The sequence below is a fragment of the Ruditapes philippinarum genome, unplaced genomic scaffold (assembly GCF_026571515.1).
Source record: "Ruditapes philippinarum isolate M1 unplaced genomic scaffold, ASM2657151v2 ctg7438_1_1_1_1, whole genome shotgun sequence".
In the NCBI taxonomy this organism is placed as follows: Eukaryota; Metazoa; Mollusca; class Bivalvia; order Venerida; family Veneridae; genus Ruditapes; species Ruditapes philippinarum.
In genome coordinates this window covers 2,888-74,976 of record NW_026866233.1, presented here as the reverse complement: position 1 = coordinate 74,976, position 72,089 = coordinate 2,888, and the positions used below count along the sequence as shown (strand labels likewise).

At 33.9% G+C, this 72,089-nt stretch overlaps 1 protein-coding gene across 1 annotated transcript; it reads left to right on the top strand.

Annotated features, from left to right (window-relative positions):
- The first annotated feature begins 31,707 nt into the window (after positions 1 to 31,707).
- Positions 31,708 to 66,453, top strand: LOC132731867 (serine-rich adhesin for platelets-like). Its single transcript, XM_060718167.1, has 3 exons — positions 31,708 to 32,390; positions 38,390 to 38,430; positions 64,411 to 66,453. The coding sequence occupies exons 1-3, from the start codon at positions 31,708 to 31,710 to the stop codon at positions 66,438 to 66,440; spliced, it is 2,754 nt and encodes a 917-aa protein (XP_060574150.1). The 3' UTR covers positions 66,441 to 66,453.
- Positions 66,454 to 72,089: the final 5,636 nt, after the last annotated feature.

Genomic DNA, 72,089 nt, shown 5'->3' with positions numbered 1-72,089 from the left:
CTTGTTGAAGTCATCATTTGGTGGGGTTTTAAGAATACTAAACGAAAGATAGTTACAGAACAAATACTTGATTTTTATAAGGTTTGTGTTAAAGGCATGATCAAGGCTTCAGAAACTGGTAAACCTCTGATATAGCTTTGGTATAATTAATATTGATTGGTTAAGTGTCTCTTATGGGCAGCTGTTATTCTATTCAAAACATTACTGAATTTACAAAAACGACTAAAAGATAAAGATATAGGATATCGTATACACATTTGCATAGCGGGGAGTGGATAATAGGAATGGCCTCCGTCTGTCAGTCAGTCCATATGTCCGTCTAAGATATTTAGCATGAAACATGTTTTCGTGAATATCTACCAAGTTTGTTCAAATAAAATCCCCGGGGTAAAAAATGGCCCTGCCCTAAGGGATCATTGAATTTCCTTTGATGTATATTGAAAAGAAATCTTATTTTAGGAAGGCGCCTAACTACGGAATGCCGTTAGGGCCATTGCCTATGAATGTGTTGATCTGAAACGCGATAGTCGATAGTACGATGGTGAAAACGCGAAATCACGAAACTACGATGGTGAAAACGCGAAAGCACGATGATGAAAACGCGAAAGTACGATGATGAAAACGCGACAGTACGATACTACGATAATGAAAGCGCGATAAACTATCGTGTTTTCACCATCGTACTGTCGCGTTTTCACCATCGTAGTTTCGTGATTTCGCGTTTTCATCATCGTACTGTCGTGTTTTCATCATCGTACTATCGCGTTTTCACCATCGTACTATCGCGTTTTCACCATCGTACTATCGCGTTTTCACCATCGTACTGTCGTGTTTTTATCATCGTACTATCGCGTTTTCACCATCGTACTATCGCGTTTTCACCATCGTACTATCGCGTTTTCACCATCGTACTATCGCGTTTTCACCATCGTACTGTCGTGTTTTTATCATCGTACTATCGCGTTTTCACCATCGTACTGTCTAGATTTCATCATCGTACTATCGCGTTTTCATCATCGTACTATCGCGTTTTCACCATCGTAGTTTCGTGATTTCGTGTTTTCACAATCGTAATATCGACTATCGCGTTTCAGATTAACACATTCATAGGCGATGGCCCTAACGGCATTCCGGAATGCCGTTAGGGTCATCGCCTATGAATGGTTTAATCTGAAACGCGATACTCGACAGTACGATGATGAAAACGCGAAATCACGAAACTACGATGGTGAAAACGCGACAGTACGATGGTGAAAACACGATAGTTTATCGCGTTTTCATCATCGTAGTATCGTACTGTCGCGATTTCATCATCGTACTTTCGCGTTTTCATCATCGTGCTTTCGCGTTTTCACCATCGTAGTTTCGTGATTTCGCGTTTTCACCATCGTACTATCGACTATCGCGTTTTAGATCAACACATTCATAGGCGATGGCCCTAACGGCATTCCGTACCTAACAAGTCAGTCTGTTCAAATAAAAGCCAAGGGGACAAAATTTTCCCACCACATGGGGTCATTGTTTATATTGGTAAAACAAAACAAAAGTCTTCTAAAAAGCCAAAGAGCTTGAGCTTTGATATTTGGCATGTAGCACCATCTTGTGAGTTTCTACCAAATTTGTTCAAATAATAGCCATGGGGTCAAAATTGGCCCTGCCCCAGCGGGTCATTGTTTTTTCTTATATTTTCGTGTAAAAAAACCTTAAAGAGCTAAAGATAAGATATTTAGCATGATGGGTGTCTACCAAGTTTGTTAAAATAAAAGCCCTAGGGTCAAAATTTTCCCGTCCAAGTGAGTCATTGGTTTTTCCTATATGTATATATTATAAAACAAAAAAAAATCTTATACTATACTGTAGAGACTTTAGCTTTGATATTTGGTATGAAACATTGTTTGGTGGACCTCTACAAAATTGTTAAAATTATAGCCCTCGGGTTAAAATTGACCCGCCCCGGGGAAACATAGACTTTTCTTCTATGTATATAGTAAAATATTCAAAAACATATTTCTCTCAATCTACGAGAGCTAAAAGTTAGTTTCCATTACAACCAGTGACTTCATAGCAGCCATTAACTTTCCATAGCAAACTGTAAATTTTCAGAGCATCAATTGAATCTACAATTGAATTTCATAGCAGGCACAGACTTTTTTTTAAGCTTGACTATACGAAACATAATTATGGGTTGCTGGCGTAGGCGTCCGCGTCCATATTTCAGATAAAAGTTTTGGTGTAGTAAAATGTTTTTCATTTCTTAAGGTATCAACTTCAAACTTCAAATATATGTTTCTTATCATCAACCGCATTTTATGTGACAAGCTTCATAGTCAAGCACCAATATTTTTATATCTATCTCCCCTTGAACTTAGAATTTTCCTTGACAAATATTATTTTTTACTGTTCCTTCATTATTTCATAAGGTATCAACTTTATACTTCAAATATATGTTCCTTATAATTAACCACATCTTATGTGACAAGGTTCATAACTCTAGCACTAATATTGCAAGAATTATTTTCCTATGAACTTAGATTTTTTGCTCGAAAAATGTTATTACTTCTTTAGGTTTAAAGCCATCTTATCAAATACATATTCATTATCATTAACCGCATCTTATGTGACAAGGTTCATATATCTTCAAGAAATATTTCAGATCCCCCCCTTTGAGCTTAGAATATTCTTTAAGAAATATTTTTACTTCCCTTCTTTCTCTGCTGTAAGGTGCCTACTTCAAGTTTCAAATATATGTTTCTTATCATTACGTACATGTTGGTGTGACAAAGTTTATAACTCTAGGGTGACTTTTTCCAGAATTATTTCCATTTATGTTTTTATGCCGGGGTATATCGTTTTGCTAAATTCGGTCTGTCGGTAGATCGGTCTGTCTGTCGGTGGTCGGTCTGACTGTCTGTCGGTAGACCACATGGTTTCCGCTGATAACCTAAAATCAATTTATCACAAAGTCTTCATATTTAACATAGTGATTGGTCATAACTAGTAGATAATACTATTGATTTTGAGGTCACTAGATTAAAGGTCAAGGTCACAGAGGCCTTAAATGTTATAATGGTTGCTGCTCATTATCTTGAAAAGTATTAATCACAAAGTTTTTATGTTTCACATCCTGATAAGACTTAAATAGTAGATGATCCCTATTGATTTTTGGGTCAACGAGTCAAAGGTCAATGTCACAGCGGTTTTAATTGTCAAAATGGTTTCTGCTCATTTTCTTGGATACTATTTTTCACAATGTCTTCATATTTCAGATACTGATTGGTCATAACGAGTAGATGACCTTTATAGATTTTGGGGTCACTAGGTCAAAGGTCAAGGTCACAGGGGCTTTGAATGTTAGAATGGTTTCCGCTTATTATCTTGAAAACTATTTATCACAAACTCCTTATCTTTCAAACAGCGATTGGTCATAACTGGTATTGGTTTATGACTCCTTTTGATTTTTGGGTCACTAGGTCAATGGTAAAGGTCACTGTGGTCTTTAATGTAAGTATGGTTTTCGCTCATTATCTTGAAAGCTTTTTATCAAAAAGTCTTCATATTTCACATAGTGATTGGTTATAACTAGTAAATGACCCCTATTGATTTTTGGTCACTAGGTCAAAGGTCAAGGTCACAGGGGCCTTGACTGTTAGAATGGTTTCACAAAGGTCAAGGGCACAGTTGCTTTAAATGTTAGAATGGTTTTCGCTTATTATCTTGAAAACTATATATCACAAAACTCTTCATATTTTAAAAGTGATTGGTCATAACTAGTAGACGACACCTTTTGATTTTGGGGTCACAAGGTCCAAATTCAAGGTCACAGGGGCCTTGAATGTATGCTTTCCGCTCATTTTCTTGAAAGCCTTTATTACACAGTCTTCATATTTTACATAGTGATTGGTAATGACTAGTAGATGAACTCTTTTCATGGGTCATGGGTCAAAGGTCAAGGTCACAGGGGCCAAAAATGTCATAATGGTGTCCGCGTATTATCTTGAAAACTCTTCATATTTTACATAGTACTTGGTAATAACTAGTAGATGACACCTATTGGCTTTGGGGTCACAAGGGCAAAGGTCAAGGTTACAGGGGTCTTGAATGTAGGTATGGTTTCTGCTCATTATCTTGAAAACTTATATCACACAGTCTTAATATTTCACTTAGTGATTGGTAATGACTAGTAGATGACCTCTTCTGATTTTTGGGTCACTAGGTCAAAGGTCAATGTCACAAGGGCCTAAAATGTTAGAATTGTTTGAAAACTGATATTCACAAAGTCTTCATATTTCACATAGTGATTGGTCATAACTAGTAGATGACCCCTATTGATTATTGGGTCACGAGTTTAAATGTCAAGGTCACTGGGGCCATAAACGTCGTAATGGTTTCCGTTATTATCTTGAAATCTATTTCAAACTCTTTATATTTTACATAGTACTTGGTTATAACTAGTAAATAACCCCTATTGATTTAACGTCTTCATATTTCACGTATTAATTGGTCATAACTAATAGTTGACCCCTAATGATTTTGGGGTAACTAGGTCAAAGGTCAAGGTCACAGGTGCCTTGAATATCAGAATGGTTTCTGCTCATTTTCATGAGATTTTTTAACCACAAAATCTTCATATTTCACATATTGATTGTTCATATCTAGTTGATAACCCATATTGATTTTGGGGTCACTAGATCAAAGGTCAAGGTCACAGGTGTCTTAATATTTCACATATTGGTCAAAACTTTAGATGTTCCCTATTGGGATCATTTTGTCAAAGGTCAATGTCACAGGTGCCTTAAATGTCAGAATGGTCCCGCTCATTATCTTAAAAACTATTTATCACATTGTCTTTATATTTCACATATTGAATAGCTTTATGTAGTAGATGACCCCTATTGATTTTGGAAACACTAATTCAAAGGTCAAGGTCAAAGCGGCCATAAGTGAAAGAACGGTTTCCGCTTATTACTTTGAAAACTTTATATCACAAAGTCTTCTTCATATTTCACATATTGATTAGTCATAATGGGGTCACTAGTTCAAAGCTCAAGGTCTTAATATTTCACATATTAATTGGTTATAACTAGTAAGTCATTAGACACCGCGTGCACGCGACGTTTAGTAGATATGCATTCGTTTACTCGGCAATGGGGAAAATTTTAGACTTGATTTTGTGTACATTACCTGAGACTGTTCACATCATTTGGCGGCGTCTTTGATGTGCAGCATCAACATTTAACTTGTTATTTTTCTTTTCTCCATAACTTAACACTTCCATGTAAAGGTTTAAGGGAAGTTTCCATAACAAAATTACCAATGATTTGAGTCAAGGGTAGGAAGGGGCGGGGGGGGGGGGGGTATATGTGTCTTTCGACATTTCTTGTTCTACTATAACTTCTTGTCATATGGATGAGAGTTATAAAATACAAGCGCCTTGTATCCCCAGACTTCTTATAGAAGGGATATAGAAACCGTCCGTCCCACATTTTTGTCCGGAGCATATCTAAACAAGTATTTGAGGTATCAACTTAAAACTTCACAGGTCAATAGATCATATTGAGGAGGAGTGTAGTGCACAAAAATGATAACTCTACCCTGCATTATTTTTCAGTTATTGCCCTTTCTTATTTTTCAAACTTAATTTTTGTCCAGAGCATAACTCAAAAAGCCTTTGGGATATTAACATGAAACTTCAATGGTGGATAAATCTCACTCAGGATCTATTCAGTGCACAAGAATGATAACTCTACCCTTCATATTTTATATGTTATTGCCCTTTGTTTTTCAAACTTATTTTTCACCTGAGTGGAGCATAACTCAAAGTCTTTGAGATGTTAACATGAAACTTCATATGTGGATTTATTTTATTGAGGAGGAATGCTGTGCGCAGGAATGATAACTCTACCATTTATAATTTTTGATTTATTGCCCTTTGTTATTTTTCATACTTTTTGTCCAGAGCTTATTTCAAAAGTGAAAGAGATGTCAACTTGAAACTTCATAGGTGGATAGATCTCATTGGGGAGGATTGCAGCACACAAGAATGATAATCTATACTGCATTATTTTTCAGTTATTGTCCTTTGTTATTTTCAGCCATCAGTATTCACATAGGTTAAAAATCTGTTATTACTTCAGCCATCAGTTTTCATTTACAAAGGACCTCTGAAAGTTGAATTATTCTGCTCTTCTACATATACATTCTTCCAATGAGCAAACATTTGGGTGGGGGATGACCATGTTAACTTATGTTAAAATATCTTCTTTTAAAAACCCCAAAGAGCTAGAGCTTAGATATTTGGCATGAAACATTTTCTAGTAAGTGTCTACCACGTTTGTACAAATAAAAGCTATGGGGTCAAAATTTGCCTGCCCCGGGGGTTCATTGCTTTTCCTTATGTTTAAACTTATAAATAATCTTTTTTTTTAAAAAAAAAACTTATTAGCTTGAGCTCAAATGTTTAGCATGAAACATCTTATGGGTGTCTACCAAGTTTGTACAAACAAAAGCTCTTGGGTCGAAATTGGCCTGCCCCCGGGGTTCATTGCTTTTCCTTATGTATAAACTTAAAAATCTACTTTAAAATACCTCCAAAGAGCTAGAGCTTAGGTATTTAGCATGAAACATCTTCTGGTGAGTGTCTATCAAGTTTGTTCAATACAAGCTTTGGGGTTAGAATTGGCCCTGCACTAGGGTGGGCGTTGATTTTTTATGCTCACCGAAGGGAGAACATATAGTCGGCGCCTTGTCTGGCTGTCCGTCCGTCTGTCCTTCTGTCCGTCCGTTGTCTTGTCCGGAACATAACTTATAAACCCTTGGAGATAATTTCTTTAAACTTCACACAGTGGTAGAGGGCATTGACCCGGGGCCAGTGTCAAAGAACCATAAGTCTATAAGCCTTGTTTTTTTTTAAAATTATCCCCCCTTTTAGAAAAATCTTGTACAAGACATAACCTTAAAACTGTAAGAGATATAAACATGAAACTTTCATGGTAGATAGATCTCAATAGGTAGACGTGCAGTGTACAATACCCGTGACCCTGCCTTGCCTAATTTTGGAGTTATTGCCCTTTGTTCAGTTAACACTTTAAACTTTGTCCGGGTATTAAAAAAGATATCACATAAAACATTTTGGAACTGTTGTTTTCCCTTAGCAATACCGAATAGCAACCAGTAATGTTTTTACACATGCACAATTTCAGATACAAATCAGGTTTATTTTCAGATTTTATATCTGTTTTTGTTTCGTGTCATGGAGAGTATTTATATTCAGGAGAGTGATTTCAGGGCCATCATGGCCTTCTTGTAAAGATGGTTTCTACTCTAGACGTAGGATAAATAATTGTTCTTTGTCATTACTCAAATCATGCATGACAAGGTAGGATCCTTTTTCAAATGTTATTTCCTATTTGAACTTATAATTTTACTTTAAAAACATCTATTTTATTTTGCTCTTATCATTTTTGTTAGCTCACCTGACCACGAAGTGGTCAAGGTGAGGTATAGTGACGGGGCTATGTCCGGCGTCCGTCGTCGTGCGTTGTGCGTCGTCAACATTTGGGTTGTTCACACTCTAGCAGTCACAGTTTTGATCGGATCAAACTTTGTCAGAATGTTTGTCTTAATAAAATACAGGCAAAGTTCAAATATGGGTAATCTTGAGTCTAAAACTAGGTCATAGGAGCTAAAAATAGAAAACATCTTGTTAACACTCTACCGCCTGCAGTTTTAATCCAAATATCCTGGAAATTCATTAGGAAGGTTGTTAAAAACTAGTTCACAGGAGCTAAAAATAGAAAAATAGGTCTGACCGCCCAAATATGGACAAACCTTGTTGACACAGTAATGGTCACATTTTTACTCAATTGTCATCAAGCTTGGTCAGGATGCTTGTCTAATTTATTACTCGTAGGAGTTGAAACATGGGTCATGTCAGATGAAAAACTAAATCACAGGAGCTAAAATTAGGAAAATCTTGTTAATTCTGTAGTGGTTACTGTTGTTATTCAAATAACCTGGAGATTGGTCTGCAAGCTTGTTTTGAATATGGGTCACCTGGGATCAAAGACTAGGTCATACTGCCCAAATATTGAAAAAACTTTGTTAACACTCTAGTGGTCACATTTTTGACTTAATTGTCATCAAACTTTGTTAGGATGCGTGTCTAAGTATTTGCTCGGATAAGGTCGATTGGTCAGGTGAGAGATCTAGGGCCATCTTGGCCCTCTTGTTGTGGAAGGGATTGACTTCAGATTTCAAATTACTGTCTTTTCCATAAATCATAGAAATGTATGTTTAACACTTTTTGACAAGATCATATGCATATTATGTTGTGCAAAAAATATAGAATATATGAGTGCTTTCTTGATACCAATAAAGAAATATTCAGTATTTAATTTGTCGAGCTTTGCTATCTCCTGTGACAGGTCTTGTTATTTTGTATAACAAACAGTGGCATCATATGGAACTGTTGTTTTCCTTTAACAACTGCAACCAGTTAAGTTTTAACAGTGCACTATTTCAGATACAAAAATGAACTTTGTGATACTATTTGCCCTTGTCATGGAGAATATCTAATTCAGGTGAGCGATATATGGGCCATCATGGCCCTCTTATTTATGTTTTGAATATTTGTATTGTTTGAAATGAACAACTTTGCAAAATTCAAACAACTTTGCCTGTACCGAATATTGTCCCAATTTAGAAATTTTATGATGTTAAGTGATTGTTTCTTCTCTAACTGATTTAAATATGTATACCTACCTTTTCTGTGTTGAAGTATGTCTCACTTGCTGTGATCTGCGTTATTTGCGGGCTGTTTTTAAAGTTTGCTGGGATGATATCTTTCAAAATTTTAATATAACATTCTTTTACCTTGTACTTTTAATTTTATAGGCTAAATGTACCTAAATAGCTAAATATGCTAAATAGTACCATATTGGTTATAAAATATACCAGTATTATGTCTCCAATAATTTTTGGGAGACACATTGTTTTTGCCTTTACCGTCTGTCTGTCCGTTTGTCCGTCCGTCCGCATTAAGTTTGTCCGCCCTTCACAGGTTTCAACCAAACTTTACAGGAGTGATCAATACCATCCATTGTTATGCACAACACCGACACGTTCCGCTGCACAAAATGGCCACCAGAGCTGAAAATGAAAAAATGTTGTCCGGCCTTCACAGGTCAAACTATTGGTGGGATTTCAACCAAACTTTGCAGGAGTGATCCGAACCATCCATAATTGTGCACATCACCGGCACGTTATGTTTCGCTTCACAAAATGGCCACCAGAGCTTAAATAGATCAATCTCGTCCGGCCTTCACATGTCAAACTACTGGTAGTATTTCAACCAAACTTTACAGGAGTAATCAGTACCATCCCTAGGTGTGCACATCACCTGCACGTTCCGCTTTGCTGCACAAAATGGCCACAAGAGCTAAAAATAGAAAAATCCTGTTCGGCTTTCACATGTCAAACTACTGGTGGGATTTTTACCAAACTTTATAGGAGTCATCAGTACAATCTCTAGTTGTGCACATCACCGGCAGGTTCCGCTTCGCTGCACAAAATGTCCGTCAGAGCTATTAATAGAAAACTCTTGCCGGGCTTTCACATGTCAAGCTACTGGTGGGATTTCAATGAAACTTCACATGAGTGATCATATATAGTTTTGGGAGACATATTATGCTTCTGTGACAAAAACCCTTCTAGTTTTATTTGAAAACATGTGCATTGTGATATTTAGTTTTATGAAATGGCAGCTTATCCCTTACTTTACCTTATTGGTAATACTTGTGGTCTACATTGATGCCTATCTTGGAATACACTAATATTATCAATCTTAGATATAATTTTTCATAGTCTTCTATTTTTTAGCGCAATATGTTCTTGTTTACAGTGATTACAGGGCATATTGTAGTACGATACTCACGAACTATATTTTGCGCTTATATTTTTGTTAATTCATTTTTTGTTAATAGTGCATTGTTAATTGTTTTGTTATACTGTTATATCACATTTTTGGTCAGCAGTTGAAGTTGCGTTGGACCATATATGTCATCACACGTGTGGGACCTACTCGTTCGAATTAATCACAGCTGTATTTATGCAATTCTGATTTGGACATTAATATGTATTGACTTGAAAATAAAATATCGACTTTTCATGCCCCTACTCTGGGGGTGAGGGAGGATTGAAACATTTTACTTGAACGTGCGTCTGTGCCTGAGTACGTGCGTCCGTCCGTTACGGAATCTTAAGTGTTGCTCCATAAATACTTTAGTTAGCGGTCATGAAATTTTCTATATACGTTGGTCAGCATTATGTTACTTTATATAATTTAAAAAGTTGATGAAATATTTGTTTATTATACGCTTTTAAACAATTCGATGTGATATTTGTTTATTATACACTTTAAAGAAAATCGATGAAATATTTGTTTATTATACACTTTTAAAAAATTCGATGAAATATTTGTTTATTATACACTTTTAAAAGAATCGGTGAAATATTTGTTTATTATACACCTTTTAAAAATTCGATGAGATATTTGTTTATTATATACTTGTGATGATGATAATGCTACTGCTGATGATGATGGTGATGAAGATGACAGTTGTGGTATTTTCGATTCGGTCATAAGATGTTTTTTAATAAACGGTATAGTGCAAAACGGACTTATTTAAGTAAAACAAAATCCACATGCGACGTATACGTTCGTATTTTCTTTTTATATGCGCATTTTTGGTCAGTGACAAATACGTTTTGGTGAGCATAGAAAAAAACAATCCAACCGAATATGGTACATTTTATATTCCATTTTCTGCTGAAGAGTGTGTCATATTCAACCGAATATGTCAGACATGTGCCAAAGTCGAACCGAATATGTCACACGTGTGCCATATTCGGTCAGTGACATATACGATCCTACAAAGGTGGTCTATGCCTAAGTGAGGTTTGTTATCCCCCGCCGAAAAGGCGGCGGGGATATAAAAATAGTCTCCGTCCGTATTTCCTTCCGTTCCACTTTTTTGTCCTGAGCATATCTCAAAAAGTATTTGAGGTTTCAACTTGAAACCCCATAGGTGGATAGATCATATTAAGGAGGATTGCAGTGCACAAGAATGATATCTCTACCCTGCATGATTTTTCAGTTATTGCCCTTTGTTATTTTTCAAACTTTTTGTCCGGAGCATATCTCAAAAAGTGTTATACTATAGGTATCAATTTGAAACTTCATAGGTGGATAGATCTCATCACAGCGCACAAGAATGATAATGCTAACGTGCATAATGTTTCAGTTATTGCCCATGCTTACTTTATTGTCCAGACAGTTACACGTTAAGTATCTACTATATAAGGATTTAACTTGAAACTCAAAATATAATTAAGTCTCCGTCCGTGCGTCTGTCCGTCCTCCCGTCCGTCCATCAATCCGTCCTTCCATCCCACATTTTTGTCCGGAGCACTTGAGGTTTCAACTTCATAGGGGGATAGATGATATTGAGGAGGAGTGCAGTGCACAAGAATGATAACACTACCCTGCATAATTTTTCATTTATTGCCATTTGTTATTTTTCACACTTAATTTTTGTCCAGAACATAAGTCAAAAAACCTTTGAGATATCACCATGAAACATCATAGGTGGATATATCTCACTCAGGAGGTATGCAGTGCACAAGATTTTAGTTATTGCCCTTTGTTAAATTTTCATACTTTTTGCCTGGAAAATTTGTTAAATTTTCATACTTTTTGACTGGAGCTTATCTCAAAAAGCCACATATAAACAAAACACTTAATCACATGTATACACACCTATGCACAAAACTTGAAACACAATAATAAACACAGTGTTAGAAATATCCATAGGAAAATCCTGGTTATCGATGTCCTTTCTGGTGGTGATGATAAATAGTTCCATAGGCCTATGTTAAGGAATCCAACGTCGGAGATCTCAAATGAACGCTCAGGACCATAAAGCACGTGTAAATCCAAAAATAGATCAGATACGTGTAAACAAATACACGATTGACCAGGTCAAACGGATAAAATATCCAATAGGAAACGTAAAACGCTCTGACGTCACATGGTGTGTATTCAAACTGAATTTAAAATATCCATGTATATATAATACAATTAATATAAAACAATGTCCAATCCTAATTCCAAATCCTGTACTGGGCGCCAGTTGTCACGGGTTCACTCGTCGGTAGAGCTTATATATTTGCCGCAGCTGATAAGCTGGTCCGTGAAACAATAATTTCTTTATGATTGACGGACAAACATGGGTCCTTTGGAAGGGATTGGAAACTGTGAATTAAAAAGATATATCAAAGATATATAACAATATTTATTAAATAGTTTACAATGTACGTGTATGTGTAATAAAGAGTTAATAGCGAATGCAATGAAGCAATATAATAACAAAGTACATTCATACAAAATATGAAATGATGACATAAACGATTCCTTTTACAAAGTTGAGCTTTAAAATACTTATTAAGATCAGAGTTTAATACAAATTACTTATACTTATTACTAGAGTGAAATGCACAACAAAAATGTATCACTAACCTGTGAAGTAAAAAGATATATCAAAGATATATAACAATATTTATTAACTAGTTTACAATGTACGTCTATGTATAATACACATTTAATGGCGAATGCAATGAAGCATTGCATTCGTGTACAATGTAAACGGGTCACAGGGTAGATAGAAAGCGACTTATTATTATGTAATAGGTTATGGAGAAAGAAAAAGTATAGATTGGAAAAGATAATTCGGCTACTGTATAGGTATACAGGAAAGGTTTATAGGACTGTTTTGACAATAGTAATAATAAGGGGAATAAAAAATAAAAACAACACGCATAATTTATTCAATTATTTATCTATTTAATATATTTATCAATTCAAACACATAACTCTTTTATTTTACAATTCGCCCTACGACATTAAAGATCCTGTATGTTTTGTAATTGAGATTGCATATTTTGTGTGTGTTTGGGTTTGTTTACCCTCGCCACCGGAAAGAGACCATATGGGCGAGCATTGCATACCACTCTTCATTGAATTATATATGTATGTAATTATGCAAATTTGTCAATTTTCAAACATGGAAGAATATGTAAAATATGTATTGCGTATATTTGTACATATTTAAGGTAATCATTAAATTATATGCATTCATTTCTTATTGGAAAAGTTGACTAAGAATTTATAGAAAACTAAATTCTAATTACCTCCCTTTATTTACATGAAATAATTATCAAATTCGGTAATATCTTTATAAATAATGTTTTTTGAAACTTACAATATCGATAAATCTTAATTTGAGCATCATAATTTGTATATAAAACCATAAAAAATAATGTGTTACAGGATCTGGTTTGATTTGGTTATCCCGCCATTAATATTTTATCCAGAAATATACGGTGTCTCGGTCAGAAGTATAATATTTTGACGTTGCGCGGAAAAGTTTTGGTAAACGCCCTATCACCGTGATAAAGTTCATTCCGTAACAAAAGAATAAGTGGTCATGGTCCTGTATGAAACAAAAGAAAATAACAAAAGAAAATGCATGTCAGTCCGTCCGTCCGTTCTCATTTTGTGTCGCACGTAACTCAAAAAAGTATTTAACCTAGAGTCATGAAACTTTACAGTTATGTTGAACAGCATGTGTCGTTGTGCACCTTGGTATTTTTGTGTGGATTTATTTAGTATTTTTAAAGTTATTGACCTTGACTTAGTAAAAATTTGCAATTTTGAACTTGTCTCGCATGTAGCTCAAAAAGTATTTGACCTAATGTCATGAAACCTTACAGGAATGCTGCGCAGCATGTGAAGTTGTGCACATGGGGTTTCGCTTTTGTATTTATTTTAAATTTTCAAGTTGTGTCGCATGTAGCTCAACAATTATTTGACCTAGGGTCATGAAAACTTTACAGGAATGTTGATCATCATGCGTAGATATTCACCTGCGCATTTTCGTGAGGATATATTCAGTATTTTTAGAGTTATTGTCATTGACTTAGTAAAAATTTGCAATTTTCAATTTGTGTAATGCATAGCTCAAAATATATTTAACCCAGAGTCATGAAACTTTACAGGAGTGTTTGTCAGCATGTGTTGTTGTGCACATTGGGTTTCGCTTGTGAATTTATCCAGTTTTGCCATTGACTTAGTAAAAACAGTTTCATTATGTTGTGTTATTTGTTCCTTGAGTGTTTGAGATAGAATCAGCCAACTTTACAGGAATAATGATAAAAATCACAGTGAAGCTATGCTTCTGGGATTTTGCATGTGGATTTTTTTTCAGTTTTGTTAGAGTTATTGCCCATCACTTAGTAAAAATTTGCTGCAATTTTCAGCTTGTTCATGCATAGCTCAAAAAGAATTTGACCTGTATGCCTGAATGTTTATTAGAATGTTGGTCAGCATGTATCTTACGATCTTTGGGTTCGCTTGTGGATTTATTCAGTATTTGTAAAGTTCTTGCCCTTTACTTAGTAAATGATTTTTAGTTTTCAACTTGTGGCACATGTAGCCCAAAAATATTTGACCTAGAGTCATAAGATTGACTAAACATTGGAGTAGGGGGACACCCGTGTCCTATGAACACATTTCTTGTTATTGCACAGAATGATTGTTTTTAGGAAATGTATCAGTATCCGGGTGTTGAAAGCTATCCGATTTTTTTGCAAATGTAACTACGGTTATGTCACGTGGCTATGTAACTTTTGTGATTACTTTATTGATTTGAATACATGTACAACATATCAGAAGAATCAAGTTTTGCATAAAGTAAAAAGAAATAATATCTTGATTCCAATTTGCCTTCTTTTATGTGGTGATATCCAACCCATCCGGGTCCAACTGATTTTAATAATATACAAGTTAAATGTTGATGCTGCACATCAAAGACGCCGCCAAATGATGTGAACAGTCAATCAGCATTGAAAATCGTTCCCTTTTACAGTTGAATATCCGAAGCACAAATCATTTTTTTCTCCATGTTCTTGGTATGTGCTCGTTATTTAATAATAAAGTTGCATATTTTTGTGAAAAAGTAGAACCTAATGCATAAATTCACAAAAAAATGCCAGGTCTGAAATTCTTAAATGTTTGTCTGTTACGACAAAGATTGAAACGTCTGGTCAATCAAAAAAATTGGATTACAAATAAAATTGAAATAATTATTCAAGACAATATGTGTCGAGAATATATCCATTTAAATATTGGTACGAATTGCATAATGTTTGAATGATTTGAGGACAAACTGTTCTGCAGTGATATCCCCTTACAGACCGTAGCGTAACCGGTTTGTTGTACTTTCGAGAACCGCATCTCTGACAGTGGGCGTGGTTTAGGCTTTGTAACTTGTAATTTAATGTTTCGACTTCTACCCCGTCAACGAAGACTAAATGCTAGCATATGGAGCATAATATGGAATTTAATAAGACAATTTAAGGTGGTGCGAACTTCAACAGAGGCGAAGCAAATGAAGTAAGTGACACTGCCTCAACGGTTAAGTTTTAGAACGATCGACTATAGACTGGCTCCAAGGATCTAGGCACTCTCCATAAATAAAATATTTATTGATAATGTTCTATGATTTATGTCAGAATTTAAACATTTGAATAATTTTGATCCACACTTAATACCTGTACTTTCCAATGCTTAATAAAACTGAGCTTGAAACAATTTATAATTTGTTTAGGGCATTCTTTGGGTTTCAGTCTTTTAGCTCACCTGAGCACAAAGTGCTCATGGTGAGCTTTTGTGATCACTATTTGTCCGGCGTCAATTGTCAGTCAGTGCGTCCGTCGTCAACTTTTTATGCAAACAACTTCTTCTCAGAAACCACTGGGCCAAATGTGATGAAATTTTCCTAGGATGTTTCTAGCATGAAGTTCTACTAAAATTTTTGAAAAGGTTCTGCTCAATTGAACATCTGGGCCAGGAGGGCTTAAAATAGATTGTTGAAATGAAATCTTTAAAAATCATCTTCTCTGAAAGTGCAAGGTTAGAGTGTGGAGTTTAGAGTGTGAAATCATGTAATGAAACTCTACAAATATTGTTCAAATTATAACCCTGGGTCAAGTTGGCCCCGCCCTAGGTGGTCATTAATTTTCCTTATATGTTTATAGTAAAAACTTTAAAAAAAACTTTCTTGTGAAATCCAAAATCTCTAGAGCTTTGATATTTGGCATGAAATATCTTCTAGTGGATGTGTACGTACCAAGTTTGTTAAAACAAAAACCCTAGTGTCAAAAGTGACCCTACCCCAAGGGTCATTGATTTTCGTTATTATTTGTAGATGCTTTCCAGGGTTATTATCTCCCTTAAATGAGATTAAATAATATTTTATATTCATAACAAGAAAATAAATAAGATTTTTTGAATTTTATTTTTTGAATTTATTGTTAATTAAGATATGAAGAAAATATTTATATAATAAAAAATAAATTAATTTATCTTCCTTAACCTAATCATCTTTTTAAATAACTGCAGTATATATAGCTAGAGCTGAACAATTGTAAGCGTTGGGGCCTCCGTGGCCGAGTGGTTAATGTCGCTGACTTGAGATCACAGGTCCCTCACCGCTGTAGGTTCGATCCTCACTCGGGTCGAAATCTTTCATGTGAGTAAACCATCCAGTTGGCTTACGGAAGGTCGATGGTTTTACCCAGGTACCCGCTCGTGCCTGAAATAATCCCCGAAGGTGCACCTGGGGTCTTCCTCCACCAATAAAGCTGGAAAAAATCGACGAAAAAATCTCGGCGGGACGCTCTAGGATGGCCCGACTTGAGTGTACGGTCGCCCTTATGGGCTTCCCGGCGGCGACCTTAAATAAACGCATTAAAAAAAATCTTTGGCGTCCGGTCTGATCAATTGGAAGAACGTTGGACTGTGAAACGGGTGACAGGATTTTATTCCCGGGCGGCGCTTGTCATTTTCCATGTGCTTGACCATGACGTTGTGGTGGCTGTTTTCGGATTTGCGAGGCAAAAAAGCGAAAATACGACAGAAAGAGGGCGAAAATACGAAAATTTGTCGTGTATTTGAATTCCATTTGTCGTATCTTCGCTTTTTCGCATTGTTACATTTTCGCATTGTAACATTTTCGCGTTTCGGTTGCACTTGCGCATGGAGACATCAATAAATTATAATCATTATTATTATAAAGTTTTATAATGTCTAAACACAATAATATACGAGGTAAGTTCAAAAAGTTCGTTGATTTTTGCTGTCATTTTTTACTTGGTTCATAAAAACACCCTTAGTGGATATGAATCGAAAGAGTGTCTTTATTTTCAAAAGTAAGAATTACCTTTATTGTTAACTATTATTTCCTTTACGAGTTATGTGCACTTTAATAACCATGGCAACGCAACATCGGCGCACGCCGAAATTTTCATATAATGTTTAAATATAAACAAATGTTGAAACAAATTAAATGATTGTTTTATGAAGTTAATATATACAAGTAATCATCTATAAATATTTAAATGACATAAATCTGACTTTTGGCGTCGTTTGGACCTTGAACAGCTGAACAAACAAGTTTTGAGCAGCAGTAGATAGACGGGTAAGTTGGGAAGTATAAACCCCGTTTAAAAACTAGAAATTCTCTCTTTCGGAAATTTTTACCAATAAATGTGGTATACTCCTTTATATTTTATAAGGTGATTAAATTAACGAAAAACAATGAGTTGTCGAGCAAGTCTCTTGGTTTCAGGTCGCACAAGCGATTCAAATACGGCAAATACATGCTCACAGACAGAAAGGGCGACGAATCATTTTAGCGGCAAATTGTTGGGACGTTTGTAATGTCAATTGCAAAAGATCTACAGAAGTTCAGGCATTATGACAGTTTTGCGAGATGTCCGACATGTTTAATTTCTGCATCGGGTCTATGCATTCAATTCTGACAAAACAATTTAATTCAATTAAAATAATATTTTATTTCATTCATCAGGATATATGCGTATTTACAATAAATACTTGTAGTTATTATTTGTATTTCCTGTATTTATCCTGGTCCGTTTGATAATTAATGCTAGCCGGTGTTCAGTAGATTTACCGCATAGAATAATTGTCAGTTGATAAAATATTTTCTTTATCATCGATAATCATATTGTCTAAAGATCGGGCGAGGGCGGTTTCAAATTGATACTATCAATCAACAATTGAATTAACTTAATAACACTGTCCGTTTAGTGTCTAAATAACTCAAAATCCCGATAAAGAGCGGAAAGTATGCGGCACTCGGACCTTTATACGGAGAATGGAGCGAATAGATGACCACTTTATATCTCGGGTCATCATCGCAAACAGAAAAATGGTTTTGGTATATGATCCGCAGATATTGAACACTAAAAAGAGTACTTTCAGAAACAATGACGCTGGTAAAATGTTTCATTTATATTGCGACGTCACGAACGTCAATTTGTTTCATCATCAGCGTGCGCCGTATTGTACACCCCTTGTGATTTGTAACTGTCACATAATTTTTATTTGTAAACATATTGTATTGATTTTTTCACTGTTTATTAAGGACATATTTTCATATATGTCTCTTGTAAAATCATATACGCAAATTAAAAGATGTGAACAGTAGAGCCGCAGTCCACGAACTTTTTGAACAGCCCTCGTATAATCTAATAAATAGTCATATATAAGATAATAATTATTATGTTGTATTCACGTAGATGTATAATTTTAAAAGTATCATCCCGCTCCTTACACTGGTAAAATAATTAAATAATATAATGGTAAGGTTTTCAGACTGTTTTGAATCAATTAATGCGACAATTATTATAACAAATACATACATTAATATGTACCATCTTCAGATTATCAGTTTATTTTTATTTTATTTTTTTTTTAAATATTTTACCGCTGACGGATGTGACATGATAATTAACGATTGCTACAGTCACTGCCCACACTCATCTTAAAATACATATTTTCTCTTAGATTGAGGTGTACTTTCACTGATGTTTGTTAATTCTAGTACAGGACTTTTGTAAGACATACTTCATTTAATTATGTGCATGTGGGATTTAGTTTGATAGACAGATTTGATGGTTTAATTCAATGATAAAAACAAACATCTGTTGCCATAGTTCCCGGTCATTCAGCCTTCCTCAGTGGCTTTATTGCATTTTAAAATTTATATAATAATTTATGAAAATATTTTATTCATTATTTCAATATGTCATTTTGGCAGGCGTTCCCAACAAAGCTCTCATGATGGTCATTCTGTCTGCCATCATCCCCATACTGCACGAATATCAACAAAAGGAGAACAATTCAAATTCATCAAAAAATCAAAAAGTATATTGTATTTAAATCATATTGTATTATACTGGGCTTCTCTTAGTTCACGGTTCTTAATGCTTTCAAACAAGAAGGGAAACAATAAATAAATGGTACAAAAATGTCATTAGCTGTAACTTTTAGGTATTTTCAGATTGATGTCTCCGTGCGCATGTACAACCGGAACGCAAAATGCGAAAATGTAACAATGCTAAAAAGCGAAAATGCAACAATGCAAAAAAGCGAAGAGACGACAAAGTTATGCTCTGTCGTCTCTTTTTGTTTTCGCATTTTGAATGCGAAAAAGCGAAATTACAACAGTTGGAATGCGAATATACGACACATTTTATGTGTCGTATTTTCGCCCTCCTTCTGTCGTATTTTTGCTTTGTTGCCTCGAAAATCCGAAAAAGCGAAAACACGAAAGGACGATCAGCAAGGCAAAGGAAACGTTCACAGGACGCAACCCCCCTCCCAGACACACCCAAATAGGGCCCCAAGAAGACACCCAACAAAAACCTGGAGTGGACATAAGGGCGGCGAAAGGAGAGGGACATGTAATGTGTGAAATAATATATAAACTAAAACGGGCCCATATGGGAATTAAAGGGATAAGGGCTGTAAGGGTGAAAAGGGGAGGGGGTAAAAATGGGAGGGGTGAGAAAATACCTACCGTAAACGACAATCCAACAAGGCAGACATCACAAAACATGTAAATATTCAAAAACAAGTAACAATTCAGACATGAAAGACACGTGAAGGAACACAGAGGGGAACCGCCTTTGAATGTGGTAGTTAAACCACTGGGGAGTTTAAACCGGTTTTAGGCGCGACAAACCTCACTCTTAGCCCCAATATGTTCCTGAATGACACGAAAATGTAAATGAAATTAATTCCCCGCCAAGTGAAATTCTAACAATGGTCATGGTTACATTATACGAAATAAATTAAACACGTAGAAGATTGTGCAACTATGTCGAAAAAGGTACAGACGTCCGTCAATTTGTGTTTTGCATTTTTGCATTTTGAGGCGAAGAAGCAAAAATACGACATTGCGTAAATCAGCCACCATATGACATCCTTTCTACGGTCATTCGCAATGTACCTCTGCTTTGGCATAGTTTCTTTCAATAGTGAGGTATACTGCTTGACAGCCTGCTCAGGAACGATGCGGTGGTTGAACTGTGCTCTGGTGAATTCAATGTGGCTTATTGTCGTGATCCGGAGTGAAAACTGCCAACGCCACTACATTTGGCATTATTCACTGTATATATACAAGCATTTTGCTGCTGCTGTACATACTATAATTACTATAGTAAATGCTGGAAAACACAGCTTTATTTGCTGTAAAGCCCAAGCCATCTGTATGTGTAATTAAGCTATTATAATGACACTGTGCAATTTCTGTAAATGCAATTTAAACTGCAGTCATGCCCTATGTTAAGACCCTGTAATACAACTTTTTTCATGGTTTTATAACATAAATCTTATGCTCATATAACCTCTACATTTTTTTTTCAAGCTATAACCCTCGGTCAAAATTGACCCTGCCTCGGGAAACATTGATTTTACTTTCTATGTATAGGGGAAAAATTTAGATCTACAGAAGCTAAAGCTTAGTTTACATAACATCCAGTGACTTCATAGCAGCCATTTACTTTATAGAACTGTAGAATTTCATAGCAACAAGTGACTTCCAAAGCAGACATTATCTTATCTACATTTGAACTTCATAGAAGGCATTGATTTCCAAAGAAAGCAACCTGTGGCTTCTTATGGAACTATTGTTTTCCCCTAGCAAAAGGAACCAGTAATGTTTTTACATGTGCACAATTTCAGATACAAATATGAACTTTGTGATATCAGTTTAAGGATCCTGTAATGCAAATTTTTATCCCCCCGCCATAAAATGGCTGGGGCATATAGTGTTACCCTGTGCCATCCTTCCTTCATTCCGTCATCATCAGTTTCCGTTCATTATCTTCGTAACGGTTGCACACATTCAACACAAATTTGACATATGGATATATCATGAGAAATTACAGGTGAAGTTCGAATTTGGTCATGGTCCGATGAGTTTTGACTTGATGAAATTTTCATATTCCGTTCATTATCTCCCTAACGGTATTACACATTCAAATTAAATTTGACATATGGGTACGTGAAAGGATTGCGCAGGTCAAGTTTGAATTTGGTTATGGTTCGATTATTTTTAGCAGAGTTATGCCCCTTCACTTTGAATATATTATGGAACTTTCAGTTTCCGTTCATTATCTCTCTCCCCAACGGTATTACACATTCAACTCAAATTTAACTTTGAAAAAAAGGAGGAAATTTTCAATTACCATTCATTATCTCCCCAACAGTTGTGCATATTCAACTCAAATTTAACATACGGATATGTTATAAAAATACACTGGTCAAGTTCGAATCTAGTCATGGTTTGATGTTATCTGAGTTATCCAACTTGAACTTTGAAACAATTACGAAATTTTTAGCTTCCGTTCATTACCTCCCCAATCTGCCAATTGTTTTACACATTCAACTCAAATTTGACATATAGATACATCATAGGAAAAAGCAGTTCAAGTTTGAATTTGGCCGTGGTTCAATGATTTTGGACAAAGTAAACTCTCTTGAATGTTGGAAAAAAATTGAATTTTCACTTTCAGCACTCATGCTCTTGTGGAAATGTTTGTAGTCATTATTTTGGCTACAAATATGCAATATGCAATTTACAAAAAAGGTTAACACTGAATAGTTTCAATGCTTTGAACTTTGTATAAAAATGGTTACATTTAATAGTTTAAGGGCTTTGAACTTGAAATAAAAAAAAATAGTTTGTGCAAAAACATTTGGAACTAAATATTATAACATCTGAAATTTTGGCTGCATGCTGGGGCATCTTTGGCGTGACGACACATTTCTAGTTTGATGGCTGTTTATCATAAATGCTCAAAACAAGATTTAACAATATAATAAGTTTCAATAAACATTATTTGTAGAGATATTTGCGAATTTGAGATTTCATGTAAAAATAAAGGGAGGTAATTCAAAATTTGTTTTCGATAAGTCTAATAAAAACTGAATGCATTAACTACAAGGTTTAAGTATGTGTAATCAAAAACATTTGCTTTACATATTTAACTCATTCTAGGATTTTTGGGAATTGTTTTAAAAGAATAATTATGTACATATATAAAACTTCATATTTTACCGCATGAGCATATTGCAAAGAATGGCTATTTTATTGAAAAGCCTCCTGTTAAAGGTTCAAACTGCAGTGGTACTATAAAAATGCTTCAATACTGGTCAAACTTGGCGCAAATAGTAACTGGACCATAGCCTTTGTAACAGCATGCTAAATCTTAGATTTCCTGTTACCATGGTAACGGGAGGACGTCTCAAAATTGCCAAAAATCACTATTTTGCGTTGTTCTTTGTCCATCAAACTGATTCCAAATTGCTGCAACTTCTCAATGATTTGAGATAGAGTCAAAGGTTTTTCATAAAATATAATTCTGTGAATGAGACAAGAAAATAATAATTCTTTCAATACCGATTTAATACGAAGAGTTGTCAGCTTAGTGTTATATATGAGAGCTTGTCTTGCTGTCTGCAGAGTGAGTAATTTTCTAGGGCGAGGGAGATATGTTACGAAATGCAACCCGTTACGTTTAAATTTTTCCTGTCCCCGTCATGAGAATGAATCTATGTTGCATCCATTGTGACGGAGTCACAATAAAGGGGTGGTTTCAGTCTTGAAACTGTGAAGTTTCGGCTATATGACCGTAGATTTGAGCTTTGAATATATTAGGCGAAATGGATTCATTAATCTCAATATGTCACAAAGTTCAACTGTATTTCATGAAATAATATTTTTAATACTGGTAAAGATAAACCAGATTACGCCATCTTTCAATCCGAAAAAAGCCTGTTTTACCGTTCGTAAGTGCCACACGGGAAGGACGATTTTTTTTATGTTTTTAACAAATAATATGATTATTAATAAACATTTATTCATTTTGTTCTGCAAAACGTTAATAAATCATTTACTTAATATATAACAATAGAAATGACAATAATATATACACAGATATTTGTAAAAAGTGCAATTGAGCAAACGTTTACGAAAACAAAGTTACGAAACACATGTTTGTTGTTCTCTATTAGGTCCTTGCACTTCAAATAATTTTCGGAAAATCTCAGTTTTGTGTCGCCTCTACGGAGTAGTGGCGACATATAGGGATCACTTCTACGTCGTCTGTCTGTCCGTCTGTCTGTCTGTCTGTCTGTCTGTCCGTCACAAAACTTGTCCGGACTACTCCTCATAAACTACTGGTGCAATTTCATCCAAACTTTACAGGAATGATCAGTACCAAGTCTAGTTGTGCATATTGTAAGCATTTTCCGGTTCAATGATTTTTGGCAGAGTTATGGCCCTTTAATAATTTTTAATTTTAAAGTTTGTCCGGACTACTTCTCTTATACCACTAAAGCAATTGCAATGAAACTTTACAGGATTGATCTGTAGCTCAAGTCCTTGCGCATATTGCAAGGGTTTTCCGGTTGAATGATTTTTGGCCGAGTTATGGCCCTTTGATAAAAAAGGTGTATTTTTCTGTGTGTTGCCAGATACACAAAAGCTTGTCCGGACTACTCCTCATAAACTACTGGTGCAATTTTATCCAAACTTTACAGGAATGATCAGTACCAAGGGTAGTTGTGCACTGTCCGTCTGTCTGTCCGTCTGTCAAAAACTTTTTCCAAACATGAAATTGGCCATCATGAGGCGACACATGTGATTACTGATCGCTCTTGTTTTGCATTTAGTAGCGACGAGCCGAGGTGTTAACACCTACTTCAGACAAGCAAAAGAATATTCGATTTAAGGTTTAAATTAAACTATGTGTGCAGGATGTCATCAGACCATCGCTTGTCAAATGAAATTGTAACCGTGACAGATTACCATAAAATATGTAGAGACCTTGATCAAGCTAAACTTTTAACACTGACCCAAACAAAACAGTATAGGATTGTTTTTGATAAGAGAGTGAGAGATGGTTGTCTGTCTTTTCCATATGGCTATTAAAGAGTTATTGTATCATTACTGTTATCAAAATGTCAATGGATAAGACAATATAAATAATTTATTAGTTTGTTGTCTTTTATTACTACTATAACGTCATTGTTTTACATACATTATACTACAATGGTAAGAGATTAATAAAAAAGCAATAGGATTGTCCCAATAAAGTAATTGTAAAGCAAAGTATGACTTATCATAAAAATGACCCCTCCAGACAACTATATCCTCTTAAAAATTGACTGCTCTCAAAATCAAAATCCAAGATGGCTGCTTTATATAGACAAAGAAGGAAAAAACTCGTCTAGAGTGACGTCCTCCACTACTTCTATATAAGGTAGAAGGTTAAATGTTGTGACAACCTTAATTACAACATACAGGATCACTAAGATTTAGATTCTACATCTGCTTTTGTTTATAGCTCACAATATATGTTCCCTGTCACGGAGAGTATTGATATATAGGTGAGCGATTTAAGGGCCATCATGGCCCTCTTGTTCTAATTCGATAATTACCATATTGTTTGTGCTTTTCTGTCTATCTAAGTCATAACATACTATTTTTGCTGTATATAAACAGTATGGTTAGTATAGTTACAAGGCGGTTTTACACAGATTTATTAACATAAAACACACTTTGATCAGTAGAGGGATGTGACCCAGAGTCATGAAACCTTACAAGAATGTTGCTCAGCATGTGAAGTTGTGCACCTGGGTATTTTCATGTGTATTTTTAGAGTTATTGCCCTTGAATTAGTAAAAATTTCCAATTTTCAACTTGTGTCGCACGTTACTAAAAACGATTTGACATAGAGTCATGAAACCTTACAAGAATGTTGCTCAGCATGTGAAGTTGTGCACCTGGGTATTTTATTGTGGATATATTTAGTATTCTTGCCTTTGACTTATTAAAAATTTACAATTTTCATCTTGTGTCGCACGTAACTCAAAAAGCATTTGACCTAGTCATGAAACCTTACAGGAATGTTGCTCAGCATGTGTAGTTGTGCACCTGGGTATTTTTGTTTGGATAAATTTAGTATTTTTTAGAGTGATTGCCCTTGAATTAGTAAAAATTTCCAATTTTCAACTTGTGTCACACGTAACTAAAAGGTATTTGACCTAGAGTCATGAAAACTTACAGGAATGTTGCTCAGCATGTGTATTTGTGCACCTGGGTACTTTCGTATGGATATTTTTTTTTAGTATTTTTAGAGTTATTGCCTTTGACTTAGTAAATATTTACAATATTCAACTTGTGTTGCACGTAACTCAAAAAGTATTTGACCTGTAGGCCTGAAAGTTTACAAGAATGTTGATCAGCATGGGGTCATCTTGTGGATTTATTCAGTATTTGTAGTATTTGTCCTTTACTTAATAAAAGATTTTTAGTTTTCAACTTGGGCACATGTAGCCAAAAGAATATTTGACCTAGAGACATAAGATTGACAAATCGGTGGAGTGTGGGGGGCACCCGTGTCCTATGGACACATTTCCAGGTTTTTTTTCTGAACTTGTGAGATATGACAGGTATGATCTATCAAGGATTGAGATTAAAGTAGTGTCCATTACTAGTGATGATACGGTTTATGGTGGAATTCTATTGGAAGGTTGCATGGCAATATAGATATATATCCAACAAACAATCTGCCAGTACTGGTCATTTTAAGGCAGAAAATGTCCTTAAACTTTGATCAAGAAATATAATTCATCAAGTCTCAAAAATATCATATTCTTATTTAAGTGCATTGTTTGAAAAGGACAGGTCCTGTCTTATTTTTTAAATAAATAAATAATGTCACTATCAATAACCGGCTCGGCTCTTTTTATTGAAAATAATTATCAAAATATATAAGTTGTTATTACAATTGAAAAGTTTTTCTTCTACTTATTTGTATTAATTTAGAATTAATCTACCTGCTAATGAAATATCTTAAAGTATCGGTCACGGTTTAGAACTGTTCACTTTTTCAAAGAGAAAATGTGTAAGCGGGACTATAGCTGAATCGCTACAGCAGCGGTACATTGTTGTGTTGATCACGGGTTCGATTCCTAATTTATATTCATGTTTTTCTCATCATTTGACTGCATATAGTTTAATTCACATTGCTCTGTAAACAGGAGGAAATATGTTACTCTTTATAACTATTCACAGTTTAAGAGATATTGTTTAGGCGGCTGGATAGCTCCTTCAGTAGAGCTTTGTTGAACCTCAATATTCATAAAAACGAATTCGTCACACGTGTGAAAAAATCGCTCGAATTCCTCACACGTGCGTGACAAGATCGTACGAGTTTGGCACACATTTGTGACTTATTTGTTCAGCACCTTTAACCCCCTGGAAGCAGAAACGAATTCGTTACACCTAAAAGAAAAGTAAAAAGCGACATGTTAGAATATTGTCAACCGAAATTTTCACACATTTACAGTTAATATCACCAAGTAAGATTGCTGGTAGATTGTTATCGAGGGTAATCCGTGTGTGCTTCAATCTGAGCGTCCGAGTTTCGTTATTAATGGCTAGACTTCAATGAAACTTCTTTATCAAGAGGAGATGAGAATATCGTTGAGGTAACCGGGTTCGACCATTAAACCCAGAGTTATAACCCCTGACTAGATAAACAATATACAATGACTAGTTAAACAATATACAAATTAACAAGTAATTTCCGTTGCCTGGCTATTTCTTGAAAAAAATATTGGCTAGATTTTAAGTGAAATATGGCGTTGTACTGTGAATTAACAACCGTGAAAATAACAAGACGTAAGAATCATCAATAACAGCATAACAGCAACAGAAAATGTGTTCAATTCAGTGAAAGATCGTTCGTTATTTCACTTGTGATAATAAAAATCAATATTTTTACTCGTAGCAGTAGTATTTTTCATATTTGGACACAATAACCCCTTTAACAAAACATTCAATTGCGCATATTAAAGGTCAGGTTCTAAAAAAATATACTCGTAATTTCTGTTTACGTGATGGCTTTCTTTCAAACTTGTACACAATAATCTTTTCGACAAGACGTCCAATTCTTCCGACCTATGTGTGAACTTGACCTATTATTTCTGGACGTATTTCTTTAATATTTGTACAGAATAACCTTTTTATATCCCCAAAAGAAGGGCATATAAAATTGAATTCCCCAAATTGTTCTCTATCCGTTTTTCCCTGGCAAAACATCATCTCATAAAAAGATTGAATTTGTATGAAAACATCTGTAATATAATGCGGAAGCATACCGTTAAATTCGGACTACTGCTTAAAAAAATTTCAATTGTTGATTTTCTATTGATGTATGGGTGACGTAAAGGCGATTTTATCATGCAAATAGAAATTGCAAAGTTGTACCAAAAATAAGAACTAGAGTCAATACGAAACACAATTGACGAAATAAAGCTATTTCCTTTTTTATGAAATTTATTTAATGCAGCAAAACTCAAACTTAGCCGGAGTGTTTCTGAGACATATTTATAAGCCAAATATACACAAAATCAATTTAATCCTTCAAATGATATCCGGGCCTGCGAAAACCACTTATTTTACAGAAAGTTTGATTAAAAATGGGACATTACTATTTCAATTATTGATTGCAGCGAAAATCTAACTTGATTATACTAATGTTTCAAATTAAAAACATTATCTAGATGAAAAATTGTCGTTTCATAAATTTGACATAGATTTTATCACTCCTTTAGAAGTCAAAAATATCATATCAAGAATAGAAATAAGAGTATATACAGTGGTATACTTCCAGATAAATTAACAGATGCTTACGTTATTCCAGTTTATAAAAAGGGAAATAAGCAAGATCAGGGTAATTATAGACCGACCAATCTCCATTTTACCTACCATTTCAAAAATAAAGGACATATATAGCTCACCAAATGCAATCGTTTTTTGAGAAAACAAATATTTTACATCAAAATCAATCAGGATTTCGTCTGAATCATTCATGCCACACTCTTTTAACACTACTAATTGATACATGGTTAAAAGAAGTCGACATTGATCCGTATTTATTGATCGACGAAAAGCATTTGATCTTGTCGATACATAAACTAAACTTTAAGCACAAACTTTATCATTTTAACGATAGATCTTTGAAATTGTTTTCATCTTATCTATCGAATAGAACACAACTGGTAAAAACTAGCAATTTGCTTTCAAAGAATTTGATTATAAAATCTGGAGTTCCACAAGGCTCAATACTAGGACCCTTGCTATTTCTTATATAATAAATTATGTTTATGACATGACATTAATTTCAGATTCTAACAAGAGCCATGTCAACATGGCCATCCCCCGCCGAATGTGTTTGCTCATTGGAAGAATGTATATGTAGTAGAGCAGAATAATTCCATTTTAAGAGGTCTTTTGGTTATGAAAACTGATGGCTATAGTGATTACAGATTTGAAACCTATGTGAATACTGATGGCTGAAAATAACAAAGGGCAATAACTGAAAAATAATTGCAGGGTAGGTATCATTCTTTGTGTGCTGCATCCTCCTCAAGTAAAATCTATCCACCTATGAAGTTTCAAGTTTGATACCTCAAATACTTTTGAGAAAAAAAATTGAATTGAAAAATTAAGTATGAAAAAATAACAAAGGGCAATAACTCAAAATTATAAAAGGTAGAGTTATCATTCTTATGACACCTGCACACCTCCTGAGTGAAGATCTATGCACCTATGAAGTTTCATAATGATATCTCAAAGGCCTTTTGAGTTATGCTCTGGACAAAAATTAATTTTTGAAAAAATAAAAAGGGCAATAACTGAACAATTATGCAGGGTAGAGTTATCGTTCTTGTGCACTGCACTCTTCCTCAATGAGATTCATCCACCTATGAAGTTTCAAGTTGATACCTCAAATACTTTTTGAGATAAGCTCCGGACAAAATAGTATGAAAAAGAACAAAGGGCAATAACTCAAAATTGTACAGGGAAGAGATATCATTCTTGTGCACAGCATTCCTCCTCAAACACTTTTGAGTTATGCTCCACTCTGGTGAAAAATTAAGTATGAAAAATAACAAAGCGCAATAACTCAAAAATTATGAAAGGTAGAGTTATCATTCTTGTGCACTGCACACCTCCTGAGTGAGATCTATGCACCTATGAAGTTTCATTTTGATATCTCAAAAACTTTTTGAGTTATGCTCTGGACTAAATGAAATTTTTGAAAAATAACAAAGGCAATAACTCAAAAATAATGCAGGGTAGAGTTATCATTTTTGTACAATGCACTCCTCCTCAATGAGATCCATCACCTATGAAGTTTCAAGTTGATACCTCAAATACTGTTTGAGATAAGCTCTGGACAAAATAGCATGAAAAAAAGAACAAAGGCAATAACTCAAAAATTGTATAGAGAAGAGTTATCATCTTGCGCACAACATTCCTCCTCAATAAGATCTATCCAACTATGACATTTCATGTTGATATCTCAAAACTTTTGAGTTTTGCTCCACTCAGGTGAAAAATTAAGTATGAAAAATACAAAGGGCAATAACTCAAAAATTATGAAAGGTAGAGTTATCATTCTTGTGCACTGCTCACCTCCTGAGTGAGATATATGCACCTATGAAGTTTCATGTTGATATCTCATAGGCTTTTGGAGTTATGCTCTGGACAAAAATCAATTTTGAAAAATAACAAAGGGCAATAACTAAAAAATATGCAGGATAGAGTTATCATTCTTGTGCACTGCACTCCTCCTCAATGAGGTCTATCCACCTATGAAGTTTCAAGTTGGTAACTGAAATTCTTTTAGAGATATGCTCCGGACAAAAATTTCGGACGGACGTTCTAACAGGAGAGTAATAATGTGGCTACTCTATTGTTCTCTCTATTGTTCTTTTTAGCCACACAAAAGAAAATAGCCACATAAAAGCATTACAGAATGAATGACATCAAAGAGAAAGAACAGTTACCTATTGTCCCTCTAGCCACATAATTACTGTCCTGTGAGTGCGGAAGGACGGACGGACGGACGCACAGGACAGTAATTATGTGGCTACTCTATTGTTCTCTCTATTGTTCTTTTTAGCCACACAAACGAAAATAGCCACATAAAAGCATTACGGAATGAATGACATCAAAGAGAAAGAACAGTTACCTATTGTCCCTCTAGCCACATAATTACTCTCCTGTGAGTGCGGACGGACGGAAGGACGGAAGGTTGGACGGACGGAAACTATTTCTATATCCCCCGCCGCCTTTTCGGCGGGGGATAATAACATTGACATGTACGCCGATGACTCCACTTTATACAAATCCGATACTGATATTCTAGTTATTGAGAAAGAACTCTAAAAAAAGTTTTAACTTGGTCAACAAATGGTGTATAAATAATAAAATGTCTAATTGCCATTAGGTTCAAAATTCAAAACTAAGCAGGCTGGAAACCTCGAACTTGCTATAAATGACACTATTTTAGAAAACGTATCAAGTCAAAATATTCTCGGGATATGTGTTGATAGTAATAATGTTATAAAATACACTAAGTTCAAAAATTGCACTTTTAAAACGAGTTTCACATTTTTTGACAGATGATATGAAAATGTTATACTATAATGCATATATTGTATCAACAATGGACTTCTGCAATAGATATGGGGACAAAACTGCAAATCGGATTCCGAAAAAATATACAACATACAAAAGAGGGCACTTCGAGTAATTCTGAAACAGCTTGTATTCAAAACCCAAAATCTGCCTACTTTTGAAAACAGATCCAATTACCACATGGCCTTATTGGTTTTTTAAAAGTGAACATAATCTGGCACCAAAATAATATCTGAACTACTAGTTTTTTCTAATAATGATAGATATAATCTTCGCTCTTCAGCGAATAATGATCTTATTCACTTCAGGCCACGGACGAATAATATGAAACAAACATTTACATACAAAGCGGCACATTTATGGAATACATTTCCAACTGATATAAAACTACAGAGTATGAATAACCTTGATGAGCTTGGTTTCCCTGTTGAACGTTTTTCTTGTGACAGCAAATGTAATAATTATGGCCAGAGACTTATTCAGTTGTGTAAATCTGCAAATATCTTTATTGGTAATGGCAGATGTGGTAATGATGCATATATTGGTAGAAACACATGTAATAAAGGTAATGGTAGCTTGATTGATTATTTGCTTATGTCAGGAATATTGTTCCCTTGTATAACATATTTTAATGTTTTGCAATTTGATCCAATTTTATCTGATGTGCATTGTGCATTGGAATTTTGTTTTAACTTGAACATTATACCAGAATTATAAAAACATGTATAGCAGGAACCCTACTGCAGAAAATAAAGATAGTTTAGTTTGTAGTAGCCGACAGTATAAAAAAGAAATTAAGAAAAAGTTTAGAGCATATCAGAAAAGCATTGTTTATAAGATTAAAGGTTTAAAAAATAAAGATCCTAGATCTTATTGGAGTCTATTGAACAAATATTCAGGTGATCGGAAGGAAGTTATTAACAAAGTAACAACTGAGGCTTTTTTTGATCATTTTAGTAAATTGAATGAGGTTGATACTCAAGGTGACATTGATGACTTTGATATAGCTAATGTCTCGTCAAATAACTCTGATTTAGATAAACCATTTACTGTATTAGAAATACGTAAAGCTATTATTTCACTGAAAAACAATAAAGCATCATCTTCCTTTGATCATGTATTGAATGAATATCTGAAGAATGTACCCGACAGCATGTTTGATGTGTTTTGCTATTTGTTTAATATTATTTTAGAGTCTGGAATTTTTCCTGAAGTTTGGAGTAAAGGGATTATTTTACCAATACACAAAAAGAAGGGTAACATAGACGATCCTGATAATTATAGGGAAATTACTATACTTAGTTGTTTTGGGAAACTTTTCACAAATGTTCTTAACTCTAGACTCAATAATTTTTTAGAAAGTAATAATATTCTCTATGAAGAAAAAGCTGGATTTAGGAAAAAGTATAGCACTACTGATCATATATTTTCTCTAAATACTTTGATTGATTTATATCTGTCTAAAGGTAAAAAGTTATATTGTTCTTTTATTGATTATAGAAAGGCTTTTGATAGCATAAATAGAACTGCACTTTGGCAGAAATTAATTAGCAATAATGTTGATGGTAAATGTAAAAAGATCATTTATAACATGTATTTACAAGCTAAATCTTGTGTTAAAATTAATTCTTTTAGTCATATGTCAGAATTTTTTACAAGTCATACAGGCGTTCGTCAGGGTGAAAATTTATCTCCATATTGTTTTTCTTTATTTTTAAACGATTTAAACTTTTTCCAGTCACAACATTTTAATGGTCTGGATCTACTATCAAACATTGTAAATGATACCCTGAGTGATTCTGATGTTGAGATGTATTTTAAATTGTATATTCTTTTATATGCTGATGACACAGTTATATTTGCTGAATCTGCTGAAGAACTGCAAAAAGCACTAGATGCAATGTCAAATTATTGTCAATTATGGCATTTACAAGTTAATCCTAGTAAAACTAAAATTGTTGTTTTTTGTAAAAGTAAAAGAGGTTTATGTAATATTCCAGCCTTTAGTTTTGAAGGTAATTTGCTAGAAATTGTTGATGATTTTTCATATCTTGGTGTTAAGTTCTCTTATAATGGTAAATTTGCTAAAACAAAGAATCATTTATTAGAACAGGCAAGGAAGGCTATGTTTTCAATTATAGTTAAGGCTAGAAAATTGGATTTGCCTATCAGTATGCAAATTCATTTATTTGATAGCATGGTAGCACCTATATTGTTATATGGTAGCGAAATATGGGGAATTGAAGATGTGAATATCATAGATAGATTTCAATTAAAATTTTATAAACTCATATTAAATTTGAAACAAAGTACTCCAAATTGTATGCTTTATGGAGATTTAGGGATATTACCTTTATCTATTCATATAAAAAGTAGAGTTTTGTGCTTTTGGAATAAAATTTTAAATAGCAAACAAGAATCAATAAGCCATATATTGTATGATATGTCACACTCTTTGTATTGTAGAAATGTGTTGAAACTCCCATGGATGAATAGTGTTTGTAAATTACTAGATTCACTGGGTTTATCAAATTTTTGGATTAATAATGTTGCCACTTCTCTTCCATTGTTTAAGAAAATTGTTAAAAATAGACTGAAAGATCAGCTCATTCAAAATAGGCATAGTGAAATGTCACAATCAAGTAAATGTCTGAATTATAGAATGTACAAAAGTGAATTCAGATTTGAAAAGTTTTAGATATTTTACCATCTCATTTAGCTTTGGTACTATTGCGCTTTAGATGTATGAACCATAAAATGCCTATTGAGTCTGGTAGATTTTGTAATATACCAAGAGAATTAAGAGTGTGTAATTTATGCAATAATAGCTCACTTGGTGATGAATATCATTATTTATTTAATTGTCAATTCTTTAATACTGATAGAAAAAATATATTACTAGAGAGTATAGTACAAATGTTAATTCAATCAAGTTTTCTATGTTAATGAATAGCACAGATAGGAGTATATTGTTAAAACTTGCAGTTTTCTGTAAAAAAATTATTTCAGCATTTAAGTAACTGATAACTAGGCTTATTTTCATAATGTAATACTTTCATTTTTGATTTATATTTGCCATGTAATACATCAGTATATTTCGTGGATATCTCTTTATGATATGTCATACTATATGTATATATTATTGTATATGTGACTGATGCCTCTAAGAGGCCCAGCATTTTCAATAAACTGTTCAAACTGTTCAAACTATTAAATTGTCATCTTTTAAGGACAAACTAAAGGATTATTAATAAAAATACAGCTTAAAGCGCTAAAAACTTTAAACTGTTTTTTTCCAGAAATTTCTTGCTTTGTTTGTTTGTTAACATTGATTAATGATTGTATGTACATACGAAGTTAAGATACTTATTTCCATAAGTTATTATTATTTATAATCCACAAAAATGCAAGAGTGTTTGTCGTAATTATATTGCTGTTTATTGCTATTTCTGTTTTCTGTTTATGTATATGATTTATATGTACAAAGGAAGTTGTATGTTTATTATGTACTCTTAATACGTCACCTCCTCAAAATAAAGTTATTATTATTATTATTACTATTATTATTATTATTATATGCAAAATATAAACACAATCATTGAAGCCTTAAAATGTTATCATGCTAAAAATTATTGCAGACGCACGCTCTGGCAGGCGGATTTTATTACCATGCATTTTATTACCCCGCTATACTCATTATATGTTAGGACACCGAATAAAAATTAGACGCCGAAGGAAAACATTTTTTAATCACAAGGCCTTAAATATAAAGAGCATAAATTTCTCAGTTTAATCTATCTGTACTGGAACATTGAACTGGAGGAAAAATGCCTATAAGTAACAATTAATTTTATTGTCAAAGTGAAGCATTGATTTTAACGATTATAAGGATAACACGACTAATTATGCTAAACACTTTTGAAAGCTTACTTCAAATATCCTTTGATGTATACAGAGTTATGGACCAGACAAGGTTTTCAAATCGGCTGAACTTTAAGTGTCACCTTGACCTTGGTACTAAAGTAAGGGGTATTGTGCATGGCACACGATCTCGTCATGATAAATTCAAATGGTTTCAAATCCGTTGATACATAATAGAATTATGGGTTGGACAAAATTTTCATCTTCTGATTTTTGACCTATAGTGTAACCTTGACCCGGGAGTTAGGTGTATAAAACTTGGAGATGAGTTATCCCCAGGAAGCATTAATCACAACAAATAACATGAAAATTGCAGACTGGTTTGAGTCTGTACATGCATCTTGAGCATAACACAACGTCTCATCATGGTTATATATTTGCTTAATTGTCTTAAAAGCCCCTGATGCATGACAAAGAAATGGGCTGGACAAGATTTTCTAACTACTGACCTTTGACCCCAAAGTGTGACCTTGACGTGGGGGGGGGGGTTGGGGTCTAGGTATTGTGCATGATACACCGACTCATAGTGTAAGTGCCAAATTGTCTTTATATCCCTGATGTATGATAAAGTAATTGGCTAAGATTTTCAAATTTTTGACCTTTCAGTTTTGTTATATTTTTCTGGCCTTTCAGGATCATGGATTCCAACACTTTTAAGTGTTGAGATTTGAGAACCGCTCAGGCCGGTGTTAGGGAACGTGAGGGATGTTGCACTTTTTCATTATCCCTCATGTACAGATTCAGACATGTGTGATCTTGCGCATCTAGGTTTTGCGCATGACACACTGTCTTAAATTATCTCGATACTTGATAGAGTTATGGGTCGGACAAGGATTTCGAGCAATTGTAAAATTTTGCTCAAAATGCTAATGCTAATTTTGGACCAAAGTGGTCTTAATTCCGGGGTGGTCTTAATTGTGAATATTTTTATCATTTCTTATGCACTTTATGACCATGGTCTTTTTAGTTTTGTGTGAACAAACAATATGTATCTTAACCTGCAAATGCAAAATAAAAGTATGTTATAATGTTACATCTGATGGGGAAAAACATATTTACGAAGAAATTCAATATCAATTCTATTTGGTCTGATTTCAATATTGATTATTATATGATAATATAATTCACCCATCAAATAAACATTAATTTTTCGCAAATCAATATTCTAAAGGTAACATTAAACCACTCTAAAATCTACTTTCTCACCTTATTTTATACAATAATCCAAAACTGTAAGGTGTTTTTGACACCTTGTGAAATCATGCCTAAGAGCATCCAAGCAGATAATAACAACATAACAACAAATTTAAGATGTAACTAGGTGTTGACTTAAAATCAGTGGTCTCAATAGTGGGGTCAAATAAAGAATAAATAAAAGCATTATGACTGAACCTGGTGGTCTTAAAAGTGGATAAATGAGATTGTCTTAATTCTGGATCATGTAACTGTTGACATCAAGAACAGAATATTCCGTTCTTATTAAAATTGTCTTATAGCGGGGTGGTCTTATTTCCTGGGTGGTCTTTAGTAGGTATTCTATTCTATTTAAATAAGCGATCATTCATTTTATGAGAAAATCGTCTGAAATTGTAGGCTACGAGTGGGGAAAACAGACTTGATAATGATGTTGATCGAAGAAATTTCATTGATACTTGTTTTTAAGTATAAAATAAAAAGAATATTTGTTATTTTATTTCATCTTGTGAACTTCAAATACTATTTTTAAATGTCACTCGATGAAATAAAATTTCATCTTACACAAAATCAAACAATTATCCTCTTCATATATATACACAATCAAACCGAGCCTATCTCAAGAACAAACACTAAAGTGGTCTTTTTTGTTCTAGAACTATATATATATATATATATATATATATATATATATATATATATATATATATATATATATATATATATATATATATATATATATATATATATATATATATATATATATATATATATATATATATATATATATATATGTTTAGGTTTACATACAGCACTCCTAGCTTACAGAGATGTAGCTAGAAAGTCTGAGATTTGAAATCGTTAATCGATATTCAATTTCGATTGAGTTTAGAACTTCGACTGCAAGACAGCTAGGACCAGTCTCAGATCTGGCACGATATTTATCTTTTTAGCAACGATTTATTTCTTCATAAAATATGTCTTTTGAATTAATTCAATTTTCGTTCTAAGAATTTTCTCTGACTTTTGTGCTTTGATGGTATTCATCTTTTAATTAAAACTTTCGAACTCAATTTGCGACCAACGCGATATATACTTTTTAGCTCACCTGACCACGAAGTAGTCAAGGTGAGGTATAGTGATGGGGCTATGTCCGGCGTCCGTCGTCGTGCGTCGTCAATACTTGAATTGGATTGTTAACAGTCTAGCAGTCACAGTTTTGATTGGATAATTGTCAGACTTTGTCTCAATGAAATGCAGATCGAGTTCGAAGATGGGTTATCTCGAGTCAAAAAACTAGGTCACATGAGCTAAAAATAGAAAAAGCTTGTTAACACCCTAGTGGCTGCAGTTTTGATCCAAATATTCTGGAAATTTGTTTTGGTGATCTCTAGGTCAAGTTTGAAGATGGGTAATCTCCGGTCAAAAACAAAGTCACAGAAGCTAAAAATAGAAAAATCTTTTTAACACTCTAGTGGTTGCAGTTTTGATTTAAATATCCTGGAAATTTGTCAGGAAGTTTGTTTTGATGATTTCTAGGTCAAGTTTGAATATGGGTCGTCTCCAGTCAAAAATTAGGTCACATTGCCCAAATATGGAAAACCTTTTTAACACACTAGACGTCACATTTTGACTTAATTGTCATCAAACTTGGCCAGGATGCTTGTCTAAGACATTGCTTGGATGCGGTTGATATTGCACCTACGAATATCGAGCTGACCTCACTGCAGGGTCAGGGATAAGATCGATGTTCAAAAGTTATAAAATGGTCGCAGATCGAGTTGCCCGCAAATTCAGAGCCAGCTCTGAAATTGATATTTGACATTTACTAAAACAAGAGGGCCATGATGGCCCTGGATCGTACCCCTGACCCTGCAGTGAGGTCAGCTCGATATTCGTACGTGTGATATCCTTTTAATACCGATCACAGAGCTGACTTGAGATTTGATGTTAGCAAAAGTGACACATACTCTGAGCCAGCTCTGAGTTAAATTCCAGCACATTTATTCGCCCTTTTAAAAAATCTATCTCAGAGTTTGAACCTCAAAGCAAGCTGCAAATTAATTACTTATGATAAAACAAAGGCGTCAGAGCCAAGTTAAAGTGTAAAGGTAACTAGATTTGAAACTTTGATGTACGATCTTACTTTTTGGAAATTAGTTAAGCCCGAAACATAACTACAAATTTTATCGAAAGTTAAGCTATTTGGACCATTTTGCTACAACTGTAGTGAAAAAAGGGAATTACTTATCCTTTAGCTAATGAAATGAAATATTCTTATATTTCAGGATGAAGATGATGAATAGTGTTACGGTATTGATTTCTCTTGGTAAGTTGCACATAACATGAAAATAAGAAAACACAACAACAACAAAAATACTAAAACGAATACTGAATGCATACAAATACTCATAAATATTATATAAATAAATTTATTAAAATTTTGATTGAATAAAACATTAGTTATACACTGTTTGATGTTTTGTGACAGCGTTAACCTTAAATTTGATGAAACATGACTGTAAAGACTCCTTACTTTGATGCGATCCTTCGCATTCTTTAGATTAAGAAAAGAGGAAATTGGTAACCAATGGTATAAGGGTGTTTAATATTTAGTCGGTGACATTAGATTATAATGATGTTTTTTTTTGTTCAACGGAACATTTTGAAAATGTTAAAAAAATGTGGCGAATTAAACATCGTGTCATCTTTTTCAATACGTTTAAAATTGGAATCACCCATCAATCTGGCGTAGGAGGTCGCAAGCTGTCGGTTCAGGATTTATTTAGTTAATTTAGAAATTAAGCCCTTGCAAACTTGTACGAGTTCTAGGGAAATATCAAGCATTGTATCTATGTTAAATACGAAGTTTATGATAACGAATGGTAAACGTTTCGAAAACGGACGGTATACACTCGAAAGGTAACTGGTATGCAAGTACATACAAATTGTAACCAATCTACATGTCATTAAGATGTGTCAAGTTGGCCGCTTAGCGGCCCAGTGACCTTTCGGAATGAAACTGGTGGCCTAACGGCCCAGCGGCGTAGAGTTGACGGCCTAGCGGCATAACGACCTGGCGACGTGAAGTTAGCGGCCCAGTGGCCTGGTGGCGTGATGTTGGCGACCTAGCGGCCCTTGCGGCCAAAAAATTCGATGTTGTACATTAAAAACGGCAATTAATGATGTTCTAACGAAAATTCTTGTTATTTGAAGCTAGTTAAAGGGCATATGTACAGAAAAAATCTTTTTGTGAAAACTTTTTTATTATTTCATTTTCGTGATGTCCAGCGGCCTGGCGGCCTAAGATTTTAATATTGCAGAATGTTATAAAACCAATAGAAACGGCATTGAATGAAGTTTCAAAGACATTTCTTGTTATTTGAAGTTATTTTAAGAAAACAGAAAAAATTGCTTTGAGAAAACTTTTTTATTAAATCATTTTTGTGAAGTTGGCGCAGCCCAGCGACCTAGCGGCTCAGCGACATAACAGCCTAAAATTTTAATGATGTAGAAGTTTGTCAAAGACATTAAAACCAGTCTTAATTAAGTTTTAAAGACATATCTTATCATTTAAAAGATACATAAGAGAAAAAAATCATATTCAGAAAGTTTTTGTTTCCATGCGAACTTGAAATTTTATAAAACAATAAAATGGTGCTAATAAGGTTCTTAAGACTTTTCTTGATCTGTATATAAAAAGAAAAAAAATCACTTTGCAAGAACTTTTTAGATTTTAGCATTTTTTGTGAAGTTGGCAACCCAGCAGCCTAGCGGCATAAAATTTCAATGTTGCAGAAGTTTGTCAAAGAAATTAAAACGGCTCTTAATCAAGTTTTAAAGACATATATTATCATTTAAAAGTTAGATGAAGGAAAATAAAATAATATTCAGGAAGTTCAGTTGTTTTCCGGCGCCTAGAGGCCGGAAATTTGTACTGTCGTAGAAATTTTATAAAAAAAACATAAAACGGTGCTTAATAAAGTTCTTATGACTATTCTTGATATTAAAAAAGTAAATAAAAAGGCTTAAAAAAGATAATAATATTATTCTAGTTGGGAATATAAATGAAGATCAACTTGTGGATTTCTTTTATATGCTTCAGCCCATTTAAGACCAGAAAGATTATTTGATTTAGAATTTCTTCTCCCAGAAACAATTTGGCTCAAAATAGAGACAAAAGTAAATCATATCTAGTATGTATTGTATATAGACCCCCTCACTACAGGGTAGATTTTTGGGAAGAACTAAACATATGCATTGAGAAGGCGTCAGAAATAGATAATACTATTATTCTAGTTGGGGATATGAAGATCAACTTAATTCAAACAATAGAAAATTTAAGGATATTCTTTATCTTAACATCATGTCAAATAAAATAACTCAGCCAACTTGTTATCATTCAAGTATTTTAATTGAGCCATTGCCATTTTTGATAATAAGTTACTGCATGACTCTGGAGTTTTTAAAACCAACAATATTTAAAGTGACCATTATGCTACATATGCTTATATTAAAATTATCTTCAAATTTGATGCCCCCTTTAAACGTCATGTGTGGAATATAAAAAGCTGATTTTAATAAACTGAATACTTGTTTACAAACAACATATTGGTCTTTTCTACATGATAACTTTTTCAATAGTACAGAGTATTCACTACATGATCTAAAAGTCACAAACCCATCTCAATATTGGAAACTTATAAAAATGCTTATTAAAGATAATTCTACAAAATGTGACAAAATACAACCCCTTAAAAGTGAAGACAACAGTTATTCCGTTTCTAAAGATTTAAATTTAGATTTAAACATGAATGTTTGTCACTTAGTTTGGTTACAATAATTAATTGAAACAGATCATCTTTCAAATTTATTTATTTATTATATTACATAAACATACAATTCTAAAAAAATAACATTAGCCTGCATTTTATTTATGTCAGATAAAAACAATAAATATAATACAATAATTAAACTAAAATATACATTTTTTATGGTATTAATATGACACAATCAACTTTGATGAAACATTATATTTAATTTGTTATTCGCATTTAATAAAGAGATTCTGAGGAATTATTCAAGTTACAAATTTGATTTTATGAATTATTCAAATGATTAATATTGATTAAAAGTGAAGACAACATTTATTCAGTTTCTAATGAAGAAACTTTGAATAATTATTTTGTTTCAATTTCTACAATTGATTATAATAATTCAAACCTTCCAAATTTTTCTTCAAATACTGAGTCTTCATCGTCAAAATTCAAATCGCAGAACATGAAATCTCTGAAATTCTCTTACATTTAGTTACAAAAAGCTAATGGTCAAGATGAAATTAGCCACCACATGTTAAAAGAAACCTCAAAAACAATATGTCGCCCTTGCTATTATTTTTAATAAGACTTAGTGTCAGACTACAAAAAGGTTCCTTTCCCTATTGCTTAAAATTAGCTGATGTGATGCCACTATTTAAATCAAAGCACAGAAGATTCTGAATTTGTTTGGATCTCAGAATACCAGGCACGTCAAGGTTAATTACATGTCTTTTATTTGTTAATTACTTATTTAATGCTTTTAAAACACATACAGTAAAGGTAAGACTTATATTATGAACTAAAAATGGGGCCGATTTAGTAAAGGGTCGAAATGTCCAGGGCCGAAACGTCTCTGCTTCAAAGTATTCACTTTATTACGTCACGCTTAATTTATGACTGCGGTTTCATGACATACTTTGAAAAAGCGAAGGTGACTATGAGTTGAATTTGTATCGACTTTTGTTCTTCTATGGAAAAAAAACAACAGAATTTTTAAGAAATACAGCGTTTTCATTGGATGACAAATAAAGCTGGATACTAAAACAAACTACTAGTGTTTGTTGCAAATGGATTCTACGATCATATTATATTCAACAAAGATTCAAAACGAGTGTTTCACCATTACCGCAATATTATTCAGGCAGCTGAGCATAACATGATTCATGGCATGAACCAGTATGGTGTGGCTTAATATATAAATAAATAAATATCTGTTAACCCACTAAATATTAGCACGTTTTATATATAACTGTCACAAACTTGTTGCAGTTTGTTGCAACTTTATATAGCCAACGATCTTAGATAAGCATCGTTTACGTCAACGTCTACAAGATAATGGTTACGAATACTTTTATTCACATTATCTCAATGAGAATGATGTTCCTGGAGCTAAACTTGTTTAAAGCATGATTGAAAGCATTCTAATGAACAACTACAACGATGGATATATTGTAGTGATTAGAAAACATCTGGAAATGTTACAAAGATGATCTGGTGAAACAGATTCTCCTTTCAGGGAAATACTTTCCCTGTCAATTTTAGAAAAATACCGGCACTTGGCAATTTAATTATTATTGAACTTCAATATTTTGTATATTTATCCAACATTTGAAATGGTGAAATGATATTGTATGATTTTAAGGATGAAAGTATATACCCGATTTGCATCTATTTCCGTGGAACTAAGCGTAAAAACAAATAAATATAATACAAAAGTCACTTACATTTATTTTCTTTTTTTGTTGAATGCATCCATCAATCTTTCATTAAAGGAGCAGCATAAATGATATACATCAAATGTTTACTGTTTTTATTATTATCGGCATTATTTAGGTCACATGATAGCCACCATTACTGAAGGGAAGTAAATCTGGTTCCGCGTTATAAAAGTCTATACAATACTGTCTGAATAAATTTAATGGTATCAAAACACTAACTGTTCAAAATGTTAAACAAGTTCAGCCACCACACATTTAAACAAAACTTCTGTAAAACATCAAAAATAACATGTTCATTTACACAAACATTCATACACTACTGTTATTTTTTTGTTTTTATTACTCTTCTTTTGCACAATGGGAGCATCTAAAGATAGTTGCGCTCCTAAGCACGTTCACCTCAGTGCACAATTTCAAGTGCACCCAGTGAGGACAATAATCACACTTTCCCTATTTTACAAAAACAATACTTGTGCATCCTTTTAAATCAGCTGGGGACCATAAATTGCATACACAGCACTTGTCTTCATCTGAATCACCAATGTCACTGTCACTGCTTTCAGAGATGGATGGTGTAGTGAGACAGATTGGTCCTCCTGATTTAGATATACCAGATGTACTTGGCTTTGCATGATTTACAGGTGATTTGGAAGTATTGACTTTCCTTTGTTTGGCACAGTTTTCTTGGTTGTTAATACATTTCGTGGCTGGCTTGCTTGTACATGTATTTGATTTGACTTTATTTTCAAGAATAGCAGTATTTTTACTATTGAACAAATTGCCACATACATAGGTAGGAACAAATTTTCTCTTTGACCTCTGCTTCATTTGCACAGATGTAATTGTTCTGCTCTCAAAGAAAGTTGATACATATTCATGAGATTGTGGCTCTTGAGACTTGGGATCTTCGTGTGAAGCATCCTGTTGGCATGGAACAGTTTCACATGCATCAGAAATGGATGACACTACAGCTTTTTCAACTGGATATATAGATGATGGTGCAGTATCCTTTAAAGATATATATGTATCATCAAAAGGAAAAATACCTGATTTTTTGAATGCAGCAGTGACATTTCATGGGGAAAATGCCTTCAGGTAGGAGTTTCCTGTCAACTTGTCAATTTCATATTTAGTAACGTAAGCTCCTGGGTTCTTCTGAAGGTACTGCTGGCATTCAGAATAATAAAATTTCTTAAAAGGCCCAAATACACCAACATCTAAGGATTGAGTGAGATGGCTAGTATGTGGTGGTAATACAAACAAAAGCACATTTGATTTCTTTGCTAGATGAGACTTATGCCCATCATACAAAATCAAGGTTGGAGGCTTGTCTTCTGCATTTGAAGCATGAGAAAAGTGTTTACTCAGATGTTCTGTGACATACTTTTCAAATATACTTATCAAGAAGGTCATTTTCAGTAAGGATGTCTTGCAGTTCACGGAAGTAGTTTTCTATTCTTTCTTGTTGTCAGACGTTAGTCTTTGTGGGTACATTACTTAAGGTGACTTTGTCTTAAGAACGTAAGGAACTTGCTTGACGGATGGACTTGTTGCGCTTCTTGACCTGCTGCACCTCTGAACTTGCTGAGCTTTTGGACTTGCTACACTTTTAGACTTGCTGCGCTTTTGGGCTTGCTGCGCTTTAGGACTTGCTGCGCTTTTGGACTTGCTACTTGCAGCGCTTTGGGACTTGCTGCGCTTTTAGACTTGCCGAGCTTTTGGACTTGCTGCGCTTTTGGACGTGCTGCGCTTCCTGGACTTGCTGCACTTCTTGGACTTGCTGCGCTTCTTGGACTTGCTGCGTTTCTTGGACTTGCTTCGTTTCCTAGACTTGCTGCGCTTCTTGGACGTGCTGCACTTTTGGACTTGCTGCGCTTCCTGGACTTGCTGAGCTTCTTGGACTTGCTGCGCTTCTTGGACTTGCTGCGCTTCTTGGACTTGCTGCGTTTCTTGGACTTGCCGCGCTTCCTGGACTTGCTGCGTTTCCTTGGCTTGCTGGGCTTCTTAGACTTGCTGCGCTTCTTAGACTTGCTGCGCTTCTAAGACTTGCTGCGCTTCTTAGACTTTCCCATTCTGCAGAAGACTCTAAGACAATATTGAAAGGTTCTTATTCGGGAACTAATTTTTTTCCCGATCTTCTTCTAATGAACATCAGGTTTCTGTATTTTTCTCAATATATATAGCAACGGTACGAACCTGATAGAAAACATTTGGCGTGACGTCACAATATAATCGACGTCGCAGTAAAATATAGCAAAAGTGTATTTCTTTTGACGCACTTAAAATACTCATAACTTAAGTTTAAATAGACGTATCAACATGAAATAAAGTGCAAATTAAAATTCAGCTAAATATCTAAAAACTGATTTAAAAATGAATTGAATCAGATTCGTGCTGCTGAAACAAACATAAAATAAAACGATAAAAATAATAAAAAAATACAACCTTGACTATAGTCCCGCTTTTCAAGTGAATAAATATTCACCTAAAATAAGTCAAGATTAATTCAAGCACTCTGGTTCTTTCGGCAAGGTATCTTGATTGTCTTCATCGGTGATCTGGGTGTCTTGTCGGCTAAGATAATCGGCAAAGAAGTTCTGTGAACCTTTGATAGCCTGAATTCGGAAACGATAATGTTGAAGAAACAAGGCCCATCTCATCAACCTGCCATTCTCCAGCTTACTTTTCTGAAAGTATGACAAGGCACTGTGATCGGTTTGTATCACAAACTCTTTCCCATAAAGGTATTTCTGGAATTTCTTTATTCCAAAGATAATAGCAAGGCATTCTCTTTCAGTAACTGTATAGTTTCGTCCGCACTGTTGCACCTTCTTGCTGGCAAATGCTACGGAAATCAGACAATCATCGTAATGCTGTAGCAGGGCAACTCCTATTCCAACAATAGAGGCATCTGCTTGTATAACGAACTCTCGATTGAAGTCCGGCAGTCTTAAGATCTGAGCCTTTGTCAGTGGTTCTTTCAGGTTTCTAAACGCTTTGTTCTGAGGATCTCCCCAAGTCACATTGTTAGGATGGCCCTTTTTGTCAGGTCAGTCAGAGGTGAGGCAACTTCTGCGAATGATGGTATGAATTTTCGATAGTACCCTGCCAGACCCAAAAAGGCTCGAACTTGACACTTTGTCTTCGGAATCTCAGCTTGTCTGATACGTTCGATCTTATCTTCTTCCATCTGTAAGACTCCGTTTCCGGCCATGTGACCAATAAACCCAATGTTCTTGAAACCAACCATGCATTTCGAAGGTCGAATGGTAAGCCCAGCATCTCTGACTCTCTGGAAAACATCTTGAATCATTTGCAAGTGGCTCTCCCAAGTTACTGTATGTCCAAGGATATCGTCGACATAACTATCAGCACCCCTGCAACCATTTAGTAATTTTCTCATCATTCGATTAAATGTGGCTCCTGAGTTGACCATTCCAAATGGCATCTTGTGGAATTGGTAAGTACCCTTGTCGGTTGAAAATGCAGTCAAATGCCGACATTCCTTCCTGATTGGAATCTGCCAACACCCTTTAGTCAGGTCAGTTTTTGTAAAAAAAAGACATCGTCCTTAAGCTTTGCCATGATATCATCTACGTTTGGCATCGGCTCATTATCGAATTTCCTGATTCCTGAAGTCTACACAGAATCTGTTGGTGCGATATTTTTTCTGACTAACACTTTAGTTGAGTTGTACTCTGAAACGGTCGGCTCTATAATCATTGAGTTCAACATTGATTCAACTTCTGTGTCTTTGTCTTTTCTTTTGGCATATGGCATGGTATACTGCTTCTGTCTCAAAGGCGTGTTCGTCGTTAAGTCTACTCTGTGCTCAGTAAGAGTTTTATTCCCTGGCTGATCTGTCAATATATCTTTGTATGCCATCACCAAATTGAGGGCTTGTTGTCTTTGCTTTGGTGATAACTCGTCGGAAACTTTTACATCTTTGAAGTTTTCTTTTCCAGCAATGGCTGCTAGTTCGAGGAGGTCTTCGTCATTAACTGCTCCTATATGGGCATATTTGTCTGATTCGACAATAGCCATACTTACAACAGCACTGTCTGTCCTTTCTTCATACTGTTTTAATAGATTTATATGGTATGTGGCATTCCTGTCTCCAACATTAACCTTATAATCGAACTGGTTGATCTTCCCCATGACTTCACCTGGTCCTTTCCACTGCAACATCATTTTCTTCTTATTTGTCGGCAAAAGAATCAACACTTCGTCTCCAACGTTAAGGGACCTTTTTCTTGTCTTCTTTTCGTAATGATGCTTGTACGTCGTTTGTGCTTTTCGTAAACTATCAGCTGCAACTTTACATGTTTCTTCTAGTCTGTGTTTCAAATAAACTATGAGAGAACAAATGCGTATATGAAATGTGAGATGTAATAAAACATTTTGGAGATGAACTTAATTTTTCATGTTACAAATTATATAAGAAATAGTTGAGACTTTATCTTTTTTGTCAATATAACTACAATTATACATATTATGATTTACACATGTACATTATAGTTATAAAATATAATACATGTATTTCTCAAAATACGTTAAAGAAGGCATGTAAAATAATTCATCGCCAATATAACATGCATTTGTTTGTCACAGAAAAATAAACTAAATGTTTACAAACTTATAGAAATTGTAGATATGAATAAATACGTTATGCACAAATCGCGCATTTTTATTATTATCATAATTCCTTCACTTTTAATCAGGGGTCTAATTTGATATCTCACGCCCAAGCTTTTTATATTAACAAAAAATATATATTATAACTGCTATGAAACAAATCAACTTTTTTGTGATATATCTAAAGCATTTGAAAGGGTTTGGCATTCGTGTTTATTATTCAAATTAAAACAATGTGGAATTATAGGGAAATTTAATAAATGGATTGAAAATTATTTAAGTAATAGAATGCAAAGAGTTTTTGTACGATCTTCATTTTCAGAAACTAAATATATAAATGCTAGTGTTCCTCAAGGCTCTGTTCTTGGTCCACTTTTATTTCTTTTATATATGTCAACGATATAGCTGAGTCTTTGGAAAGTACTACAAGACTTTTTGCAGATGATAGCTCTCTTGCAGTTACATCAAATTATATAAGTTCAATACAAGATGTGTTATACTCTGATCTACAAAACATTTCTTCATAGTCCCAACAATGGCTGGTTATTTTTAATCCTTTAAAAACTGAACTTGTTACTTTTTCTTTGGCAGACCGTGAGCAACCAAAACTTATTTTCATTAATACTTCATTAACACAAGTTCAAGATCACAAAAATCTTTGAGTTATTTTAAGTAAGGACGGAACTTGGCATGAGCATATAACTAACATTACTTCCTCTTCTAGGGTCAATGAAAATGCTAAAATTTAAATGAAAACGTTCAACACTTAATCAAGTTTACATTTCTTATCTTAGACCAATTTTTGAAATTATCAGTTGTATGGGATAGCTGTACTAATGTAGAGAAAGAAACCCTCGAAAAAATGCAACATGAAGCTGCAAGAATAGTTATTGGTCTTACACGCTCTGTTTCAATTGATAAATAATTAAATGAAATGGGTCTTTTTATCAAAAGTGCTCAAGGTGAGCTTTTGTTATCACAATATCTCCGGCGTCCATCGTCCATCAGTGCGTCCGAGCGTCTGTGCGTTCGTGTGTCAGTGCGTCCGTCGTCAACTTTCATACAAATGACTTCTCCTCAGAAACCACTGGACCAAATTTGATGAAATTTTCCAGGGATATTCCTAGCATGCAGCTCTACTAAAATTGTTCAAATGGTTTTGCTCAATTGAACATCTGGGTCTACAAAAATTGTTCAAATTATAGCCCTGGGGTCAAAATTGGCCTCGCCCCGGGTTTTTTTTATTTTCATTATATACAGAATAAGTAAAAACTTGAAGCATGAAACATCTTCTAGTGGATGTTTACCAAGTTTGTTTAAATAAAAGCCCTAGGGTCAAAATTGGCCACGGCCCGGGGGTCATTGATTTTCCTTATATGTATATAGTGATAACTTAAAAATAATCTTATAAAAAAACGAAATTGGTAGAGCTAAGATATTTGGCATGAAACATCTTCTAGTAGATGTCTACCAAGTTTGTTCAAATAAAAGCCCTAGAGTCAAAATTGGCCCGGCTCCGGGATTCATTGATTTTCCTTATATCTATAAAGTTAAAACATAAAAAAAAATTCTTGTAAAAAAACGAAAAAGCTAGAGCTTAGATATTTGGCATGAAATATCTTCTAGTGGATGTCTACCAAGTGTGTTCAAACAAAAGTCCTAGGGTGAAATTGACCCTGCCCCAGGGGTCATTGATTTATTTGTATATGCATTCCAGTCTGCAATTACCTCCCTTTAATAACCTTAAATATTTGTTTGCATTAATAACCTGCCCAGGAACGATGCAGTAGTTGAGCTGTGCTCTAGTGAATTCAAAGTGGTTTACTGCCGTGATCCGGAGTGAAAACTACCAACACCACCACGCATTTGATATTACACACTGTATATTTTATTTTTATTAACAAGGACATGGTTCTTGTTGTAAATACTATAATTTACCAAAGAGAATGCAGGAATACACATCTTGGCTACATTAATTGCTGAATAGCCCAAACTATCTGTAAGTTGTTATCATCCTGATATAATTACATTGTGTAATTTATGTATATGAAATTTAAACTGCAGCCATGTTCTATGTTAACTTTTTTATGGTTTTATATCATTAATATGATGCTCTTGGACCTGTTCAATTTTTTAAATTAAAGCCCTCATGTCAAACCGGGGAACATTGATTTTCCTTTTATGTATACAGTTATTATGGTATGGTTAAAAATCTCTCAATCTACAGAAGCTAAAGCTTTGTTTCCATAGCATCAAGTTATTTCATAGCTGCTATTTACTTAAAGATCCTGTAACTATTTTTTTTTGGTTTTATAATTATCATAAATATAATGCTCAAATGGAGATTTATCAATATTGTAGTTCCAAAAAGCATTATTTGTAAAGATATTTACCTAATTTACATTTCATGTTAATAAAGGGAGGTAATTCGAAATTTATTTTCTATAAAGTCTAAGTAAATTTTTTCACAAAGAAATGAATGCATGTATTTTCCCGGGATGGCGAACTAAAATTACTAATCAGTCTTTCAGATGAGAATTTAAATGGAGGTCCCGTGTATGGGTGCTCAAACACTTGGCACGCTAAAGAACCAGGAAAAGTTTGTGGAAACAGAGCGTCTTTCTGTATCTGTAAGTGCACTATCCTCCAAAATCTAAAATGACTAATACTATTCTGGAGGACTCGCCCATATGGGCAACCGGTGGCGAGTATAAATAAACGTAAATACACACACACACGCATATATTTTAATGCTTACATATAATGTGGACAAATATTTGCAGTACATATTTTACATATTCTTCGAAGTTTGAAAACTGTTTTAGAAGCATATATATATATATATATATATATATATATATATATATATATATATATATATATATATATATATATATATATATATATATATATATATATATATATATATATATATATATATATATATATATATATATATATATATATATATATAAATTCATTCATTAAGTGTGGTAACTATCTTAATTACAATATACAGGATCTTTTTAAATAGAACTGTGATATTTGATAGCAACCAGTGACTTTCATACCAAACATTATCTATCTAATATTGCGTTGTATATCAAGCACACCATTTATTTTGTACAATACCCAGTGACTTATTATGTAACTTTTGTCCCCCTAGCAAATGCAACCAGTAATGTTTTTACATGGGCACTATTTCAGATACAAATATGAACTTTGTGATATCAGTTTAAGATTTAGATTTTCTATCTGCTCTTCTTAATAGTTTACAATATTACTTGTTCATTGTCATAGAGAGCATTAATATAGACTTGAAATTTGGACCAGGGGTGAAATTACTGTTTTGATAGCAGTTGACCATCTTTTGATATCATTTGACTTACTTTCATGCTGTTTGACATACAGACATGAAATATGAACCAAATCCTGAATTGAATTTTGATATTAGCTGACCTAATTTTGATATTTTTGATATCATTTGACCTACTTTCTTGTTTTTGACATACAGATTTGAAATTTAGATTGGTCAGGATGCTTGTCTATATAATTGCTTGGATGAGTTAAAACATTAGTCGTCTCGGATGAAAAACTAGGTTACAGGAACTAAAACTATAAAAAATCTTGATAGCACTCTAGAGGCTATTGTTATGATCCCAATATCCTGTGAAGTGGCCAGAAAGGTTGATTTGATGATTTCTTGGTCCAGCTGCTCAGGGATTGTTTCGAGGATATTGGGAACATAACCTATACCTATGAAATTGGGAATTTCAGCGATATTTTGTTAAAAATTGGGAAAAATGCATGACTGATATTGTGCATTGATTAAATGTACGCAAACAAACATTGTCTAGGATGGCATTTTCAAACATTAAAGCACTATTACAGTGAAGAAGCCCAAATTTTCAAAGGTTTTAGAATTCTTAATTCAATATTTTTATATTTGTAACTTTTAATTTGGAATATTTTCCTGTGGATTGGGAAAATAATATACGATTTTCAGTTGGGAATATGACCCAATAACGGCTATAAAATAAGCCAAAAAATCCCTGCAACTTAAATAAGGGTCACATTGGGTCAAAAACACAGCCAAATATGGAAAAACATTGCTGACACTCTAGAGGCTACTGTTTTGATCCAAATATCCTGGAAATTGGTCAAAAGGTTGTTTTATTGATTTCTATGCTAAGTTCGAATATTGGTCATCTGGGGTCAAAATCTAGGTCACACAGCCCAGATATGGAAAACCCTCTCTTACACTGTGGCGACTACTGTTTTGAACTAAAGATATCTTGGAAATGAAATTGGTCAATAAGGTTTAAATGATGATTTCTTTACCGATCACCTCTGGGGTCAAAAACTAGGTCACACAGCCTATATATTGGAAAACTTTCTTTACAATCAAGCGGCTACTGTTCCAGACAAAATATTCTCAAAATTGGTCAGAATGGTTGTTATGATAATTTCCAGGTCAAGTTTGAATATGGGTCACTTGTGTTCAGAAACCAGGACACAAAGCCCTTATATGGAAAAAACTTTGTTTACACCTTAGATGTTACTGTTGTAATACAAATAACCTAAAAATTGGTCAGAAAGGTTGTTTTGGTAATTTCTAGGATAAGTTAAAATATGGGTCATCTGTGGTTAAAAATAAGGTCACACAGCCCAAATAAAAAAAGACTTAACCTTCATAATAAGGTGAGCGATATAACGGCCATCATGGCCTACTTGTTATAACATTTCTTCAACTGTAAAATTTAAGGCTGCTAGGCCTCTAGAAAATTAAAACTTTCTGAATGTGATTTTTATCATTTTATAAAACTTTTGAATGACAAGATATACCTTTAAAACTTATTAATATTCGTTTTAATTTCTTTGACAAATTTTAACGACATTAAAATTCTAGGCCGCCAGGCCGCCAACATAACAAAACAAGATAATATCAAAAATCTGCCACAGCGCTTTTTCTTTTTATATACATTTTAAGTATCAAGAATTATCTAAAAATTTCCTAATGTGCCATTTTAATTGTTTTTTAGCTCACCTGAGGTAGCTCAGGGTGAGATTTTCAGGATAGTTGAATGTTCGTCGTCCGTCCACATTTGTTCGTTAACACACTAGCGGTCACATTTTTGCATCAATCATCATCAAACTTTGTTTAGATGCTTGTCTAGGTAATTGCTCGGATGATTTCGAACATGGGTCATCTCGGATTCAAAACTAGGTCACAGGAGCTAAAAATAGAAAAATCTTGTTAACACTGTAGAGACTACTGTTTTAATCCAAATATCCTGGAAATTTGTCATAATTTCTAGGTGGAGTTTGAATATGGGTTACCTTGGGGCAAAAACTAGGTCACACCGCCCAGATATGGAAAAAATCTTGTTGACACTCTAGTGGTCACATTTTCGTCTCAATTTTCATCAAACTTTGTCAGGATGCTTGTCTAGGTAATTTTCTCGGATGATTTTGAACATGGGTCATTTCGAATCAAAAACTAGGTCACAGGAGCTGAAAATAGAAAAATCTTATTAACACTCAAGTGGCTACTGTTTTGTTCCAAATATCCTGGAAATTGGTCTGAAAGTTTGTATTGATGATTTCTAGTACAAGTTTGAATATTGGTCACCTGGTGTCAAGAACCAGGTCACTACGCCGAGATATGGAAAATTAAAAATTATTTTTGACTCGCCTGTCATGAAACTCGGTCAGAATGCTTGTCTATGCTCGGATGAGTTCGATGGGTCAGGTGAGCGATCTAGGGCCATCTTATGCCTCTTGTATAACATAACTTCTTTAAGATTTTTTAGGCCGCCAGGATGCTAGGCCGCCAACTTCATAGACATGATAAATCGAAAGGTTCTCTCAAAGTGTTTTTTTTTGTTTGATATATCTTTGTAATATCAATTATTGCCTTAAGAACTTCACAAAAGCTGTTTTTATTTTTTTTATAAAATCTCTACAAACTGTAAAATCTTAGGTTTCTGAATATGTTTTTATATGTAACTTTAAACTAACTAGATATATCTTTAAAACTCTATCTAAATTCGTTATAATTCCTTTGACAAACTTCTACAACATTAAAATTATAGGCCGCCACGCCTCTGGGCTGCTAACTTCTCAAAAAGATAATTTCCAAAAAGTCTCTCAAAGTGATTGTTTCTTTTTATATATCTTTTAAATGACAATATATGCGTTTAAAAGATATATAAAAAGTCGTTTTAAAGCATTTAACAAACTTCTACGATATAAAAATTCTTCGCAGCCATGCCGCTAGGCCGCCTACAAGACAAAAATGATAAAGTAAAAAAATTCTCGTAAAGTGTTTTTTTTTCTTCTTCTATTAAAAATAGTCTTCAGAACTTCAATAAGCACCGTTTTTATTGTTTTTAAACAAATTCTACTTCTGTAAAATTTCCATATCCCTGGCTACAGGAAAACAAAAACCTGCTGAATGTGAGTTTATGTCTTAAAAGTCTTAATGATGCCCCCCTTCAAAGAAGTGGAGATATATTGCCTTGCATTTGTCTGTCGGTCGATTGGTAGTTCCGTCGGTCCGTATACCAAAAGTTTCCGATCAATAACTAAAGAACACTTAGGCCTAGGAACTTCAAACTTGCTACGATAATTGTACATGACCAGTTGTTTACCCCTATTGATTTTGGGGTCAAGGGGTCAAAGATCAAGCTCATGTTGACCTTGAAGGTAAAAACGGTTTCCGATCTGTAACCAAAGAACACTTAGGCCTAAGTTCTTCAAACTTAATATGATGATTTAACATGACCAGTAGATGACCTCTTTGATTTTGGGGTCAAATGTCAAGGTCACATTGACCTTGTTGCTAAAAAAAGTTCCGATTAATAACTAAAGCACGCTTAGGCCTAGGAACTTTAAGCTTGGTATGATGATTGTACATGACCAGAAGATGACCCCTTTTGATTTTGGGGTCAAGGGTGAAATGTCAAGGTCACATTAAGCTTTTAGGTAAAAACAGTTTCTGATCAATAACTTAAGAACGCTAAGGCATAGGAAATTCAAAATTGGTATGATAATTGTACATGACCAGTAGATGTACCCTATTGATTTTGGGGTCAAGGGTCAAAGGTCAAGGTCACATTCACTTTGCAGATGAAAATGGTTTCTGATCAATAACTTAATAAGCTGATTATTTATGACCAGTTGATTACTTCTATTGATTCTGGGGTCAACGTGTCAAAGGTAAGTAATGTTGACCGTGTAGTTAAAAACGGTTTCCGACCAATAAATCAAGGACGCTTAGGCCTAGGAGCTTCAACCTTGGAATGATTATTGGTAATGACCAGTACATGACCCCTTTTGATTTTGGGGTCAAGGGGTCAAAGGTCAAGGTTACATTGACTTTGTAGGTAAAATATTTTCCGACCAATAACTAAAGAACGCTTAGGTCTAGGAACTTTAAATTTGGTATGATGATTGCTCATGACCAGTAGATGACTCCTATATATTTTAGTGTTAAGGGGTCAAAGGTCAAGGTCACATTGACCTTGTATGTAAAAACTGTTTCCGATCAATAACTGAATTACAGGCTTAGGAACCTCAGACTTGGTATGATGGGTGCTCATGACCAGGAGATGACCCCTATTGATTTTGGGGTTAGAGGCCGAGGTCACATTGACCTTGTACGTGACCAATAACTCAACAACTCAAGTTGCCTTGGGCGATATTTTTATTAAACTTAAAATGCTTGGCTGTCATTAAGGAGGCCTACATAATTCATAAAATTTATGCGTATATTATTTGGTAAGATTTGTGATAACTTATAAAATTGTTAAATCAATGCCTTTACAGTCATGACCAGTAGATAATCCCTATTGATGTGTTGGTCACTATGTCAAAAGACAGTCATAAGAACCTGACCACATGACTAATTGGCTGTCGGTAGGGGGGCATACATGTTTTACAAACATATCTTGTTTGGTAAGCTCCGCCTGTGTGTTGGAGTGTGTCATTTACAAAATACTTCCCAAGAGCTGGTGAACGCTTCAGTCGCTGGAGTGTGAAAAATAAAAAAAAGCACAAAATATAATCTCTTATAATCAGACTCAGCAATTTTCTATTTTCAAATTTGTTTTCATTGCTCATGCTATTTCATGTGGGATATGTAGTCAATGACTTGCGAAGAAATTGGTTATTACTGGTTAGTTATCTAGGAAAGTCGGTTAATTGGATCGACCGCCGAAATATGACAACAGATAAACAAATATAATGTTCAGGGAAGAAATTCATATGACATTTAAAGCGTTAAAAGGGTTATGAATATTTAAACATTTCTTTAATTCAAAACACTTTGTCTTAAATATTGTTTGCGCGCGTGTGTTACATAGATTAAATAATTGACACACAAAAAAAACTTTCCTTAGGTAAAGGTCTTGCAAAGTTGTTCATAGAATATTTATTCCATGCAGGAATCTGTTTGCCATGGCAACCAAAATAAATTATAAGAAAAAAATCTTCTAAAGACCAACAAAGCATAGAGCTTAGCTATTTAGCATACGGCATTGTATATTGGACCTCTACCAAGATTGTTCAAATAAAAGCCCTGGGTTGAAATATGGCCCCGTCTCGGGGGTTGTTGTTTTTCGTTGTGTACATATAGTAAAAAGGTAGAGGTAGACATATGTGAGCTTTGTAGGGATATTTAATAAAACAATTTGAGCACATTCTACTAACATTATGATCAACACCATGTAGTATATAATGATGATTTTAAATCATAAATGTTCTTTATGTTTTTAGGAACTTGTTATGCTTAAATGATTGACAATTTCTAGAGAAAAGTAACTGTACCTGCATTTGAAAGTTTACTACAACTATGTGATACAGTAAATACCTAATATTTTGTTAAGTAAATTTCTTTTATTTTTGAATCAGGTATTGCAATGCGGCCTTTACATCTTAACATTAGACCTATCTGCACATTGCCATGCTGAAATATGACGTTGACCCCCAAATTTACTAGATACTACGGCATTATGGCAAAGTTCAATTGTATGGAAACAAAAAATCTACTTATGTTATATTAATACGGTGACATAGCAATTTTTCTCAAATGCAATCTTGTTCAATAATTTATTTTCTCATCAGGAGTTATTTCTCTTTAAAATGTTGCTTTGATACCTCTAGATAAGCCGTAGACAAAACATAAAGCACCATAAGAAAATGTATATTTCTATATATTTCTTTTTTCAGTTACGGAAAGTTTATCATTATCCTACCTACATAAATTTAAAAAAGTCACGATAAAAGCAAAACCGCACTCTTTAAGTATGCAATTTAGATTGGTTACCATTAACAAGTCGTTAGTTACATTTAGTAATGCTTTACTTGCAAATTTATGACGTTCGTTTTCTATGCATAAACTATCAATATTATTCGTTGTCATCTTAAATACGCAAGCTATCGCGAAAACTCATTTGTTCTGCAAACTAATTTATTATAAGCGGACAGCTTGCGAACTCTTATGCCAACCGACGAATGCTTTGCGATTTGTAAACGAAGTTATAAATTTGCCACTGCATTTTTTCAACATATTCAAATTTCTCCAGTCAAAATAAATTCACAACAAATGGAAATGGTCAGACAAACTATGTTCTTATACTAATGGTAAAGAACTCTTCCTAATTGCAAGAATACTAGTTTGTTGAACTCGGGAAGCATTCGCAACAATATGTAATCTGTGCTTACCATTCTCTATATTGTAAAATTTGGTGTAAATCTTCAGTAAGTTTTCTTTTAAAATTCTCATTTTGGCCCGATTTTCCAGACTGCGTTCAAATAATTTGCTTAAAGAAGTTTTCGGGAGTTTTCATACAGACATATAGGCAAAATTAAAAGTGTTCAATCGAATTTCTCAAAACTTGGCATGTTGTTAGAATATAATAATATGGCCCTAAATAAAAAAGGTGTTTTTTGGTTTGCCAGCTACACAGAAGCTTGTCTAAACTACTCCTCAGAAACCATTGATAGTGGCGACATGGCCGAGTGGTTAATGTGTCGGACTAGTAATCTTATGATCGCTAGCCGCAAGGGTTAAAACCCCGTCAAGGGCAAGTCGTTGTTTCCTTGAGTAAGAAACTTTACACTCATTGCTCAGTACTGGTTGGTCCCAGGAACGGATTCGAAAGTGTGTCTATTAGGTTCCTACACAATCGAACTAAAATGAATTCTGTATAACTAATGCAATTTCATCAAAACTTTACAGAAATGATCAGGTCTGGTTGATCTCGTCACAGTTTTTGTTTATTGATTTTTGTCAGAGATATAGCACATTGATGATTTTAATTTATAAAATTTATCCTTACTGCATTTTTTAACAGAAATAAGATATATATTGTGATCAACAATAGAAAGAAAAACATAACACAGAAGTAAAAATAGATTTTACAGAAGTGAGAAGATCATTACAGAAAAAGTAGTAAAATGTAATAAAAAAAAGAGATGGACAGCCTGCAGCAAAAAGAACACACTCAGAATTAAGCAATTTTAGTACTGAAGAATAAGGCTATATACACTTACAACTAGAAAGTATGAGTGAGAGTTTAACTTAAGTCAGGGGTGATCTCAAGACATTAATGAAAAAAGAAGACATTGGGAATCTGATAACAACAACAGTTACAAACATCATGGAAACTCTAGAAAAGAAGCTGACTTCATTTATCAATATAAAAATAAAAAAAAGATGCAAAATAATTACAAGATAAAAAGGTAACTTGAATTGAAATAATGACAAAACGCAGGCCCCTGAAAGATGATGGCCACAGGTTTATTAATGATGTAACACAACTTAACCAGGGTTTGATCAACAGGTTGTCACTACATCCAGATATAAGAAGTGCTTTGTTTTTTATGGCAGTGTCTATGATGCTACAGCAACAGTAAAACGATACTAATTTGACATTAATGACAACATAAACTCTATAATTATTGAAAAACAGAACTATAAAATAAAACATAAAACGTGTGTACTCTCATGTTTAGAACAAAAGGAGTTTTTAGTAATTGTCTTGATACTGACTTGAAAATAATCTTTTCTTGTGTTCAAATGCATCAATCTCATGCTGTTTTTGCAACTATAGATCTCAAATGAAATGCTGTTAAGTTGTATAATGTTTTATTTGGCGTACTTCGTTTTGAAACAGTATACAGTAAAAACCCTCAATTAAGACCACCATCGGGACTGGACCAAAGTGGTCTTAATTTCGGGGTGGTCTTAATTGTGAGTATTCTTATTGCTTACACACTTTACGACCATGGTCTTTTTTAGTCATTTTGTGTGAATAAGCAATGTGTATCTTAACCTGCAAATATTAAAACATAATATAATATAATGTTACATCTGATGGGAAGAAAACATTTTTGAAGAAATTTAATATCAAATTCTATTTGATCTGATTTCAATATTAATTATTATATGATGTACATAATACACCCATCAAATAAGAAATAAATTCATAGGAAAAGCAACATTAAACCACTCTAAAATCTACTTTCTCACCTTATTTCATACAATATCCCAATAATAAAAGGTGTTTTTTGACACCTTGTGAAATGAAGTACCATGCCTAAGAGCATTTAAGCAGAAAATAACAACATAACAACAAATTAAAGATCTAGGTAGGAGGTGTTAATTTTAAATCTGTGGTCTCAATAGTGGGGTCAAATAAAGAACAAAATAGAGAATTGGGACTGAATCTGGTGGTCTTAAAAGTGGATAAGCGAGGTGGTCTTAATTCTGGATCATGTAACCATTGACATAAAGAACAGGAAATTCCGTTCTTATAAAAAATGTTCTTAATAGCGGGGTGGTCCTAATTCCGGAGGGATTCTACTGTACATGTTATCTATGAATGTATATTAATAAAATATTGGATTGCATGTGTATATTTGAAGATATATGAACTACATACAAAAGATGATGTTAATATGTGGTGCATGGTTGTGTGTGAGTCGATGGCTTGGGGCAATGGTGGTTTAATTCCCTTTAAATTTAATGGGAGTTGACACGTTGCTGCGCTGGACTGAATGATATGTGCTGTACTGCCATGTATATAGCTGACTCAATAAATGTTCTACTAGTTAAAGTATATTCTCCTAACATTGATAGTCCTAATTTCTTTAAAAATATTTTTGATGTTTGAGATTCTTTTAGTGATAATGATTCATTATTTTTTTGCGGTGACTTTAATCTTGCTCAGAATCCAGACTAAGATAACCATAATTATAAATCAAAGGTTCATAATATTAAGGCTAGAAATATTTTATTATAAGCTTTTGAAGATAAAGACCTAATAGACCCTTTTAGAGAATTACATTGTGATGTCAGAAAATATACATGGAGACGAACTAACCCTTTAAAACAAGGAAGATTCGATTTTTTTTTCTTGAAATCAGTTTGTACGTAAATGTGACATAGATGTTGATTATAGATATGATCATTCAATTATATATTTAGATATTTGTTTTGTTCCTTTTAGTCATGGAAAAGGTTTATGGAAATTTTATAATGCTCTTTTACATGACATTGAGCTCCTTGATATAATCAATAAGAAGATAGATGAAATAAAATTACAATATTGTTTACCAGTTTATAATAAAGATTATATTTTAGATATACAAAATACAGTAATAGATTTTGTTATTAATACTGAACTTTTCTTGGAAACACTTTAAATAGAAATCAGAGGTAAAACAATTTCTTATAGCTCATTTCAGGCAAAGGAAAGAAATGTTTATGAAAAACAACTAATGGAAGAAATTATTCATATTGAACAAAAATTTAGCAATTGAAAATAAAGACAAACTTTTACATGGATGAACTTAAATGCAGTAAAATTAAAAGTGCTATGATCAGGTCTAGGTCACAGTGGATTGAGTTAGGAGAAAACCCTACTAACTTTTTTTTAATTTAGAAAAATCACATTGTTTAACTAAAACAGTTCCTTTCCTAGAACTTGATGATGGAACTTTTATATATGATCAAAAAGATATACTTACAGAAACTTGTTCTTATTATGAAAATTTGTATAAAAGTGTTATTTTAACTGATGACTCTGATATTGATAAAGAATTAGAGAATTGTCATATTACTATGTTGTCTAAGGATCAATCAGCTAAACTAGAAGGTCTCCTTTCGTACGATGAAGTCTCTTTTACATGAAAAAATATGAAAAATGATAAAAGTCCTGGATGTGATGGATTTACAGTTAACTTTTTAAAAACATTTTGGAATAGAATTGGACATTTTGTTGTGAAAGCTATTAATTATGCATATAATGTAAATTCATTTTCTAGAAATCAGAAATTAGGAACGATAACATGTATTCCGAAAGAAAACAGGCCAAAACATTTTTTTTAAAAATGGATAACAATCCCCTTATTAAATTTTGTATATAAATTAGCTTCCGGTAGTATAGCAAACAGATTGAAAACTGTTTAAGATATTTTAGTGTCAAAAGAACAAACTGGATTTTTTAAGAATAGAAATATTGGTGAGAATACTAGATTATCATATGATATAATGAAATTTACTGACATATTTAGTAATGATGATAGATTTTGAAAAGTTTTTGATACTCTGTCTTTTACATTTATTGAGAAATGTCTCTCGCTATTTTGTTTTGGTCCTATGTTTAGGAAATGGATATCTCTGTTTTTATACAATACTGAAACTTCTGTCATATTAAATGTGTTTTGTATCCATTTTTTAAAGTTAGACAAGGTTGTAGGCAAGGCGATCCAATTTCACCGTATATTTTCATATTATGTGCAGAGATATTAGCAGTAAAATAAGACAGTGTAAGGATGTTAAAAGCATAATTATAGATGAGGAAGAATCTAAAATTTCATCAGTTTGCAGATGATACATCACTTCTATTAGATGGTTCAGAAAAATCTTTTAATACTGCCTTAAAGTTTTTAAGTAAGTTTACAGAAATTTCTCGATTAAAGATAAATTTTGACAAAAGTAAGGTTATTTGGGTAGGCTCTCCTAAATATATTACTAGGTCAATTAAGACAAGATGGAAATTAACACGGGGTGATACACAGATCAAATTGTTAGGTTTAATACTAGTATTTGATGTTGATTTAGAAAAAATGATCGATTTAAATTTTAATGAAAAACTTCAAAAAGTAAAGAATAGTATCATTCACTGGAAAAAGAGAATATTAACTCCTAGGAAAAATTGCTGTCATTTAGTCAATATTGCTTCCTTCATTTACTCACTTTTTCACAAACCTATCAACACCAAATACTGTTTTTTGAAAACAATAAATGACTTATTTTATGATTTCCTTTGGGATGGCAAGGCACAAAGTAAAACTATCAGTACTTATTAAAACATACAAAGAAGATTGTTTAAACATGGTTGATATTTACAGTTATATACATAGTTTAAAAATAAAATGGTTTAAAAGTTGTGTTAGTAATGGCAAAAGTAAATGTTATAAGCTAGTAAACACATTGTTATACCCCCGCACAACAAAGTTGTAAGGGGGTATACTGGAATCAGCTTGTCCGTCCGGCTGTCTGTCGGTTTTTTCTTGTCGGCCCAATAACTTAAGATTCCTTTGACCCACAGTCTTCATATTTGGTATGGAGGTAAGTCATGATTAGTAGATGACCCCTATTGATTTTGAGGTCACCAGGTCAAAGATCAAGGTCTCAGGGGCCTTGACTTTAAAAAGTTTGTCCGCCCAATAACTTAAGAAACCTTTGACCCATAGTCTTCATATTTGGCATGGAAGTTAGTCATGATTAGTAAATGACCCCTATTGATTTTTAGGTCACCAGGTCAAAGGCCAAAGTCACAGGGACTTTGACTTTAAAAAGTTTGTTCGCCCAATAACTTAAGAAACCTTTGACCCATAGTCTTCATATGTGGCATGGTGGTTAGTCATGATAAGTAGATGATTCCTTTTGATTTTTAGGACACTGGGTCAAAGGTCAAGGTCACAGGGGCCTTGACTAAAAAAGATTGTCCGCCCAATAACTTAAGATTCCTTTGACCCACAGTCTTCATATTTGGCATGGAGGTTAATCATGATTATAAGGTGACCCCTATTGATTTTAAGATCACTGGGTCAAAGGTCAAGGTCACATGGAATTTGACTTCAAAATGTTTGACGCCCATTAACTTAAGATTCCTTTGACCCACAGTATTCATATTTGGCATGGAGGTTGATCATGACCAGAAGGTGACCCCTATTGATTTTGAGGTCACTGGGTCAAAGGTCAAGGTCACAGGGACCTTGATAAAAATAAAGCTTTTTCCGTCAATTGCTTAAGAATGCCTGCCCGCAGTGTATCTATTTTGATATTTTCACATTTGAAGCATGTAGAATACATAACTTAGCAATGCACTGACTTAGTAACCTCAAATTTGGCAGGGAGGTTGTCCTTGAGCTCTAAATGGCCACTGTTAATTCTGACAAAGTGGTATGCGGGGGTATTCACGCCATTATAGTGGCAGTTCTAGTTTAATATTGATAAAATTTTTAACAAGATGTTTTGTAATTCGATTATTGCTAAAATTACAAATTCTTTCGGGATTGATGTTTTAAAAGCTTATATGGTGTTTGTAGATAAACTTTGTATAGATAATATAACGCAAGTATAACATATGCCCCTTTTTACAATCACAACTTTTTAGCAGGAAAAAGATATATTTACATTCAGACGTTATATAATAAAGGGATCAGATTTGAAAAAGATATTATAATTGAAAAGGGTAACTTTGTAGATTTGATATATTCAGAACAGGTCACAGGCAAACCCGTGAACTTTTTACAGTAAATAGTTTAAAACAGGCAATTAAATTGTACATGCAAAAGTTTAATATTTTTTTAGTAACAGTATGCTTAATGTTCAGTATCCTACAATAAATTGTAATTTTAAACCTTTTTGAACTATGAATAACAATAAGCAATATGTTTATGAAATTATAGCTAAAAATTCAGACATACCTACAAGTCAAGAAAGGGAGAACACATGTTTTAAAGACAGTAACATTAATTGGCAATTAATATATAGTTATGTTTTCAAATGTTCTAAAGATTCATATATTCAGTGGCTCCAAACAAGAATTATTTATAGAACTTTAGCTACACATTCACTTTTGTTTAAAATAAATATTGTTGACAATAAAATGTGTACTTTTTGTAAATGCTGTAAAGAATCATTTTAGAAAGCAATCATTTTGGGAACGTCAGAAAATTCAAAGCCTATTTCAATACCTTAGAGAAAACTAACATAATTTTTATGATGTTTTATGTTATGTTCAGAAGATTTTGAATATGACATATTGTTTCTAGAATTGAAAAGATATATTTATTTTTCTAAGAGAAAAACTTTTTACCTACATCTATTGGTTTTAAGGATAGTTTGAAATTAGTATGGAATATCTATAGAAATACAAAATTTGACAGATGATAAAAATAAATTAATGGGCAATTATAAGATCCTTAATTGTTTAAAGTACACTTAATATGTGAAAAAGAACTTTACCTCTTAACAGATTACTTAATTGTTTGATAATAAGTAGTATTTCTTTATTTGTAAAATATTTTTGGATAATAGATGAGTTTATTGTATGTATGTTTATATTGATATACAAAATATTTACTGTAGATGTATTTGACAATATTTACATTAATATAATTATTATGTAATATATATTTTGTATATTAACAATGTAAGGTATGATGAAGGATGACCCTGATCCCCTCATACCTATAACTGGGTGGGGGTTAACCAGATGGGGCCTCATAAAAAAGAAGAAAAAAAAAGATTTTACAGACAAATTTATCTGTTATCTTCCCTTAATTTCACCTCATATGAGTAAAAAAATATGATTCAAGGACAGATAACTAAGAAATGAGAACGGTGACCCCCAAATTTGTTTCACCTAAAATATTTGTTTTATCGTAGTCTTACAATATGCAAAATTTAAAGAAATTCTTTTGAACAGTTTTAATTTTGCCAATATGCCATATGAAACGCCCAAAACGTCTTTAAATGTGATAACCCTTTCATATTCATTCAAACAATGCTGATGCACACACTTTTTAATTAACTCAATTTCCGTTTTGTATTTTCAGGGTTATGTTTACAGACACATATCATAATATCTCAAAATGTTAAAACCAGTTGTGATTGCCTGCTCTCTATTTCAACTTCACAATCTTCTACAGTAACAACTAGAACAGCTAAACCAAGTTCGCTTACGCAAAATACATCAACAACCGTAACAAAAACAACAATGACTAACAACCCCTCGCCTAAAAAATCAGTATCAGTAACTGGCCCTCCGACGCAAAGTGCATCGCCACACGTACCAGTATCAACAGCAGGCACTGTCTCTCTGACGCAAAGTTCATCAGCACACGGTTCAGTATCAACAGCAGACACTGTCTCTCTGACGCAAAGTTCATCAACACGCGGTTCAGTATCAACAGCAGGCACTGTCTCTCTGACGCAAAGTTCATCAACACACGGTTCAGTATCAACAGCAGACACTGTCTCTCTGACGCAAAGTTCATCAACACACGGTTCAGTATCAACAGCAGACACTGTCTCTCTGACGCAAAGTTCATCAACACACGGTTCAGTATCAACAGCAGGCACTGTCTCTCTGACGCAAAGTTCATCAACACACGGTTCAGTATCAACAGCAAACACTGTCTCTCTGACGCAAAGTTCATCAACACACGGTTCAGCATCAACAACCGTAACAAAAACAACAATGACTAACAAACCCTCGACTAAAAAATCAGTATCAGTAACTGGCCCTCCGACGCAAAGTGCATCGCCACACGTACCAGTATCAACAGCAGGCACTGTCTCTCTGACGCAAAGTTCATCAACACACGGTTCAGTATCAACAGCAGACACTGTCTCTCTGACGCAAAGTTCATCAACACACGGTTCAGCATCAACAGCAGGCACTGTCTATCTGACCCAAAGTTCATCAACACACGGTTCAGTATCAACAGCAGACACTGTCTCTCGGACGCAAAGTTCATCAACACACGGTTCAGCATCAACAGCAGGCACTGTATATCTGACCCAAAGATCATCAACACACGGTTCAGTATCAACAGCAGACACCGTCTCTCTGACGCAAAGTTCATCAAAACACGCACCAGTATCAACCAAAGGTCAAGTCTCTTTGACGCAAAGTGAATCAACACTCGTACCAGCATCAAAGACAAATCCTGGCTCTCTGACAGAAAGTCCATCAACATCAAAGGCCTCAGCTTCATCAATAGCCGAGACAACGAATAAGAGAACTCAAACAGTATTGTTGTCAAGTACTGCAGGCACTGTCTCTCTGACGCAAAGTTCATCAACACACGGTCCAGTATCAACAGCAGGCACTGGCTCTCTGACGCAAAGTTCATCAACACACGGTTCAGCATCAACAACCGTAACAAAAACAACAATGACTAACAAACCCTCGACTAAAAAATCAGTATCAGTAACTGGCCCTCCGACGCAAAGTGCATCGCCACACGTACCATTATCAACAGCAGGCACTATCTCTCTTACGCAAAGTTCATCAACACACGGTTCAGTATCAACAGCAAACACTGTCTCTCTGACGCAAAGTTCATCAACACACGGTTCAGCATCAACAGCAGGCACTGTCTCTCTGACGCAAAGTTCATCAACACACGGCTCAGTATCAACAGCAGGCACTGTCTCTCTGACGCAAAGTTCATCAACACACGGTTCAGTATCAACATTAGGCACTGGCTCTTTGACGCAGCAGAGAAACCCTGGCTCTCCGACAGAAAGTCCATCAACATCACATTCCTCAGCTTCATCAAAAGCCGTGACAACGAATAAGAAAACTCAAACTGTATTGTTGCCAAGTTCAACAGTTACAACACATGTATTAGCGGATAACCCAAACTCACAAAAGTATGCCACAACATCAGAATTGATAAGGAACAAGTCTAGAAAGCGACGTGATTTAGAACCTCGTGTTCAGACAATGAAAGGGGTTCTTGGACCAAATGGAACATGCATTTGTAATTCCACTTTTGTAACGTCGCAATATCGTGAATCAACAAAAGAGACCAATGAAGGTAATAAGCATTTAACAGGATATTACTCTATATTATAGTGCTATTGAAGAGAAGTAAGGGGCCATATAACTGTAAACAGAACAAAAAAGAACAATAGAGTACATTTCATAACAATAAAATGAGGGGCCATGGCCTTCTATTTAACAAAAGAAAATAACAAAAGAAATGCCCCCTCAGGCAAGTCCTTCTCAGCAATATGCACTATGTATTTTAATACCCGTCCCTTGTACGCAATTGTTTTGCTTATTTTTCTTGTGATTTTCATTAGCTTACCTGTCACAAAGTGACATGGTGAGCTTTTGTGATAACTTTTCGTTCGCGTTCGCCGTAAACTTTTGTTTTAAGGGACATCTCCCAAAACTTCACAGAAATGTTCATTTGATGTTCACTTTTAAAAATTGATCAAACAATTTAATTCCATGGAAAACTAAATAATTTCTTTTACAAAAAAAACAACAAAAAAAAACAAAGAGCTAGAGAGTAGAAATTAAGCAAATTCTCTACTAAGTTTGTTGAAATAAAAGGCCTAGGGTCAAAATTTGCCTGCCCTAGGGGGTCATTTACTTTCCTTATATTTATATATTAAAAACTTCTTTTAAAAAAACAAAAAAAACTAGAGCTTAGATATTAAGCATGAAACATCTTGTAGTGAGTGTCTACGAATGTTGTTCAAATAAAAGCCCTAGGGTCAAAGTTGGTGATATATATAATATTAAGAGGATATTTTTTTGTTTGAGTGAACTATGGAATATATTTTCACGAAGCATGATAAATTGCCACATATTCTCACGAGCCGGGACGGCGAGTGAAAATATGTGGCATTTTATCATTTTGAGTGAAAATGTATACCATATTTCACGAAAAACGAAAAGTAACCTTTTTATTTAATTTTACTATCAAAGAAAATGGTTACGAACCCCCTTGCTTGCTACGCAATTGCAATTGTTCAGCAAGCAGTATTATAGATACATTGTGACGTCACGTAAACAACTCTTTTTAAACGCATGTACAGCGTTAATGACAGAATTAAGATATTGGTGTTCGGATTTATTTACTTAGTTAGACCATTTTCAAATTTTTTAGATAGTTTTCAAAACGAAATTCAACAAAAAGTTGGTTTGTATTTATCAGATTTTTCAAACAAAATGGCAAAAGAAGTCCCTTAAAATAAATATGAGTTTTGACTCTGCCCTCTTTCATATTTATATTTCATATTTATTTTTAAAAATATGAAATATATTTGAATGATATAGCACCATATTTCATGGGTAAAATTAAATAAATATATATTAATATTAAAACGTGATAAATGTTCCTTGTGGAGTGTTGAAATAGATAAAATAATTATGTTTAAAATATATTCGGTACCGCTTTCAATGCTTTCTTCGCATATCTTCATTCGAGACTTTAAAAAATAATAAACATATAAACAAATGACGTAACCTCATAAAAAAGCGGGCCCGTTAAATAATAATGTATTTCCAGGCAAACACAATATGGTTATTAATACCGTAAAACTATAATATATTCAGTATGGACATTTAGCATGTAGATCCGTACAATCTGGACATTTATTAAAGGGAGGTAATAAAGTTCACATGTTAATTATTTTATGGCCACAAATTGTATGGTAATTTTTACTGAATAAATATTGGTTAATAAACGAACAATATGACTAAGTAAAAACGCAAGCGTTTCTTTTATAATTAAAAATGAAGAAATTGTAATAAATATGATGTGCTTATATATACTAGGTTCCAAAAAAAAGTGTGCACTTTGTTTTCGGCGATTTTCCATTGCCCATTATGCTTTATGTCCACGTATTTGGTACCAAAATCAAGATCAGAACATGTGACTTTAAGCTTTAAATTCCGGTGTCATTAGGATACGATTTTGTCTCGAGAATGGACTAGGTAAGAAAATGAAAGTTGCCAGATTACTCTGAAGTTAGCAATTTCCACAATTCATCATTTCATTCTGATGAAATTGGAAATTCGATGTTAACTGTAGTCAGTATCGAGTGTGGCCACCTCGACTATTAATGCAAGCAGCAACGCGACCTCGCATTGACCTTACGTAACGTCTGATTAAGTAGTTGGGAATGTAATTCAATTCTTGAAATAAGGCGTTCATAAGATCCCTAAGATTGTGTACGTTCCCTCTAACTCGAACTTCATATCCGGTGACACGGCAGGCCAAGGTAGTACGTTAACATTATTTCTGTTTAGAAACTGCCGACATATCCTTGCACCATGAAGCATTGCATTATCATGCATCAATATTGCAGGCCCATGCCTTTGAAGGAAAGGAACAGTTTCAGACTGCAGAATCTGGTTAATGTAACATTGAGCATTGAGACTACATTTCACAACAATGAAATTTGTTTTCCTTCTGCCCATAATGCCACCCATACCATAACACTCCCACCTCCAAATCGGTCCCTCTCAATAACACAATTATCAGCAAAACATTCCCCTTTTCTTCTAAAAACTCAAATTTGACCGTCATGATGACTAAAGTTAAACCTAGACTCATCTAAGAATAGAACCAGAGCCCACTGCTGTCGCCCCCAACGGAAATGCCGTTGTGCCCACTGCAGTCCGATGACGTGCTGTAAGTACTTGTCCCACATAGGGCCTCCTTGGCCGAATGGGTGGCCGGGCTTGCCTGAGGCGGCGCAACACAGTCTGTTTGCTGATACCATACTCCCTTGCAGAACTTGGCGCCGTTTTAAAACGACGTCGAAGGTGCGTCAACGTAATGAATCTGTCCGTTCGAGGGTTTGTAGCCCTCGGTCTACCGGGTCTACGGCGATCTGCTACCCCACCTGTTAGCTGGAAACGCTGGCACGACTGAAATATTGTGTTTCTGTGACAACTGAATGCTCTACTGACGTTGAAGACGTTGTCGCCACGAGCAAGCATCGTTAATGCTTGAATTCGCTAATTTTGATTCAGTCTTAGCATGTTCAGTCACAAGCGCTGTGGAATCAAATGTGTTTTTCCCTATATAGTGGGTATAAGGATTATGTCTATACACATTTTCTGTGACATGTACCTTCGCCTCGGACTGTACGTGCAAATCAAGCTCTATTATGTATTGCCATAAAAAGTGAAAATTCCGTGCCAGCAAGGGACAGGTTTTATATTGGATCGATGTATTGTGTACTTAGGACAAACAATGCCAAATTTGCAAAAGAAACGTCTGCTAATTTTCTAAATATTCAATATTAAGAGGTGCACATTTTCTTTTGGAACCGAGTATATAAATGACTTATTAAACATATATCATCAGTGAGCAATAAGCTGTGGTTTTAATAACTTGATAAGAAGCTTTTCTTTTTCTTCTCTAAGAAAGTCACTTTCGCTTAATATTGTAACGTGTACCGAGCGGATGTACAACGAATATATAACAAATTTTTCTTTGGGCTACCTGCCGTTTGATTAGATACAAATGATTCTTAAACGATCAAATATTATAAACAATCAGCTTGAATTAATATTCCGTAATACACTATTAAATTCTCAAAACGTCTCAATATAGTAAATATGTTTACAATATAACACTATAAAATTATTGAAAACTATAGATATCACGCTGCAACCCGATAATTTCCTATAGTCCAGCAACTACCTCTCTATCTATGAAGCGAGGCTTCTATTTAGATAGAAAGATAAGCTGCTGGAAGGAATTTACAACAAAGTTACAACTATACAAAGCTTATTCGTTTTAAGTCTACCTCCCTATATGTTACCAATTCCCTGATAGCGAGGCTTTCAGAAAATATGGAAATCTATAAGTACCTAGAGTCAAATACAATTTCACAACTAAACTATAACGACACTATATCCATGAAGCGAGGCTTCAGTTGGAAATATTTACTTTGGCTTATTATTCTTCTCTACCTATGAAGCTAGGCTTCAATAAGATAGACGTAATTTTCCTCTATGTATGAAGCGAGGCTTCAGTTACATAGAATGACCTGGTCCCGGTAAATTTCTCTGCAGACTGAATAATGTTTTTTTTTTTTTTTTTGATGCGTTTATTTAAGGTCGCCGCCGGTTGAACATTTATGTAAGTGTTTATCGACTTGCAACTTTCTGAGTTCTTCTGTGTTTGTTTGTTCCCTATGTTAAGTCATACGTTTACATAATTCATTTTTGTTTGGCCAATATAAAACTATTTACAGTTGTCATAAATTATTGAATATATAAATAAATATATTTGAAACACAGTTCACACTTTGTTTGATTTTAAATGTCTAACTGTTACAAAATTGAATAATTGAATTTCATTCCCTTGTATCAAAGAAGGACATGTCTTACACCTACTCCTGTTGCATTTAGAAACTGCTGCTACAGTATTATTTTTCATGTTTAACTTTGAAGAGGTTAAGATGCCTTTACCTGCCTTTTATGGAGGCTATTTGTTGCCAAATATCCAGCCTTTGAAAAATGACAATGCATACTTTGGTTCTACTAAACAGATTAGTAAAAATCTAATTGTTGATCCGAGAGTTACATACTTCACTGGTATTAAGCATTTTGATTATCTTGATTTGATAAAATGGAAGCTGTAAACATGCAACTTAGATAAATTGCAAACTGTATTTATAAAAATTAATGTATAACTTCAAATTTGCGACATGTAGAAATGTAAACGATAGAACGTATACAATACGTTTAATGTTGCGCATCATGACGTTGAGAATGTAACTGTATCAACTTGACACGCTCAGGTTTACAACACGTATTGTCCAACAACATTGACCTGGCACTCTTGAATTTGACCCTGTAGTCGGTATATTCCGTAAACGTTACGATCTATACTTGTAAATCGATATGAATGTAAAAATACAATTGTTAAAATGGTACAAATTATAAGCCCCTCTTAGCGCAGTTGGTAAATGAGTTTCACTAGAAGAATGTAGACGTTAACAGGTAGTTATCGAATCCTATTTCAACGATTTTCTTTTTTCTTATTTTAATTTAAAATTGCCATTCTTTTGAAACTATTGCAAACCTTTGTTGTGTGTACTGTCTGTAAATATTTTATAACTGCCTTTATCGCGTGTATGCGCTAAAGCATAAACGATTACATTATGTCACAAAGAAAAAATACGGTAATGAAGAAAAAAATGTATTTTAAAACACCGCTTTAAAGGTATTCTAAAACCAGGTGTGATAAAACGATTAAGAATTAATTCTTGCAAGTAAATTAAAAAGAAAATCAAAACGTGATGTTGGTAAGGAATCGAACCAGAGACCTTCAAATCGGAAGTCCGTCATCTTTACCAATACACCACATCTCACGAGTGAAGTAAGCAAATACATAGATATATTCGATAGATACTGGTCAGTGTTTTACGAAAGATAATGAAGTGACAGGTCAATATTTTTGGACAATAAACGATTTTGCAACCTCCATATATGGAATTATCACGGAAATAGACGAAAATTAATAGGAGGGGCCAATTTTCACGAAAGCAGAATATAAAGAGAGGTAACTCTTGCTGGTAAAAAAAAAGAAACTGTTATAAATTTCACATACATTAACTGCATTACATTTGACTAAGAACATCCTCTGATTTTGTTATAACTTTTTCTAGTACAGGATATTCAAGTAATGCAAAATTTGTTAAGATATAATGTAACAATGTAACAACGTTTATACTGGTAATGAGCATA

What these genes read in the sequence shown, in the direction of transcription:
- LOC132731867 (XM_060718167.1), top strand. Translation starts at nt 31,708, where the DNA reads ATGTATAGCAGGAACCCTACTGCAGAAAATAAAGATAGTTTAGTTTGT. An exon ending in AAAGCTGGATTTAGGAAAAA is followed by an intron (nt 32,391 to 38,389) that starts GTATAGCACTAC and finishes CTTATATTTCAG; the next exon opens with GATGAAGATGATGAATAGTG. An exon ending in TACGGTATTGATTTCTCTTG is followed by an intron (nt 38,431 to 64,410) that starts GTAAGTTGCACA and finishes TTGTATTTTCAG; the next exon opens with GGTTATGTTTACAGACACAT.